We start from the raw sequence: 72,089 nt of genomic DNA, 5'->3' as shown, positions 1-72,089 counted from the left end.
ATTTTACTTATAAACTGAACCAGTGTTTACATTATTTAGTGGTTATAATTTCAATGTTATATGTTAGTAGAGGTCCTTAATATGTTTTTTCTTTTTCATAACAGATTATAATTTTGAACAGAAAGAAAAATCAACATGCCGAACAAAAATGAAAAAAGTAAAAAACCAAAACAGACATACTATTCCAAGAGAAAACAATTAGAAGAATTATGTAATCAACATAGGATGGACACAAAGAAGAGTGCTCCTGGTAAGACAACCCAGGATTTTATAAAGAAATTATGTCAAAGGAAAAAAAAATTGGATAATGTGGGAAAGGAAAAACACTTGGCAGTATCTACAAGGAGAAATCAGAGAAAAAAGAAAAATGTTTCCCAACTCTGCGGTGAACAAATTAATAGACGTACTAATCAGTTTGCGGAAATCAGGAAGCGTATGTTTTATAATAGAGTAGTTTCGAATTTATTAAAAAATTTAAAAATTTCTAAAAGGAAATCTGCTTTTTATAAGAAAAAAAAGTATATTGAGAATATTGTTGAACGCGCATTTGAGACAAAAAAAGTTATTTGTTTTAGTAATTAATAGAATAAATACACTGAATAAGGGAATCAAAGTTTTAAAATCTAAGAGTAAATGGAAAAGACAAATAAATAGAAGTAATTTTTGTAAAGTTTTTTCTGGAAAATGGATGCATAGTTCAAGTTGTGAGACATTTTTTAATGAAGAGAGTTACTTTCAAAGTAATGATTTGTTGCATGCAGTTGACACCAGTGGTCGAGCATATGAGGTGAAGGACGGTTGTCCTATTGAAAAAAAGAAAATTGTGCCTAGAAATACAGAAGAGGTATAGCTGATGAAGTTTTAGGGAGACGTCCTAAGGCTCCTGTGTACACTTGGATTGTAGTAGTATTTGCAGTGTGCGACAGGATTCAATTGATTTCTTTCGCAATTTCTTACGTAAGTATGCTAAGAAAAGTCTTAAACAAAAAGTTAAAATGTTGCAAGAATTCGACCCTTGCAGAGTGAGAGAAAAAACAGGTCTGCAAGGGCATTCTCTGGCTTGTCTTTCTAAAAAAGTATGCCAGAGTGTTTTTCATCATTTCAGGATGATAGCAGTGCATCATTCCGAAGTGAGGAAATTAGTGAGAAGGTTGTATTATGCAAAAAGTCCAGCACTTAGCTCAAACAGTTAAATAGTGCTCTTTTGAATGGATCTGAGTTAGATGTTAAGAAGATCTGTGAAGAAATTGTGCTTAGTTACTTTGGTCCAGAAGAAGACAGTGCAGAAACTGATACAGTAATAGATGGAAATGTGATAGAAAATGTCGGGAATTTTAATACTGAAAATTTTGAACAGGAAATAACAAACTTTAAGGTTATTGCAGGTGAAAAACCAAATTTTCCTTGTGTGTGTTGTCGACGCACTCATTACAAAAATCAAACCAGGTTAGTTGATTTATATTTAAAAAGTGAAGAGGAAAATAATAGTGAGTGGAAAAATTTTGCAACTTATTTGTTGGTAGAAAATTGTTTTGATTTGGGTTCTGATCTACGTATTTGTAAATATTGTTATAATAAATTAAGTAATATTAGAATGCCTGCTAGAGCTGTACATAATAATCTTGAGTTGGTGAGTATTCCATCTGAACTGAAGGATTTAAATACCTATGAGACTATTCTGATTCAATGTATGCATCCATTTCAGGCTATTGTTCGTATGGAGCCTAAGACAGGGAAATTAAATCCTTCAGATTTACAAAGAGGATTAAAGGGAAGAGTTGTATATTTGCCTCTTGATTTAAAGAAAAACATTGAGACAATTGGTGTTGAAAATGTAGAAGAGGAACCTTTAGTTAATGGTGTGCCTACAAAGAGTAAGAAAATCTGGCAAGATTTAGTGGATGTTAGAAAAGTCAAAAAGGCAACGTTGTATTTGGTCAAAAACAATAAATACTATAAAAATGTATACGTAGGAGAAGAAGAAATAAATGAAGAAGAGGATAATGATTTGTCTGCTGGACAAATTGAAAAAGTGGATGTGTCCAGAAGTGAAGAAATTTATGAACATTACAGTGTTCATCCACTGCATTCCAAAGAAGCAATGGGGAATGCTATTGAATTATTTCAGATGAAAAAGCAAAAGGAACTCCCATTAGTGTATGGGAAGAAAGCTTGGAAGCTCGTTGTTTTCCTCAGTTATTTCCAACAGGTCAAGGTGCACGATATGATGACCGACCTATGCAGATTCCTGCATTTGAATACCGGACAACAAGATTATATGCAGAAGATCCAAAATTTCGTCAATGTATTCCATATTTGTTTCATCTTCTGTTTGAGAGTGACTTATCTGGACTTTCTTATGCAGTAAGCCATATACTAAAAAGTGGAGTACGTCTGCAAAATGTTTCAGCAAGGGAGTTTATGGATAAAGTCCAACAGAAAGACACTGTTTTGGATTCTCACCTAATTAATCTAATGGCATGTCAGCGTGGTACTAATGAGTATTGGTACCGTCGTCATGGGGATTTGAAATGTATGCTAAGAAACTTAGGAGCACCTACATGGTTTCTAACTCTAAGCTGTGCTGAGTATGCTTGGGAAGATTTACTTGAATTTCTACGAGAGGCAAATGCAAACATCGAAAATATAGAGTACAAGACACCTGGAGAACTGTGCTCTTTGGATGCAGTTAATGTTTGCAGATATTTTAATCATAGATTTGAAGCTATGATGTCTTTTATTAAAAACAGAAAAAAACCTCCTCTTGGCGAAGTTCTGGATTTCTTTTGGAGAAAAGAGTATCAAGCGAGAGGTGCTCCTCATATTCATATGCTATTATGGATCAAAGATGCTCCCAAATTTGGAAAAGACTCAGATGACACTGTACTGTCTTTCATTGAAGAATATGCAACATGTGATATACCCAAAAGTACAATTGATAAGGACTTAAGAGGGAAAGTGTTACGATTTCAAAGCCATCGTTGTGGCAAATATTGTCGACGAAAATTCAAATCAAAGGATAAATTCTATACCAAGTGTCGTTTTGGATTTCCACGACCAGTAATTTGAAAAAGAAGAGTGAACAATTTTATGTCATCTTTGCGACATACTGTCACAAGAAGATCACCAAAAAATACGTACAATTTAAGAAGAAATGAAGAGTCAAAATACATAAATGACTATAACCCAGTCATTTTGTCCATGTGGAATGCTAACATGGATATTCAATATGTTTCCGACAACTCTATTGCTGTGGCTCGATATGTAACGTCTTACATCACTAAATCTGAAAAGACGGAACTAAAGGATATGTGGGAAGACATTTCTCATGAAAAGAGCCTAAGTAAGAAATTGTATACCTACAGTTTGAAGATGTTATCTCATCGAGAAATTGGAGCATATGAATGTTGTGATCGATTATCATCAGCAAGTCTTTATGCAAAATCTCGAACAATCATTTGGGTGAGTTTACGTCTTGCAAGAACACGAAACCGAGTTTCGAAACCTGTTCAAGAAATTGAATATTTAGCAGAGAAAGAACCAAACAATACAGACATTCTGAAGACAAACAAGTTGGATACATACTATCCAAATAGAAGTAATCTGCTTGCAAAACATTTGTCTGTATGAAATACTACAAAATTACACTTTTAAAAGGAATATTACAGACGATATTGATAAAGGTGTATATGCTGTGATTGGATGTGAAGGATGTCTGGTGAAACAAAGAAAAGGATATTTGATTAATCACTGAAAACTGAGTGGGTGAAACTCCTGACAAAAGAGAATTTTACTATTTAGCTCTTTTGCAACTCTTTAAACCATGGCGTAAAGAAGAGGAACTACTTGGTGACTTTGACAGTTATGAAGATTCATTCAACGCATCTAAAAATAGTATAGAATGTCCTGTTTTTAGTAATTATCTGCAAATGTTGAACGACGAAATAGAGCAAGAAGCAACAATAGAAGCGGAGATTGCTAGAGACAGTTCTCAAGATAGTCAAAGTTCTGCTTCGTTGAGTCAAGATCCACTAGGACAACCAATTATCCAAAATGAAGCAGCCACTGCCATGGATGAGGTGGAAAGAGCAATGGAACAAGTTCAAGAGGATGTAATAAACTTAGAAGAATTGGAAAAGCAACATAATCTTGAGCAAAAACAAATATATGATGAAGTGAGAGAGCAGATTGAGCATGGTTTTCGTCATGAGAAAAAAGAATGCTCATGTATGTCATTTCAACCTGTCCGACTATATGTGAGTGGAGAAGCTGGAACTGGTAAAAGTGCTCTAATTAAAGGAATTGCCACATATCTACAGCAAAGAACTGAGTTATCACTCTCTTGTGTTGTTACTGCTCCAACTGGGTTGGCAGCACACAACATTAAAGGGATTACTTTACATCATTTATTGATGCAGCCAGTTGAACATGAAAATAAATTACAATACCACAAGCTATCTGGAGAAGCTTGTTGTGAAGTTTCTAGAGTCCTTAAAAAATGAAACTTCTCATTATTGATGGAGTAAGCATGGTATCAAATGTAATGCTTGCCTTTGTGCATTTAAGAGTGCAACAGATTCTTAAAACAGAGTATGATGTGTTATTTGGAGGCAAACACGTCATAGTTTTTGGAGATCTATTGCAGCTAACTCCTGTAAAAGTACAACCTGTATTTAAAACTGTTACAGATGAAGACACCAGAAAGTGCCTGGGAAGTATTGGAAATGTTAATATATGGTCACATTTCAAATATACTGAACTCATTCAAAATATGCAACAGGCAAAGGATGCTAAATATGCAAATATTCTTCAAGATATAAGAATTGGAAAACTAAGTGAACATGCCAAAGAAACTTTACAAACACGATTACTTTCCAATTTGTTTCCAAATGAAAATAATGTGGCTGAGAACATATATAGTAAAGAGGCAGCAGATAAATCAGTTATATGCTTGATGCCAACTCTACAAGAATGTTCAATGTTCAATGAAAAAATGTTGAAGTTAGAAAATCAAGAAATTAAGAAACTGGAAGCTAAAGATAGAATAGAGAATGAAGGAAGTACTATTATTTTGTCAGAAAGGTTGAAGTTAAAATTGGATTCTTTAGAGAAATCAATATCTAAAACTGCTGGTTTAGAAAAGAATCTGTATGTATGTTTAAAATGTCAGATTATTTTACGAAGAAATTTACATGTGGAAAGAGGTTTGATGAATGGAGCAATGGGTAATGTTGTTGGTTTTGTGAATTACCCAAATAGAGATGAGATTGAATTTTTAAAAATCAAATTTGATTGAATTGAAGAGGTACAACAAGTCAGTCGTTGTTCAAATCGATTTTTGCTTGTGAAAGATTTATATGTCCGACGAAAACAGTTTCCTGTTTGTTTGGCATATGCGGTGACTATTCATAAATCTCAAGGTTTAAGTGTAGATAGTGCTTTGATAAATATTGGAAGTACTGTGCTCAAAGAGGGTATGGCCTATGTTGCTTTATCTCGTGTTAGAACTTTATCTGGATTGTATCTGATTGATTTTGATGAGACAAGGATTAGTGCAGATCTAAATTGTGTGAAGGAGTATAACAGGTTAAGAAGAGAATATGCTCCAGGTTTACCTCAATATCCTTTAATTGAAAAGTATGTGGTAGGTCGAAAAAGGAGATATGAGGAAAATTGTACTGAAGTAGTAGAGAAACGAAAAAAAATAGATGAACCTGTGATTGGTAGCAAAAAGAAAAAAGTTACTACTGAAGAGATTGTTGGATTTAAATTTGAAAACAGTTCTGGTGTCAACTGCTATGCAAATGTAGTGGTTAATGTTGTTTTTTTTCTTAAAAGTTTACAGCAACAGATTAAAAATCGGGACCAAACATTTTGTTGTTCATTAAATTCTGTGCTTCAGAAATGTAACAGTGATAATAGTCAAATAGCAAATGTTTCTCAACTTCGAAATGTTTTAGACATATGTGCTGGACTAAATCAATTTTCTCAGAATATTCAGCAAGATTGTCAAGAATTTATTATGTATATGCTTACAGTTTTACAAGATGAAGGTGTAGATATTGATAGTCTTTTTGGCCTTTCTTATAAATGGCAACATAACTGAGACAATTGTTCATTTTCAAGTTTTACTGACATACACACTGAAAGATTTATATATTTAACATTACCAGACTGTAAAGCAGTGTCTTTCAATAATCTAGTTAGAAATGCGCATCAAAACATGGTCTGTTCTCAATGTAACTCAGAAATGTTATCAACATTATTTATCCGAAGATATGGACAGTAAGTAATTTTAATGTTCCAACGATGCAGACCTGATGGAACAAAATTGACAACTTCAATTAAAAATGTTGTGGCTTCTCAACTATCAATTTCTGAAAGAACTTTTGTAACTGTAGCAATTATCTTCCATGATGGTCCTTCAACAACATCAGGACATTACACAGCTTATTTGAAATCTCCAACAGGCTGGACTCACTGTAATAATAGTCAATTGACTTTTAAAAAACGTTTGCCTTTTGACTTACCAAATTCTTATCTGGTGTTTTTGCAACCCAAATTTCAGTAAAATTACTTGGCGTAGGAAGATGACTGCTGTTAAGAAAAGATACTCTGTTGTTCAGAAGTATCGTGCGAGTGAGGGTGACCAAATTAAAAAATGTAACTTGTATTTGGCATAGTGATAGTATCAGGTACAGGTTTAAGTAATGTTTCATGGTACAGAACACGTTGGAACGTTTTATTCTAAAGGTCGGGAAAAGAATGGTTAAGAGTACAATTAAGTAATTAGCAAAATAAGGACTTTACTCATACTATTTGGCCGTGAGGAATAGTATCTGAGAACAAAATGACTACTTAATAAATGTTGTTAAAACATGCTTGTACGGAAGTTTATTGAGAGGTATCTAAAAATAAGTCATATTATTTTATTACTTTGTGATTGTTGAAGATGTAGCATCCTTACACAAGAAATTGCAATTTAGAGAAAAACATTTAAGACATGTTTTTTTCAAATATTTACATTATGTAATCAAATGTTGTCTGGGTTTTTTAAACACAATCATTTTGATTGTGTTTTTTTCCCCCGCTTTTATATAATGAGTAGTATTGAACTCACTGTTTATAGTGAAAATCAATATATTCTGAGAACAGCAAAAATAAACCATATAACATATTGTACAAGTTATTTTGTATTTTGTATTCACAAATATTTATTATAACTGATTTGTTTATTCTCTTCCACAGATATTACATTTATAAGGTAAGTACGACTAATAAAAAAAATACTTTTTCATTAGTTTTTTATTTCTGTTTCTCCCTATCCTTCCCTCACTCCCTCTCTCTTACCCTCACTCCCTTCATCCTCTCACTTTGTCAGTCCCCTTCTCTCACACTCACTCCCTTTAACTCATCCACATTTCGTCATTTACCTTTCTTTGCTCCTACCCTGAGTCCCCTTCTGTCACTGTTTCCTTCACTCCCTCTGTCTCTTCACTTTCTCACTCCCCTTGTCTCATGCTCACTCGCCTTTATCCACCCTCTATCACCCCTGTTTCCTCAATCTCAATGCCCTTCTCTTACCCTACCTCACCCCTGTTCCCTTACTCTGCTTCCTTCACTTATCCTCATTCACCATACTTCAATCCATACTTCAGTCCCCTTAGCCTACACTATTTCCCTTTGTCCATCCCTTACACTCCTTCCCTGTCTCTACCCCATTCACCTTCTCTCACTCACTCTTCTTCACTCTATTTCTCTTAGTGCCCTTTCACTCTCCTTAACTCACTCCTCTACCCTTAGTCCTTTTCTTTTACACACTGTTTATATCACCTTCCATTACTCATCACACTCTCCTTTCCTCCCTCACCAGACTTTCCTTTCCACAGTCATTCCCTTCCTCTCTTTAACTCAGTTAACTTAGTCATTGATTTATACACTACATTTTCTGTTCCTCTCTCTATCTCCCTTTCTCTTCCTTTCTTTCACTTTCTGTTTCCTGCACTCCTACTTGTATTTTTTATGAAATGTATATTATAACTCTATTTTTTCTTTTCTTCCACAGATAGTATATTTTTTTTAAGAAATGTACTATTAGTTTGTTACTATTTGTAAGGTAAGTATGACAAACAAAAATACTTTTTAATCACTCTCTTACTTCTCTTTGTCTCTTGGTCATTGTTAAATCTATCTCTTATTCGCCTTCCTTAACTCTTTTTACTTTCCTTTAGTTTCCTTTACTGATTCCCATTATTTCCCTTCTTTCTTCTTTACAGTCTTTCTGTCATTATTAATACTTTTTTTCAGCCTCACTCACCTTGTCTAACTACCTTTTTCTCTCTCTGTCCTTTACTTGTCTTTCCTATCTTCTACTATCACTACGTTTATCTTGCTTTTTTCCCATTACTCTTTTCCCCTCACTCTTATATCCCTTCCCTCACTATCACTGCCCTTTACTGAATCTCACTCCTCTTCTCCCACTTCATGTTCTCTTCTCTGTGCCTCACTCCCATTCCTTTTCTTCTTCTCCAATTTCATCAGTACCCCTCATTTCCTTTTCCTCACTTCATCTGTCAATCTTGCTCCCTAATTTCTTTTTCTCATTCCCTTGTGCTACCTCCTTTTCATTTACTCTCTCATTCATATTTTGAATATTTGTTTCTCCCTCTTTTATTGTGTGTTACTCAGTCTAACTTCTCTTCCTGTCTGTATTTCACCCCTTTTCTCTTTTCCTCTCTCTTTCCATTACTCTCCCTCACACTCTTTCACTCATTTAATTCCTCTGGGGCAAATTTAGAAGCCCATTGCGCCTCTTTTATACCGCCTGTGTGTCACTTCACCAACACTGATGTGTCAAAACATTGCATCTGTTGAAGCAGGTGTAAAGGTTGACGTAGCACGTTACAGATAGAGCAAGTTGGAAAAGTGCTGGAGTTGCGTCCTGCATGGAACACAATTTCAACACTGTGCAAACTTTCAGCCCTAGATGTGACATGCATCTGTTTATTCCTGTGCCATGGTGCACCGCATTGCAAATGCGGTGCATCATGAGTGATGCAAGGATTAATTTGTGTATTGCATCTTTCCTGGCGCATCTCTGCTATTTTGCAGAGATGTGTTGGGTAACATAAATCTGTCCCTCTGTTCCATTTCCTCTCTATGCTTTCCTAAGTCCCTTCATTCTCTTACTCAATTTTTTAATCACTTATTTCCCAATTCTCACTTTCACTTACCTCTCTTTTATCATCCTCAAATCCCCTTCCTACATCATCTTTCCATTTCTTTTACCTTCACTCCCCTAACCCTACTCTATGTATCTCTCTTTGTCCCTTACTCTCCGTCCATATGTCCATCCTCACTCCCCTTCTGTGACTCCTCCACCTTTATTTTCTTTTCCATACTGCTCTTCCCATAATTTTTAATTTCCCTTAACTCACTACCCTAACTTTAGACATCTTGGGACAGATTTACTAGCCCTTTACGTCTCTTTTGCGCCGCCGTTGCGTCACTTTTGTGACGCAGCGGCGGTGCAAAAGATGCGCTATGGTGCGGGCTATTTACAACGTGACGCATCTGGGACATGCGTTACGTAGTAAAGCCCTGCACCTTAAAGAGGCGTTCTGGTGCATGGGGGGGGCGTTCCTGCACAGGAACGCCTGTTAAAAGTGGCTAAGTGAAATCTACAAGATTTCACTCAATCACTTTTAGGCCAATGCTATGTCAAAACCCTGCGCCTGCTTGAAGCAGGCGTAAGGCTTGAAGCAGCATTAGTTGAATGGGCCCCCCAGGAGCATTGCTGGAGCTGCATCGCGCATGCGACGCAACTTCAGCAATGCAACACCTTTACGGCACAGATGCATCACGCATGTGTGCCGTTTTTGCCCCATGGTGCGCCACATTGTAAATGTGGCACATCAGTGGTAGCGCACGGGTGGTTTTGCTTGTCGTAGGTTACTTGGCGCATCCCTGCTGATTTGCAGAGATGCACCATGTAACGTACATCTGTCTCCTAGTTTCAGTCTCTCTTTTACTTCACTGTCTTCAGTCACTATACTTCCTTTACCTCACTCATTTGCTCAGTCCCTTACTCCATTTTTGTCATTCATTTCATTTAGTCATTTATACACCACACATTCATACAAAAGAAAGATGACACAGTGCGTAATAAATAGAGCTCTTTTTGGAAAAATAAGTTAGTTATGAAAAGAACTTTTTTTTGTTTTGTTGTTTTATATATATTTTTTCTTTTTTGAAATTTTTATATTTTTTTCTAACAGGAATAGAAATCTTCAACTGAAACACTGTTCAACAGGAAGAAAATAAATTCAAACTTTGAAAAAATTTATCTTCTCTGGGAGCATTAATTCTGTGTTCGATCAGAGTGAGTCTCTGCTCCCCGTACACAACAATTTGAAAACATTTGTTGCATCTCATGTGGACTTTTGACAAGAATGGTCTTAAGTCCATCTGTGCAGTGGATGGAGATGCAGGTCGTCCTCCAGATGATGTGCTGGCCACAGCTCTTGGTATTTGTGTGGCCAGAGCTCTTGTTGATGCTTGTGCAAATTGCACAGGGTGCACTTGTCTGACATGCCTTATCATCGTATGTATTGAAAATTAGTACTTTTTTGAAGGATTTCCTCTTGATAGAACAGTGCCACACATAGTGCAAGTGACTTTCGGGGCATTCACTTTTTTTAGTCCTTCAGGAAACGTAAAAAATTTCCATATGAAAGATTCCTTCCCTTTTCTTTGAGGTAGCCGATAATCTTCCCCAGAATCAGAAGATCTTCCCCAGAATCAGATGGTTTTGCAGCCATTTCAGAAAATTCTCAGAAAACTTGAAAAGGCTCCTTCTCCCATGAGAGTAAAACAGATAGTGAGGGAAGTGGGTGGGGTTTTTGAAGATTCTAGAACAGAAACAACTATAAACCAATCAAAAGTGTTGTTTTCAAGTCACATGACTTGACGTGCCCGCTCAGGTGCACGCACGTGGTGCGCGCACCAGGCGCGCACGTCACTTGAAAATGGCGTTTTGCCCGATTTACAAAAAAGTTTGAAAACGTAAAAAGGAGGCAAGGTAGACACTCCCTGACCCCCTTAAGTTTATCAGAGGGTCCCAGAAGAATCTCGACGGGCCAAAAAACACTTTTTTTTTGTTGAAAAATAGCGGGTGCGCGCACCCGGTCGCGCACGTCGGTTTAAAATGGCCGTTTACCCGATTTAAATAAAAATTTTGGAGCTGGAAGCAGAAAAAACAACAGGATGGCAGAAAGACAGGAAACAACATCTTCTTCTTCTGACTCCCACATAGAATATCGCCAGCAAGCCAAGAAGGGGAAATCTTCTTTTATTTGGAAGTTTTTTACTTTTCCTGAGGGACTAAAAAAGGTAAATGCCCCTAAAGTAACGTGTACCCTTTGTGGTACTGTTCTTTCAAAGGGAAACCCTCTTAAAAAATACTCTTTTTCAATCCATACTATGATCAGACATGTCAAAAATGTGCACCCTGTGCAATATGCCCAAGCAGCCACAAGAGCTCTGGCCCAGCAGATTCCACCAGCTGTGGCCAGCACATCTACAGCTCCACCTCCATCGCCAGCAACAGCAGAAATGGACCTTAGGCCATATTTGGGACATGTGCATACGCGGTGCAACAAATGTTTTGATCTTATTGTTTTTGGAGAACAGAGCCTGAATCTAATTGAACGCAGCATTCAGAATCATAAATGCTCTGAAAGGAGATAATTATTTTTTCAATTTTTCATTTATTTTGTTCCGGTTGAACAGTTTCCTTGTTGCAGTTCCTGAATTTTCATCAAAAAAACAAAAAAAATATCAAACTTTAAAAAAAGGAAAAAAATATATAAAACAACAAAAGAAAAAAACTGTTCTTTTCAGAACTCATTCAATTCTCTAAAAAGAGTTATATTCTTAATACACTGAATGAAAGCGTAGTGCATAAATGAGTGATTGAAATGACAGAGTGGAGAGAAGGAAGGGACTGAGGGAAAGAGTGAGAAAAGGGGAGTATGGTGAGTGACAAAAGAGGAGTCGAAGAGTGACTGAAAGAAGGGGACTAAGGGTAGGGGAGTGAGTTAAGGGGAGTGAAAAACTAAGGGAAGGGCAATAAAGAAAGGAGAAAAAAACTAGTTTCAGTGTTTTGATGTTGTATTTAAATTCATAATAAAAAACAAAGATTTTTACACATATTTTATTTAGGGGTTAGCATTTAAAAAACCTTTGAAATTCACTAAAAAAAATAGGTTTCACACACGTTATAGTTAGGAATTAGCATTTAAAAAACCTAGCAAATTCATTGAAAAAACCATAGGTTTTATATCAGTTATAGTTAGCTGGACAATTTACTCTTACAACACCATTGAAATTCCAACGTTATAGTTAGTTGTACTCACTATAACTGGCGCGCCCGCAAAGCACTGCTAATGACGTCACATATTACATCACTCATGACATAGTCAGTGACATCACTCATGACATCACTGATGACTATATCACTAATACTTTGTACCTTATGCCTTAAACACTACTGAACCAATTCACTTCAATCCAAAAAAGGATTTTTCCCAAACAACCATCAACCTTTTTCCTGTCAAATCTCATTTAAATCCGTTCAGATGTTTGGCCTTTACATCTGTCTAAAAAGTCTATGAAAAGCCTATGGAAAATACACGAGTGGAAGTACCAGTTTTGGTACCCACCCTTTTTTCTTTGCACCACCTCATTTAATCCCCACAAAACTCATCAGCCCAAGTAAAGTAAGCAATGGGTCTGCAAAGTTTTGTGGGCAAATGGTTGCAAAGTTATTCCAAAGTAAAAGTATGTATTAGCCATGCCAAGTTTCATGAACATTCATCCAGTGGAAAACACCCTCAAAGAATAGGGGGGTAAGCAAGCCCACAAGTCCGTGAACAACACTTGAGGCATAGAGCAGGGCCCAGGTGGGCCAGCACAAGGGTCATTGTAGCAAAGTGGCAGTCTCTAACGCAAGTCAGCCCAACAAAGCAAACATCCATATGGAGGTTCCTCCTGGCAGCACAAATCTCCCTGGGAATGTGCAGCATATAGTGCCAGCAGTGTCTGGTTACAAGTCTGATGTATTATCTAAAATCAGGCGGTCAGTGCCCCTAAATTTATACTCACAATGTTTTGTGGAGGTTACTTGAATACAAACTTTAAAAGTGCACAACACCTCCAACATCCCCAGCTCTGGCTCCACACAAACTACAGGCGGTGGAGGCAGCATTGTGAAAGGCAGGCCCAACCTTTTCAGGTGCAGGTAACAACTCCTGCCACCACTCTAGCTGAGGAAGACCCATCGGGATATGGTGAATGCACAAAATTGCCCCTTGTCAGTCTAAAGCAGACATTGATTGGAGTCAGGCTGCAAAGCACATAGAGTCATAAGCACACAGAAATGCCCACTTCTAAAAGTGCCATTTCTAAAATAGTAATACAATATCTGCTTTCACCAATAATCAGATTTATCACCACTATTCCTCACATACCACAAAAGGCAACACTATTCCTTACATATCAGAAATTAACACTGAAACATATCAGAGAATTCCCAATGCAGACCTTTGAGAGGAGAAACCTCACAGCAGTGGGAAACCAAATAGGCTGTTTATAACTTTCAGGACATGCCACACAACAAAGACACATGTCCTACTTTTTACCTACACAGCACACTGCTACCTAGGTCCTACCTTAAGGGTGACCTATATATAAAGGGGAGTTTCAGACTTGGCAAGCACTTTAAATGCCAAGTCACTGTTGCAGTAAACTGCACATGCAAGCCCTGCAGTGCAAGAGGCTTGAGACAGATTTTAAAGGCTACTTCTGCAGGTGGTGTAAGCAGCGCTGCAGGCCCACTAGTGTCATTTAATTTACAGTCCCTGGGTATATAGGATACCACTGTACAAGGGACTTGCAGGTAAATTAAATATGCCATTAAATATGAAAAGCTGGTGTAGACCAATCTTGCCAAGTTTACAGGAGATGGCACATGCACTTTAGCACTGATCAGCAATGGAAAAGTACCAGAATCATAAAGCCAACAAAAACAGGTCAGAAAAAATATAGGAGGAAGGCAGAAGGTTTGGGGATAACCGTGCACAAAGGGCAAGGTCCAACAGGGTGAAGATTAACAACAGTGCTACTCACCTGTAATTCAAAATCCATTATGATTTTCCTAGGGCTTTTGTTTATTGTTTTTGATTTGGTAACTGCTAAAAATTTAGTATAGGTGAGGAGTCAGGGAGTGAACAGTAAATATGTGGGAAAATAGTGTGATCAATATTAGAATGTGATACGTAAATTTGGGTAAATGGATGGGGTGTGGATTTAAAGGTACCATTCATCACCCAGTTTTCACTGCTTTCTAGAGTACTGTGTTAGAAATAGTAGCAAAGATTAGTGTATGCTTTTGAGAATGTTGGTTTTAATAGAGAAGAAAAGGTTCATGGCTGAAAATGTTATTAGTTCTGGGGCAAGTTTTTTATATTAGACAAATTGTTAGTTAGGGATTAATCACCTCTTTTTGAGGATGCATCTTTCTTCTAGGGTTAGAAATTGTGAGCATCCTAATTGCAACATGCATGGAGATTTTCTGGGCTACTTCTCTAAACATTGAGCCACCGGGTTTATTGGTGGTGGCACTAAGGGGCATATTTACAAGGAAGTGGCGGAGCATGGCGTTAGCCTTCTCGGCTTAAGGCCGCACTCTGCCACTTCTGAAACACCAACGCAGGCACCCTTGCATAATAGTGCAAAGGTGCATGCGTTGAGGGGAATGATTATTTATGTGCATGAAGATGTTACTTCTTGTACATAAACAATCTGAAATGGCATTTTGAAATGTTTATGTGCACTGCTCAAGGCAGCACACATAGAAGTTGTAAAACGTCATTTTTTTGATGATTGTTTATGTGCAGGAAGTCACACGTCACTGCACTTAAACAATCAATGACGTTTTTCTGTTTCTATGTGTGCTGCACAATGCTGAACACATGGAAACAGCAAAAACGAGAGGCGAAATTAAACATTTCTCCTCAAATGCGCCAGAGTAAGACCAGGTTTTCCCTGGTCTTAATTTTGGTGCTGCCCTATATTTACGCCACCCTTGTAAATATGGGTCTGCGTCAAAATCAATGGGTGTTGCAGTGGAAAGCCCACCACAACACCCATTGCCTGTCACTTTCTCGCTTAGTATAGTGTGAAAGGTGCCTTTATTCACAAGGCGACATTAAGCCACGTTAATTGGCTTAATGCCGCCTTGTGAATAAGAAGAAGCCCCTATGCTGCAGAGGCAGAGTTGTTATGTTTGGTGATGTTTCAACTAAGACACCATGTTAAACAGCTCTGCTACATTCTTCTAAGATTAAGAATTCTAGGCATAGTACTTGCAACCTGCATGGAGATGTTCCGGGCTACCTCTCTCACTATTGAGCCACATGGTTCCCTGAAGGTGGCATAAGTACTTTAATGTATTTTACATTTTCTCTTCCTTCCAACTCTGTAGAGGCAGTGTGATTAGGTTTGGTGTTTTTTTAACTAAGTCACTGTTGCAATTGTGTTCTGCCCTTTTAGTACGCCTGGATGTTTTTGCTTTTTGGATCACCTTTTTTTAACTTTTTGCTGTGGGGGCGTCTCGCTACATGTGTCACACACACGTAAATCACATGGCAAATGGACTGCGCGTGTTTGCCGCTAGTGACCACCTTTTAAGATAAGACCAATGCTAAGCAGCTAGGGCAAGGGGCACTTGGCTGGTTACACATGAGGGCTGCCCATAAAAAACTACTGTCACGCGCCGCCTGTTAACTGCACACGAGTAGGCTGGCTCAGTGGGTACTCTGCAGGGTTAGCTAATGACATGGAGTAGGCTATACAAGTTTAGTGTACTCTAATAGGGAAAGTCAATGTAAGTTACTGTTTTGTATGTGGTGACACTTTATCATATACACAGGGAGAAAACTGACTTAGAGTGCTGTTTTGATTTGCTTTGGCCTACAGAGACCAGTGACTTACTGAAAAAAGGATGGGTGTAAGAAAATCAAATGCGCACAATGATATCTGTAGCTCCAGAACTGTCATATTCATTTGGCTCAGTTCATGTTCATTGTGGGAGAGCCGAAACTCAAATATTTACTGCTCTCAGAGGAACGCCCCATTATGCCCTGTGAGGATCCTCAATTTAAACCTTGTTTTTTACTTGTAGTGGTCCCAGGATGGCAGGGGCACCACCATAAAACTACAGGAGGCATGGAGGAGGCTGCAGGACTGCTGCTGCATCAACAATAGGACCCCTTTGGCTCTATAGCTGGGTGTACTGCATCCTCTAGGGGATTATTCTTGATTGCATCTATTGTGGCTTGACAATGTATAAAAAAGGGGGCATGCATGGAAATGCCCTCTAGAGTTTTACTCTATGGTTGCATGTAATGTAATTAAAGTGTGATGCTCTCTAGGGGCTGCTTTTACAATTGCATTTTCATTTTTGGAAAATGTATTAAAAAAAGAACTCGAACACGCTTTGCATATTTTAAATGCTTAATTGAGAAAATAATGATGAAAGTTGATTCTGATCAAAGTGTATATGCTTCATTAACATTAATAGGTGAATTTACAAATAAGGAACATTTTTGATTTATTACTTGTGCATGCCAAACAACTAATAACCCAAATTTCCACAGTCACCATGTGTACCAGCTCTGCCTTTGCAATAGGTGATTGGATTTATAGATCACAACAGCTACTCGTTCAGTGTCCCAGCGCTAGACTGCTCCTCATACTAGCATGTAATTGGAAATATGATCCCAAAGAGGCAAGATTTATGGAGATGCTTGAAAACCAGTATATTCTCTGTGGCGCTGAGGTCCTGCGGGTCCTTCTATCAGCCAAGTAGAAGAAGGAGCCTCCTTCCTCCTTCTGAATTGTGGGAACAACACTAACAAAGACATGGAGGAACGGGTGATCTGTTTAGGTGGATAAGGGGTAATTCTAATAAACAGGTACTGAAGACCAGAGTGATAGAAAGCTCTATGCGTCAGTACTACTCCTTTAAACATAGCTTGTTCCTTAATAGGAAGCCAGTGCAGTTCTTTCAGGTGCGTGGAATGTGGACTCTCCTAAAGAGTTTCAACAGATGCCATGCTGCTGCATTCTAAACCAGCTTCAGGAGATAACCCGGGAGACCCCTATAAAGAGAATTGGCATAGTCTAGCCGTGAGGTGATCAGGGCCTGAATCACTGTTTTCTGCTGAGGAAAAGGGAGTAGGTGGAGGAACCCTTTTTAGAATTTCCAAAACAGGATCCTACTAAACTGGCCAACTGGGGGTAAAGGTGACAGAGTTATCAAACTTCACCCCCAGTCACTGTGTCAGGAGCTGGTGTAGGCAGAACACGATTTTGCTGGATGTTGCTGTCCCAGCTGGGAGGTGATAACCCAAAGAGTAGAATTCCATTATAACTGGCATTGCATTGTAGGTGCTGAAGTGCATCCATTAAAACACTGCCGAAATGCATACCATAGCATTTCTCAGAGCATTGGAAGCATCTTTATCAAGGGTGTGGAGCATTTGTGTGTCATCAGCATATAGAGCAATTTCTACTCCATAAAATTCTACTGTCATATGGCTTATACTTTCCCAAGAAAAACTGTGCATTTGTTGGACAACAGATACCTAAGTCCTGCTAGCTCACAGTATACCACCTGTTCCCTAAAACCTTACAAGGTAACACATGGATTGTGCATCCTCAGAACAAGACAACCTTGACTCTGAAAGGAATCATGGTAACAAATCTAGAACCTTTTTGTTTGGTTACGTATGGATACCCAAAGAGATACACAAGAAGTACTCAGCAAGGCATTTCAATGTTTATTGAGGCATGATGATTCTTGTATAAAAGATATGTGCTGCAATAATCAATAGAAGGAAACAGAATAGCATAATTATCATTATGAAAATGGTTATGAAAATGAACAATTGAACCATTGCGCTATAACAGTGAACATATGATGGCTCATAAGTCCTGTAATATAATCTACTTCTACCTAGAAACTACATAACCGAGGATATCTGGGGCGGGTGGTCTGCCAAATCCCTATATGGTGATTTAACTCCCCATTACCTGCTGGTATGTATTATCAGGGACCCGTTGTGGTGTTGAATTGAAACCGCATCCCTCGCAAGAGGTAAACGGGAATCAGCTGGGCTGGAATTACAGCATGCAGCAACCTCGCAGTGACAGTGAAATGCTCCTCTAACCAATCTCTAACTAAACAAGTAAGTTATGCTGCTTAATTAATAAAGATCACCCATGCTGCAATGCCAAAGTACCAGTCAGGCCGCTATTGTTTCTCCTATCTGTCACCGAGTGGACAACAATAAGAGACAACATTTTTACGTTGTGCACCTGCTTGTGATAATATGCCTGAAAGATGGAAATGTAAGTAAAGCCATTTCAGAGAATATTATCCTGCACAGGTATGCAATGAAATGTGTGTCCAATGGCAATGTACAGTGTTCAGGAAAAGATTTCAAGTAAATGTGAACATGTAAAATGGTGGTGCTCTCTCTTTATCCAAATGTGACGACATGACACCCACTCCTTGGCTGTAAGATGACTAGAACGCTATTCAAGCTATGCTAAAATATAAGGTAAAACATCCCTTCAAAATGTAAAAGCTAAAAAAGCATCAGGCTTCTTTAATACTAAAAGTATAGCAAAAGCTATATTCTAAAAATGTTGAAAAATTAAAAGCATGTGTTAAAATGGACAAGTTTAAAAAACTATTTAGGGTTTTAAATCATGGCTGAATTAAAAAGTCTCATGACTCGAAAACTGTCAAATTGGTTATGTTTTCTTAGAAGTAGATGAAACAGTGCTGTGCCCAACAACCGCAGACCATATTCCCTCCAGGACCCATTGGATCAGATTCATTGAGCACATATTTTCCATTCCATTGCCCTCAGCAGTAGACAAAGTAAGAGTGGCCAGCGTGGAATCATTAGAAGCTGAGTCAAGATCCAGTTCACCAGGAGCAGAAGCATCTGAGGAAGGCGCTTAGAATGCATATAGAAGCAACAGCAGGCCATCTGTCTAATCTCCCTACCCATCCCGGCCCCACCGCCACCCTGCTCCTACTTGCATGGGCTGCTGCTGGTACAGGGAGGACCTGATTGGCATTTTGGGATGAACTGTTCCAATGAGGAGCAAGGTCAAGACTGAGTTGCCCATGGCTGGATCCAAATTGTGGTGGCATGGCATGGTGGGCAAAAAAATGATAGATTAAATCCCGATCTGTTGACTGGGGGTGAATGTTTGCATTGTTCAGCATTCCGCCCATCTACTTTTCTTTTTGCTTTTGCCACCTTAAGTGGGAAGGGTATGACCAGATGTGGGTCTCGAGATCACTGCACCACTGGATTCAAGCCACCCTGGCTGATGACGGCTGATACCACAAAATGTGTCCCAGGATTCTTGGATCCTGTCCAGGCAGGACCTGGCTTGGTATTTTGGAGTGGACTGTTCTCATGAGGAGCAAGGTCAAGACTGATTTGCATATGGCTGGGCTAAACTGGGGTGGCGTGGTGAGCAAAAATACAATGGATTAAACCCAGATCTGTTGACTGGGATGAATGGTTGCATTGTTCAGCAGTCTGCCCATCATTTGTTCTTTTTGCAAACTTTTACTGATGTCAAAAGGTGTTTCTGCTGCCACTGACCTGGGACTGTCGAGACCCGAACCCACATCTTGATCTCATAGGGAATCCGACCACCCAGGGGTTTTCGAGGCAGATTGTTTAGGGCTGTCTGGACCTCATACATGTGGTGGATCCAACTGCAATCTGAACCTAATACTATAACTGGTAGGGGGAGGAGTACCATACAGTCACACCCAATTTTCCCATGGTGTCTTTGTAAGCCTTAGAGGCCAATGCCGGACCCTGATCTGAATGGAATGTGTCCACTGAGTATGTTTGGTTGAAGACTTACACATTTTTTATAACATTTTGGAAGTCAGCCAATTGCTGTGGCCAAATTCATTGAAATCAAGAGCAGAAATCTACTGCAACTAAGATGTATTTGCTAGCCCCCTCTGATTGTAAGGGACTGCTGTGGTCCAGATAAACTCAAGTGAGAGGCTTGTCTGAGATAAGTATAGGTGTCTGTGGTGGCCACGCTATGGTGGAACCCTTCATTTGCTGGCAGATATTTCATTTAAGGAAAATGTCACAAATCTGGTTGTATAGACCTGGACACTAATAGAGTTGCTGCAGTAACACAGTTGTAACTGTCACCTTCATGAGAGGATGGTAGGCCATCATGTGCTGCTAGAGGTAAACCTAACCTGCACTCTGAATTTGGTATTACTCTATCCCCCACTCCAGGAATATGAGCCAATGGGATGTTCTGTGCACTTGACTGGTAGGAGTATTTATTTGGAAAGACTTTCTGCAAGTGGGTGCTATTACGTGCAGCATTGACAACCATCATAATGTGTCCATCTGTTCTCGAACTGGAACAATTAATTGCAGCAACTGTAGCAGTTTGCACTGTGGCTTTTGTGGCTCTGTCAACCATGGAATTTCCTGCAACTTGTATCTCTACAAACTGTGAACCACATGAGTCTGTGGCAAGCATGTTTTTATCTAGGCCACTTGTCCCCAAAGCAACTTGTGCTTTATTATGTATCCTTTGGAATCTCTGAATCCATTTTGGCTTCAGGAGTGTAGATACTCATTATAAGACTCAACACAATAATATGAATCACACACTATGATTGTGGGGAATCATGGATCCGTATTCTCAAGTACCAGAATTAGAGCTTTTAGTTCAGGCAGCTGCTCAGTGCAGTAACCAACTTACTGTGTGTAGGTTTTTTCCAGATGGAATTTCCTGTCCGGCATACGACTCTCGATGGCTGTGCACACAGCAGAGTATCGAGGATTGGCAGACGGCACATAACCATCAGTATAGATGATGTAATCATCCTGGTCAAGAAGCATTACTTCATTAGGCAGATGTTGTTTATGTTCATACTGCAGTAATGCATATAAGCCTCCCTAGGCTTCATGGGGGCAATGGTATCTGCCATCTTTATAAGTCAGGAGGCATGGACGGACAGGCCATCAATGTCTATATCCCCACGCATGTGTGGAGAATGCTCAGTCTGGGGGAGGATGAACTCTGACTGAAAGCTTTTGGCCCAGTTTCTTCGGGATAGGTGGAAACAGGTCCTGCATCCACGAGAACAATGATCCACCCTCCATTAGAAGTGTATTTAAGCAGAGTTGGATCATTCATGAGGTTTGATATCTGGCACCATAGCTTGGCCATTAGAGAAGATGATGTACAAGATATGGCCCACAACATGGGTGGGTTGGATCACGAATTGGTGCATGCCCCATGAGGACTTGTTTTCTAATAGAAGGTGACCATGTAAGTCAGAGGGGGAACCCACATGTATATTTAGGCTCCCTAAAATTGTGAAATTTGAGTGTTTTCATTGTAATTAGACATGAACTCATCGAGGGAGGATAGGAATTTACCCACATGACCGGGGGTGATAGACCAAAACTCCAGCCATGAATTTGTTAGCAGAACTTGTGAGGCAAAAACCCATTGATTCAGTCCCCTGAAGCGCCTTTGTATTGAAAGTAACACAGTTAAGAGAATGTTTGCAAATATTAGCAATTCCACCCTCTCTTTTGCCCACTCTGTCGCAGTGTAACATAGAATAGCTGGCCAGGATGTCTAAGGTGACATCTGGGGCTGAGCTATCGGACATCCATGTTTCAGTAAGGAAGAATACATCGAACATACCCTCATTCAGTATGTTGTGAATGTGCAGTGCACCTATGTCAAACCCATTAATTGTAACCCCGGAGGAGGAACTCCGCTCTGCCAGCGGAGTTTATGAAGTTTTGCCTACTACGTACTCCATTGAGAACACAGAGTTCAGGCAAAACTCTGACTCAGTGGTGGAGCTAGCCACCCTCCCTAATTTAATTATAAACCATGCAACGTGGGAGTTTGTGTGGATGAGGACGGCGATGATGAGAGAGAGATCACGGCGAGGAAGAGGCAGCCTGGAGACGCCACAGCATATTAGTGCCTCTTTTTTCATTATAATTAAATTACAGAGGGTAGAGGGGAGCAGAGGAGAGTTCCACAGAGTTGTTTTCCAATTCTGTGGAACTCTGTGTAGTGGCACTCCGCCAACTCCGCCCAGGCTTAGCTAATTGGTCCCTGGGGCTACGAGAGGGTAGAAATATGGCCTTTTATGGCCTGCCCATGCCAAGTAGGACAGCAGAACTGTAGTGGCGGGTAGGGGATAGGGCAAGGACCCGTAAGTCAGACCTACCTACACAGAACAGCTCCTGCCATAGGGAGAGAACCTAGGCTGTGGTGTAGGTAATGCACTGACTGTGTTCGGAGAGACGAGTAGCATGGCTGGCATTGACTGCAAGACAAGCATGGACTGGCGCTCACAGGCCAGGCTGAGTAGCAGACCACAAACCTCTAATGATTCCTGGGCTCAGTAAGTATCTGCTTCCAATAAAGGTGTCCACCATATTTGAGCAGTTTACATCCTCTTTAGAATGTATGTATGCAGCTTGTCTTGTTTTATTCATGTTGATTAACTGAAATGTAGAAAAAACTAAATATGTTGAAAATATGTATTGAATATGTTTTACATGGTTTGCTTTATCCCGTGAATAGAATACAAAAACTGGGTTAATTGTTCATTATTTATTTATTTATTTATTTAAAGGTTTTGTAGAGCGCGTAGTAACCCTAGAGCATCCCAGCGCTAGAACCTGAAACTCAAGGGGGGGCAGCAATGGAGGGGTTAGGGGTCAGGAAAGAGAAGGGTCTTCAGTGCTTTCCTGAACTGAAGGAGATTGGGTTCAGTTCTCAGTTTCCGTGGGAGGTGGTTCCAGTGTTTGGCCGTGTGGACCGAGAAGCGGCGGCCTCCAGATCTAGCTTTTTTAACTCTGGGGACTGTGATGAGGTTCTCTCCGCTGGACCGGAGAGCCCTTTCCGCTTTATAGGGAATGATGAATTCCTTGAGAAGGGGAGGGCCGTTGTTATAGAGGGTTTTGTGGGCAAGGCAGAGGGCCTTGAAGGCCACCCTTTCTCTGACTGGGAGCCAGTGGAGACGCCTAAGAGCTGGCTTTGCTGATGATCTGGCGGGTGTGTCAGTGAGTAGGCGGGCTGCGGCATTTTGGACTTTCTGCAAGGTATTGAGGGTGGCCTCGGGAGCTCCCAGATAGATTGCGTTGCAGTAGTCAAGCCTTGCCAGAATGAGGCCCTGAATCAGGAGTTTCTTGGCAGTCGCGGGAAGCAGGGGGAAGATCTTTCTGCAGGCCCTAAGGAGTCCGAAACAGGTTCCTGCCGTCTTTTTTGCCTGTGTTCTGAGGCTCAGGTCGTTTTCAATCCAGACTCCCAAGCTCTTGACCTCTTCCTTGGGAGCAGGGGGGTCAACCAAGCAGTTGGGCCAGAGGTGCGATGGCAGGGAGGATCCTTTGTGCCCCAGCAACAGGATCTCGGTCTTGGAACCGTTCAGTTTTAGTGAGGAGGTGTTCATCCAGCTGTGGACTTCAGTGTGACAGCTGTGAAGGTCAGAGGGGGATTGGTGTGGGTGTGAAAGGGTAACTACCAGCTGGGTGTCGTCGGCGTAATTGATGATAGATACGCCGAACGGACTGACCAGTTTCTCCAGCGGGGACATGTACACGTTGAATAACGTCGGGCTGAGAGATGAGCCCTGCGGTACTCCACAACGGAGGGGGATGGAAGGTGAGTGGCTGTCGTTCTCCCAGACTTGGAAGGAGCGGCCATCTAAGAAGGAATTAAGCCACTTTAGGGCCGTACCCCGTATTCCGATTTCTCCCAGTCGTTGGATTAGGATATGATGGTCCACAGTGTCGAAGGCCGCACTGAGGTCCAGGAGGATCACTGCCACTGATCCTCCTGTGTCCAGAATGCTTCTGGCCTTCTCCACTGCTGCCAGGAGGGCGATGTCGGTGCCCTGGCCTGGACGGAACCCTGTCTGGGAGGCCCCGAGTAGGTTGTTGCTCTCCAGGAATAGTGATAGTTGTTTGTTCACTAGCTTCTCCGTGATCTTACTATTTCCTGGGAGAAGGGAGATAGGTCTGTAGTTGGAGAGGTCCTGGGGGTCTAAAGAAGGTTTCTTTAGTAGGCCTTTGACCGCAGCCGCTTTCCAGCTAGGGGGGACTAGGCCCTGCGAGAGGGAGGAGTTGATAAGAGACGTGAGGGGGGGGATGATGGTGCTGGACACTTTTTTCAGAAAACAGAGAGGGGCGGGATCGAGGGGGGACCCACTTTTGATTGAGGCCAATGTTGTGGCTACCTCTTCCGTGGAGACTGGGCCCAAGGTGTCCAGGGAGGGTGCGGGACCACCGGGAAGATGGGGGAGATGGATGGGATGGTTGGCCGGATCCCTGTCCATGTGGCTAGATTCGATAGGGGGAAGGGCAGAGAGAATTTTTTGTATTTTCTCATCAAAGAAAGTGGCGAGTTTAATGCATTTGCTTTCCGCTGCTATGGGGTCCAGTGGTTTAACAGGAGGGTCTGGGGCGTGAAGGAGTTCCTTGAGAATGGCGAAAGATTCGTGGGCCGAACAGGAGGCGTTCTTGATTCTGTCTTCGTAGAAGGCCCTTTTGGTATTGCATAGTTCCCTTTTATAGGATTTTACGGAGGCACGAAAAGTGTCTTTCTTGTCTGCCGTTTTATCCTTCCTCCAAAAGCGTTCGTTCCTCTTACATTCCTTTCGTAATAGGTTTAGTTCGGGTGTGTACCAAGGGGACGGATTGACTCTCTTGGTACGTTTAAGAGTACTAGATTTCGGGAGGATGGCGTCCAGAGATTGGGTGACCCAGGTATTAAATTCGTCGTCAGAGGCGATGGGGTTTTGAGAGGGGAGGGGGGTGTTTTCATTCAATTTGGCTGCCCATACGTCTGGGACCAGTTTATGCCAACGTCTGATAAGGGTTCTGATTTTGGGAGGTTGAGGGGGGGGGATGTTGATAGGCCATACAAAGGGGACCAGAAAGTGGTCGGTCCAAGGGAGGGGGACGTGGGCCAGGGCGTTCAAGTCTTGGATGTTGGTAAATATGGGGTCGAGTAGTTGCCCTCGGTCATGAGTGGGCTGTGGGTTTTTTAGGCCGATGCCAGCAGAGGTGATGTCCTGTAGAAGTTCTGTCGCCTGCTTGTCGACTGGGTCCAAAAAATGGATATTGAGGTCCCCCAATAGAAGAAAATTGGAGGACGACGTGCACTTAATGATGATCTGGTCGATGAGTTTACTAGGAAATTCAGCGAGTTGGCCAGGGGGACGATATACGAGCGTTCCCGACAGCGATGTTACTGGGGAAATTTGGATAGTGAAGTGGCAGCTTTCACATCCTTTGATGTTGCCCTCCATTAGTTGAGAAAAAGGAACCAAAACTGTTAATTGTTCGAATTCTGTTGGCAAAAATATGTTAAATCAAGTTATTTTCTTCTTGATAGATGGAAAAATAATTAATGTTTTTTTTTGCAATAAAACTCATGATAATTACCGGGTAAACTGCTGTTTGGTTGAGAAACTCGATAGAATTGCTTTTTTGTAGTATTGGTTGGTTTTTCTTTGAGATTTTGGTTGTTGGCTTCCGGAAATGAATGAAGTTTGAATGTTAATACATTTGTAAAATGGATAAAATATTTTTGCTAATCCTGCTAAATGAAAATCATGTTCTGCATTTAAAATACTGTTTGCATGAAAAAAAGTGTTTTCATTCTGGATGAAAAAAGACAATGATAAAAATGATTTGCCTGTTTTTTGGAAGCTTGTTTTGATATAGATTACCTGATAGATTAGTTAGTGTTTTGATTTCAGATGTGAACATTGATTTCTTGTCGATCATGAGTTTGATAATGTTTTGCTTGAGGAAATACTGTACAAGATAATTATTTTTTTTAGTAAGTTTACCCTCACACCAGCATCCAGCACCTAGCCTGGGATGGCACAGGTCTGAGTTGGGAATAGTAAATCCAAACAGTGTCCTCAAGTTGGCATAAGGCAGAGCTGGGAATAGTAAATGTGCCTCCAAACCAGTGTCCAGCACCTTCTCCAAGTTGTCTTAAATATTTTCGCTTTTTGATACAAAAATATATTTTTTAGTTTAAAAGAATTCAGCCTATTTGTGATTGCTTATGTACTTTTCAATAATAACTTACTTTATTTTGAAAAATGATTTTTTTCTATTTGTTTTTCACAAAATTACATTATGGTCTGAAAAAATTATTTTGACAATTTTCGGAAAAGAGCTGGAATATTTTTTAATTTTTTAATAGCAATCAGTTATAAAATGGTTTTTAATATGAGCATTCTTTTTTTCAGTGAAATAATACTCAAAAAAATAATGCTCAAAAACGTGTTCACTGATAGGTAGTACTATGAAAAGAAGTCAGTCAGGCAGGTACAGCTATATGCCCAAATGTGTGTAGTCATCTCAGTGGTTAATGACACACTGATTACAAAAAGGTGGACATACCTAAAAATATTATGTTTGAGGCACAAGTGCAATCTAGATTTATTTTAAAGTATGCATCTGAAAGCTTGAATTTCTTAATTTAAAAACATGATTAAACTTATCATTTAAATGGCATATGAATGTTATGGTTTTAAAAATGACATTCTCATGTGTAGTGGTCTGCCATCTTTCTATGGGCATTTTTACATTATATGAAAAAAACCTTAGTTTAAAGTAATTGGAAAAACAATTGATTACTCATGTGTAAAAAGTCCAGGGAACCCCATGCCCGCACAGCTAGGCAGCCGGACGGGGGAGAAGTGAAGCACCACCACTCCAGCCCAGCAGGAACAGCACCAGCACAGTCAAGTCCATTCTGTCAACAGACAGAAAAAAAGAACAGGCGGGATGCTGGGTAAGTACTGCTTATGTTCTCCCGGTGGGAGGGGCAGTATTAGGGTCCCAGCATTCCTCTTGTCTTTTTTTCTGTCGGGAGATGGTTATCTCCCAATTTGTAATGAATGGGACGAGGAACATAAGGGTCCTGGGAAAAAACAGGACTGCCCCCCTTACAGGCTGATGAGGGTTCCCTCCCTCTTGGTACCACTGGAAGTTCACGCACCACACCCACATCTACTATGTGGCACTCTAGCCAGTAGCACAGGTTACATTCACTTCTGGGCAGCGGCCCGGGACAATATTTCTCAGGTTGCCACCTCAGAGACAAGCCAGTGTCCGGAATGTATTCCCTATGACTCCAAGGACCTCTCTTTTTTGGGCCCGCTGGGTCTGGCAAGCCAACAGCAAGATCATGACAGATTCAAGCTGGGGGGTGGAAGCACAATTACAACTCGTTTCCCTCTGGTCTATTCTTTTTTTCATACAGTTTCAATAACAAGCACAATGTGATAGATCATGAAGTAATTGTGGTTTGACTTCGATTGTACTGACTTTCTGTGAACCTGTTAGATGCACATTTCTCCTTGACAGTCAAGCCCAGTGCAGTAGTTCGTAAGCAGGTAATGCTGTTTTGTGTTTGGTCAGCTTGCTTTTTACATGTGTCTCTATATTCCTGAAAGCACAATTTCTTGATGTAAGGTGTCTTACTTTCATGTTTGTACGATGCTCCTTAACGGATCATATGTAGAAACATTAAGCAATGAAGTGAATCACATTGGCCTCCCACGACTGACAGAGGACTGAGTCTATGGACTGAGGGCAGATCAGTAGTAATGGTGTGATACGTTGCTGCATGAGTTTATAAGGGCTGACATAATGCACTAGGCTGAAAAGGAGTGCTTTTATCGTGGATATTGGTGGCATCATTTTAGATGAAAGCATGTGTATCTTTTGATTGTGTAGACCACTAAAAGCACCAATGACTAGAAGGTAGGGTTTTGTTCTTCAAGTTGTCCTGTTAATGGCAAGGAATAGTACCAAGAACTGACCTGTTTTTGTTATTCTATTATAGGTATGGATAAAGCTTCCGATTTGAAGACCAGGTCCTTTTGATTCTATGCTCTTGGTGTTTTAACCAGGACTTTGGGTTCAAAGATGCAAGTGCACTGCCCATTTTCTCTGAATATTTGATCTTGGAGTATGCTAGGAGTTGAGATTGATTGCTTTTCCAGTTCAGGGCACCCAGGACTCTCTTTGAACTTGGCAGACGCTGTCACTAATGCTCTGTCAAAGTTTATACTCCTCCTCTGCCATCTCTTCCAGCAGAGGCACCAGCAGTGGTTGCATCGCAGGCATCCATAGGTCGTATTGCTGAGATTGTTTTGAGAATTTGTGGTTTGGACCTTATCTTCCCTATGCAAGATCTAGCATTGGTGAGGTAGGATGGTGAATTAAAGATTGCCACAAATGTTTTATTTTTTTGTGTTTCCATTTGTTATGGAAATGTATATGTTTTATGACCTCCAGATGTATAGGCACTGTGGACAACTAAGTAGATTTGTAATGAACTTGACTATATGTCTTAATTGGAAAACCAAAGAACTGTGACCACTTTAAGAACACAAGCATTGGCCTAATTGTTTAGAGAAGCATTTCATGGGTGGAAAGAGGGTTGTGTATCAAATCTTATAGCGCCCTTGTTGAATTAAATTTTGACCCCTTATCCTCATATACTATGCTATATTAGATCTGCTAGTGCTCATGATTTATGACCCAAATCTGGTGGCTATTGGAACAGATGTGGGACCTGTAATTCAAGAGAACATGGAGTTGTGCCTCTTAATCAAACTTTTAGACCACAGAGTTGTTTTATCATTACTAGCGTTTAACCTTGTAAAACAAGTAAAAGATGGTTTTTAAAAGCCTGAGAGGGAGAATAACCACGTGTAACCAGGTGATTCATAGGGGAAATAGTTTTTTTAATAAGTATTTCCCAAAATAACCAAGGATTCTTCACTACAGAAAGAAAGTAAAGGATGACAGCACTCACCTATTTTAAAAGTTCAACAGATGACTCAGCTATGAAAATGAATTTAAATAGTTGTCCCTGCTTAGATCAAACTGTCATAAGAAAATATAGTAAAAGATCCTCTAAATTTTCAACAGTTTTGTGTCTACAGGGTATATTATCAAGAACGGTGTTAAAATTATCGCCGGTTTAGCAGCAGAAAACTGCTGCTAAAGTGGTGATAATGGGCTTGATAATATGCCCTGGATAATTCCAATAGAAACCCATGTTCACGCCAGAACATGGAATTCTATTGGAATTAGCAGCAGTTTTCTGCCGCTAAACCGGCAATAATTTTTAACGCCATTCTTGATAATATGCACCTTAATTCTTCTAATTTGATGTCCAAGTGTGTAAAGTACACTTTTCCGGTAAAGGATTATAAGATTGAAACCCTTTAAAGGATGGCTTACTCGGCCTATTCTCTTCACGATTATATGCTTCCTGATCGCATTGTTCTCCCAAAGTATTCTGTTCTTAACATAAATACTAAGGAGAGGTTTGGAAAGGATATTCATTGAGCACAATGACAAATGTACTGAAAGTACTACTTTATATATCAGATACCGAAAATCTTAATATTACGTTACTGTCCTGCCAGTTACAATAACACATAATTGATTCTTTCCTCCAAACAGAAAATGACTCTTCTACTGAAGAAGACTTTGAGCCTTTGTAAAAGGAGGTGAACAAAGACTACAAAAAATCATACAAAAATGAATCTGCAGAACAAAGAACCATATCAGTCAGGAAAAGAGCACATATACTCACTAATTCATCTGTTTGAGGAAAATGTATATACTACATAGAGAATTAATAAAGAACTAGATAATGAGGCCTTATCAGCAACTAAACTCAGGACTACCACATTTGCATTATGTATGAAAATTGTAAGAAACAGGGCTGCTGGTTGGGAGAGGGGCCCTTCTCAAGCAGTAGCCAAAATTCTTGTTAGGGTGAAACCCAAGCACACCCCAAATTAACCTGAGCTTAAACCTCTGGTAGTTTGTTACAAAAGCACTCAGGCTTAACTTAGAGGGAATGTGTAAAGTATTTATGCAGCACAGCGATGAAGTGAAAAAGCAACACAAGTCCCATACCAATTTTGAAAAATAGAGTATATTAAATGATTTTACACCAAAATGACAGATATCAAATAGTGGAATCGTAGATATGCTATTTAAAATATTTATATCAAAACAGTGCTTAAAATAACAAAGCGTCAACTGAGGTGGGACACATACTTTACCCCGCAGTCACAACACCAACCTAACTTTATAATCCAGTCACTATCCCAACTGCAACATTACCAATTGTTCCTTAAACCCGCAAGTCATTGCAACAACTTGCTTTCGGTGGTGAGTTTTTGGACTCGAGTTGGACTTGTGAGTCCAGCACCTTCCCTACTGTTCCGTAGACTGGAGTTGGAATAGTAATTTATACTATTCAAAAGTCCAGCGCCCATCTCAAGCAAGATGCGCCATGTAGCAGCGGTTCCAATGCAGAGCTGCAATGTGTTGTGCTGTATTGGTTCTGTTAGGATCACAGTTGGGCTGGCACAGCACCTTCAGACCCTCTTTTTATGGTTTAAGTCTAAGGAGGCATCACTTGGGGGTGTAGGACTCCCAGAAGGCAGAGTTCAGGTACAGGGTTCACAGTGGTTGGAGACTTTTCTGCCTCTGAGGCTCTGATCTGGAGGTCAACCAACTAGTCATTGGAGTCACTCTGGTGGGCCTGGGTTCAAGGTGTGGGTCCTCTACATTTCACTCAGGTGGCAGTGTAGCAGGGCAGAAGAGTAGTAGTCCTTGCAGCAGAGAAGCACAGCAGTTATTCTTCTGGCCCTTCCTCAGGTTCAGATATATTATGAAGAGTTGGGCCTTAGGGTTAACTACTAATACCTGGTTCATACTTTGAAGTGGAGAAAGCTTCTAGATTACTGTCTGTACGGAGGTCTCTGGAATTTCCTGCCTCGATTCCCTGGCCCTAGCTTGTCTAGGTGCAAAAAAGATTAGAGTGACACACTGTGTGAGTCTGCTGAGGCAGAGTCTTAGTGATACACATTGTGGTAGGGTACAGCTCCTCCCTTTCCTACTGATAGAAATGTAATAACAACTTGTTTCTTTCAATAAAATTTTACTTGAACTAAAAAAACGAAATGGCATATCCTGGCAACACCTATTCCCTCTTTATCGCTACACCTAGTCATGTGACCCAGGACACAGGCTGCTGGCTGCTGGTCCTGGCCCTCTTTGCAAGGTCTCTTCCAGAATTTTTGCAGAATTTGTTTTTATTGGTCTTGGGACTCTGTGCACTTTACCGCATCTAACCAATGCTAAAGTGCTTATGCGCTCTCCCTAAAACATGGTAGAATTGTCTTATCCCCAGTTGGCATATTTAATTCACTTATTAATCCCTAGTAAAGTGGTACTACATGTACCCAGGCCTTGCAAATGAAATGTTGCTAGTTGGCCTGCAGAACTCGTTGCACCAGCCACGTAAGTAGCACTTTAAACATGTCTCAGGCCAATCATTGTAGCCTGTATGTGCAGTTTTAAATTGCCATCTTGACTTGGTGAAATAAACCATTTTTCAGGCCTACCCCTTCTTTTTTAATACATATAAGTCACTACTAGGGTAGGCCCTAAACAGCCCATATGACAGGGTGCAGTGTATTTAAAAAGTAGGACATTTAATTTTAAATGTCCTAGTAGTGAAAAACTCTTACATTCGTTTTCACTACTGTAAGGTCTACCTCTCCCAAAGGATAACATTGGGTTGCCTTATTACATTTAATAAGTAGTAACTTTCAATTGGGAGCAGGTGGGAATGCCAATTGTGGGGGCTAAAGAATTGTAATTTAAAACCCAATTTAATGGTAAAGTTGGATTTTAAGTCACAATTTTGAAAATCCCACATTTAGAAAGTTGGCATTTTCTTGTTTCTTGTCAGTTTCTTGTTTGTGCCTGTGTAAGAAATCGAGTTGAGGGGAGTCAGGGTGAAGTCAAAATCAAACCCTAAATTAACCTGTTCTCAACCCCCTAGTAGTTTGCCACTGACAATAATGAAATGGAGGTGATGGGGATTATTGACCTTAACCATTTCCTAGAAATCATAAAAAATAACCTTTGAATCTAATGATCCCATTATTTTGACATGTACCAATTAATAAAAATAGTTTTGATGTCTAACAGAGTAAGGAACAGACTACAAGAAATGGTTAAAAAAAGGTGAAACATTATTTGTGTGAAATTGCCCAGAAGGTTAACTTTCATACTCTTAAATTATATTTCCGGTTTTCCTGTAAATTAAATATTTGTTTCCTGAATTGTAAAATGATCTAAACCAGTTTTGCTTCCTAAATACAGTTTTCCTACTACGCCTTTAAGAGTGATAAAGAATAATGATTTGGCTAGGCAAGTACTACTTGAATCTAAGAAAGAGTGAATCTCACAGGTGAAAGTGCAAAGTAAAGCAATTGTAGAATTAATAATGTCCAATGTGGAATGTCTCCACTTAATGGGAATGGATGTACAAAAGTTCCTAATTGACCGCACTTCAGCTCCAGAAAACATTTAAGGGAGTCTACAAACATGTACAATTTGCCGGCTAAGGCCATACCAGACACCTTTATCCAAAATCTAGATCCAGTTAAATTCCATTTAGCAAACTATTAAACTGTATCTTCACTTTAAGTAAAAAGTATTTTAAATCTTAACAAGGAAACTTCACCTCGGAATTTCTACTTCAAAAAATTGTTTAGTCTCTGTATCCAGGATCTGAAACATGTTCTTTTCATGTGCCTGCTCTGTCTCTTATAAGAAGCAGATATTTAAAAAAAAAATGTTTCTTTTGAAGAATGGGCTAAATGTGAAGTGCACATTGTCATTGGCATTTAGTACAAAACCGCCAACAGAATTTAATTTTTTGTTAATGTTTTATAAATTATTTGTATGAATTATATTTATATTATTATGTTGGTAATGTTTGTTTTCTACGGAAATGCAGTTTTAACGGACAATAAAGATTTGACTAAAGCTTCAGTTCAGGACACACAAATGTAAACAATGCATGCGTTTTGGCATTCCTTTTCTCAGCTCACTAAGTAACTACAAAATCAAATTTACCAGAGATCATCATCCAACTATGCTGTCTCTGCATTAAATCATGCATGGAATGCGCTAGATAGCAAACACCCATTCTTGGACTTCAGATAGCCTTTCTAGAAGCATCTCCCAACTTCCAGATTTAGGTGCACCAGGTATAAAAATGGGACCCTCACACCCACTCTTCACTTCACTTCTGGACCTGCATGAGGACTCTCAGAGGACTGCCTGCTGCTGTGACCTACTGTGCACCCTGCAAGACTGCTTTGCTGTACCTGGAATGACTGCTTTGCTGCCCAAAGCCTGCCTTTGTTGTGTAGTCCCTATACACCTATATAGGATCTGCACGTTTAGATTACATACACTGAGGGATTGGTGTCCAAACTGATTCCTGACAACCCCACCGAGTATGTTAGCCTGTATACCAGCTAGCTCACAGTGCCACTAGAAATCCCTCTTACCAAGGAGAGAATAGTTCTTGGCAACTATCGAATATGACAACACTTATCCCTCAGAATCATGGAATCAGTGCTACAAGTCACTCAGTCATTGGTGCTCACTTTGTCTCTGAGAGAGATACACAGAATAAACAATGGGGACGTTTTCCAATAAGTATGTATTAAACCAGCATTATTCTAGTGTAAAATAGATGTGCTGACACAATCATTAGACAGCAACAGAAATAGATGATTATAAGCACTAACAGAGTAAAAGGATGGTAGAATTCTACCATAGTGCTAAAACGATAAATACAGGCAAGTATAAAAATGCATGACAGTAATAAATGCGTACTCCTATCATGCGACCCTAACTAGATGTACCTAAGTGTACCTAGCATGTATGTGCGTGTGAAAGCCAAGAATCACTCTAGGATAAAGTCAACCCCATTAACTGAAGTGAGAGACTGTGGGACCCTATTCTGGTCTCGAAGTGGACACCCTGCAAGGGATGTCAGACCACTGCGAGCAGGAGTATCTGCATGCAGGCGTCTCAGCGTCTCACGTCAGTGAGCCGGCATGGAGGTCCTTTTCTCCTCTCTTTACCTTAGCAAGTGATGGTGTTTATATATACCCCAAGTACTACCCCCTGGGATATATCTTGATGTGTCATGTCGAACTAGGATGACGGAAGGCGATGTTCAGCCTGCTGTCTAGCTGTGATTCCAAGAATCCTCATGCATAATGAATGAGACTTAGGCCTTTGAGAGAAAATACCAGATCCTCTAGTCATTACCTCAACTAGGTAAAAGGTCAGTCCTAAGAACCGTCATGTAGTGCAATATGAGGGCAATGTAGGGGAAAGGTGCAATAATTAGTACATGAGCTGATATTGGGGTGCCAATATGGAATATAACACCTTGACCCACCAGAGGACAACCCTACTGTTGAGCCCTGCATCTTCATCTGCACCCCAGACTATCAGAGTGACTCCAAGGAGTAGTTTGCTGGACTCCTTTTCAGAGCCACAGGGACAAAAAAGGCTCTTGAAGCCACTCCTGGACCAAGACTAAGTGTGTCCTAAACCCCCAAGTGGTGTCTCACCCACCCTGGATCCTTGGTTGTGATGCTAAAAGTGCCCAGATGGCCAAATTCCAAAACTGAGAACGTAGATTTTTTTGGGCCAAAACTGTTTTGAGAACCTGGAGGAGACCGGGATCAACCTGCTCACTGACCCGGCTGAGGTGCATCATCCGTCATTTTGACTTTGCAGCTCTTCCGCTATGTTCTTTTCCACAGCAGCAAATCTTTATCATTGGTCCTTTGCAAAAGGGGTTTCCGAGCCCCTTGAACTTTCTTCGGCTACAGCCTTCTGCCTAATACCTCAGGAGATTTCCAAAGAAAGGACTAAGGCCCTGATTACGAGTTTGGCAATCTGACCATTAGACCGACATTGCGGCTGTCAGGATAACACCGCCAAGCAGGCGGCATCAAGACTGCTGTGTTACAGTAGGACGTCGGTGGTGCCACGACAGTGACAGGCTTCGGTTCACAGAAAGAGACTGAAGCATATTTCAGCACTGTGGCAGCGCTGCTTGCACATTGGTGCACTGTGTTTCATGCACTTGGTCCTGCATGGCACTTAGTGCATGCACAACAGTGCAAGCAGAGGGGAGACCAACATGTGCCCCCATGCACAACCCCCCATGGGCAAATACGCCCTGATGCCCTGGTTGGGGCCCTTTCCCAGCCTTTCCCAGCCTTTCCACCAACATTTTCATGGTGGGGTCTCCACCATGGACAGGTCGCTGGTAAGGCAGGTCGTGTTCAGCACAGCAGTCCTGGCATCAGCACCAGTGCCACTGATCCTAGTGGTGGCGCCATTCTCGCGTTGGGCTCATGGCGGTCAGATTCCCAACCTCCTAATTGGGCAGTTGGACATCCACTGCGGTTACAGCAGTCTTGGAACCACCATACTCATAATCGGGCCATAAGCCTAAATGTAGAAATCTTCACCACAGCTCCATCCTAAGGTTCTACAACGGCCTAGCTACCTCCTCTGACACCACCTGCAGCCTTTCTAAACTGAATTTTACCTTTTAAAAACATTTTTGCCACAATGTTTTCTAAGTATGAAGGTAAGCGCTGCCCAGGCCCAATCCACTTCTTGTATCCGAACCATGCTCCATCTTTTTTCGAATTTGACCCTGTGCTGTGCCACTAGATGTCCGCGGTTGGCGCTTTGATTTTTTAGGTATTAGTTTTTACAAAAAAATTAAAATTCAGAACTCCAGTCTGAATGATTGGAAATTTGTCATTTTGGTGTCAAGTAATTTTCTAAATTGGTGTGGGATTTTTCTTGGTGTATGTTTGTGTGCAGCATAAATACTTTACATGTTATCTCTAAGTTAAATCTGACAGCTTTTTTTGCCTGACTACCTAGATTAATTTAGTGACCTTTTGTGGCTCAACCTGCAAGGGATTGTGGCTGTTTCTTGACTAGGGCTCACACCTCAGTCAACCAACAACCCAATTTCTCTCAGGTATTTAATTGGCACAAGTCAGGGGTGTACTTTTTAACCCCCAACAATTTTAGAGAGTGGGCACCTATTCCCCTTCACCTATGGCCTAGAGAGGCTCAGAGGTGTCTCTTGTAATGTAAACAGACTATTCCTGGTATCCCTATGTTTGTGACACCACTGCGCTTTTTACATGAGCAATAGTATACTGCTGCACACATTCGGCCTTCCTGGGTACTTTAACCTGGTAGGCAATATCCTCCTTTCTCTTGAGAATGAACATTATCCTTGGAGCTGCTAACTGAGGAGGGAACTGCCCACCATTGACCCTGTCGTTCCCTAATGCTGTGGGAATCAGGGGGCATATTATCAAGGGATTTATCTCCGCTTTTTTGGCTTTAAAAGTCAAGAAAGCGGAGATAAAATTATCTCCCTATTACCTAGCTGTCGCTAACACCAGTTAGCGACAGCTAGTAGGAGATAGCGACCATCTTGGGCCCTGCTTTGCATGTCAGAGATATTTATCACTAATGACATGCAAAGTGGGCGTGCCAAGATGTTAGCGACTGGAAACAGTCGCTAACATCGCTATCTCCTATTACCAACTTTTGGAGATATTCGTGCTAAGCGCGAATATCTCCAAAAGCTAACACCTGCCCTGAGCAGTTCTTAGCCATGTTATCCAATGGTAGGTGGATAACATGGCTAAGAGCATTAGCTTGGTAATGCATGAATATCGCTGACTACACAGCGATATTCATGCATTTCGGAAAATTTTTATCGCTAAGGAGATAAACCTTGATAATAGCAAGGCTCCGAAGCGATACAAATCGCCGCAACACGGCGATAAAATTATTGCCGCTAAGCCAACATAGCAATAATTATCATGCCCCCAGATTCGTTGGTGTCTAAACCACCACCTACATGTTTGGAACAGCAATGAAGTGAATTATTTTGGCTATAGAAAAACTACATTTAAAGAATAATAGAGGCATTTATAAACATGTACACATTTGCATACTACGAATTGACAAATGTATATACCTACCAGGCAATTAAACGTAAATTATGGAAAGCAGAGGTTATCTAAGAAGCAGTGCAAGTTAAAGGCACTTATTCGTGATACATTTAAAAATGTGGCATTGTTCAGTAAGGGGTGTAATCATTTTATGTTTTGTGAGCGCTATGAAGTGGCCTCCTTACTTCGAATGCTTTAGAAAACAATGTCTAAACACAATCACACAGAAACGTGAAAAGACTATGTATTATTTCAATTTAACTTTTCTAAATCACTTTGATATTTTCCACGCATGAAGTATTATTGAGCCTAAAGTGACAAAATACATTTGAGGTGTTTCCTTAGTAAATAAAATATGTTTTGTGAATTATTTAAGAGTGGTTTGTCTTTAATGAATTTTTATTCTATTTTTAGCTATAATCAGCATCAAACCTATAAATACATACGTTGCATATATTTATTTGCAATATATTTAGCAAGTTATATATCTCGTCTTTGTCTATAAAATAGACCCATTCTGTTTAAAGTGAAGGATATGAGTGCGACGTGATATGACTTCCTGTGACATCACTTGCACTAGCATCACGCCATGTGATGTGCTTGCATGTCGCCTCTGCTTACTAGTACCCCCATGATCCGCATTTTAGGTTGCATTTTACACAAATGCATAGGGGTCTGTAAACCTAAAAGACATCCAATAAGTCGACGCTATAAAATATTGTCAATGTTTAATCCAGAGTCTAAAACACCAGTCGGGCGAACTGCAAACCAAAGATAATACTGCAAGAAAGAATGCAAATACCAAATACAGATCGGTATTTTCAAAATACAAAACCAAAGTTCGCCAGATTAAAAGACTACAGTTTAACAATGAAATGATCTTTCACTTGTATTAAGTACGGTATGCCCCCAGGTGTTTTTTTTTTGTGGCAAACTAAAAGCACAGATCAGTAAACCCCTGAAATGAACGCAGATGATAGCGGGGGAGCACAGCAGCAGTGCTTGTCTAGAATTTGAAATCACTACTCTATGAGCAGCCCTCTCAGGAAACTGTATTTAACATAGACAATTGCTGCACTTGGCTCACTCATGCTGTTCTCCATGGCTCTCAAAAACGACTCATAAAACGTGGAATGATTTGCCCTTTCAAATCTCTCCTTGAAGAGCACTTTAAACCACTTTCAACTTTTATCGAGTGCATGGTTGTACTTTACACAGTATGAAATTATTCGGTGTTTTCCAGTCTACTTTTACTTTCCTGTACCCCCCACACATGCGTAATACTTCAGGGACTTTGAAACTTCGGTGCTTTGAAAAGTAAAGACACTTACTTTCTTCTATGTATTGGTAAAAGAGTGATTGTAAAAACGTAAGCCATAATCATTAAAAACACAGTAATGTAAAAGTGGTAAGTACTCTAAATTTACAACCTGATTTGTAAATTATATATACAAACACTAATGCAGACGAGCTCCTATTGATGTGCTTCAATTTCAAGTTCCTGCTTATTGATAGAAGTTCATAATTTTTCTCTGTGTGGTCCCTGTAGAGGTTAGGAGATCTGGTCACAGAACCCACTGTCATGCTAATCCCGGGGATGCCTATCTTCCTCTTCAAAGAGGGGCTGGTCTGCTTCCAGTGAAAGAGGGAGAAGCGACCGCCATGTCTTTCACAAATTCATTTCCAAATCACATTGCAAACTGTCAGACTGTTTGTGTAACCACACAAACTGCCATTGTCTGCACCAGGCACACTAAATTAAGGGTGCTTCAAGGTGTACACACAGAGTGTGCCCAACATTAGGGGTGGGCGCAGTATTCTGTTCCACCCACTGAATTGGTGGAAGTTGGCGACTCTGCATCACTCTTGTAGCGTGGAGTTCCAGCCAAATTCCACCAATCACTACGTGGTGGAATTTTTTCTTGCATGAGGTACCAGAATGGTAAGTTGGCTAACGCAAGCAAGATTGGGCGTTCCCAAACGCGATTTCCAGTTACTGGGAGGACATTTGTCAAGATTTTTCTACTTCTGGCAGTGGCAATTGTTCACGACGAGAAAGCTGCTGCTCAAGTAGAACTTCTACTCCTCCACCTAAGAGACCTCCACTGGCTCCCCATCTGGATGAGATGCTAGTTCAAGTTCCTCCCACACTCCTACAAAGCCCTAAATGACATTGGCCGTGCTTACATCAACCATCAACAGATAAAATAGAGACAATTGGGTCCTTAACATGTCCCTGGGCTCCAATTAACGGTGGCTAGGTCTCTAATCAGACACTATGATAGGACACAGGATTTCCAGAATTTCACTGGGAGCAGTGTGAGCACAAGATAGGTGGGATCCTTTTGGTGGTCGATTTTTGGGCTCTACATTCTTTAGGCTGACACCCTATATTGCAACCTTCTCTTGATTTTAGGATTGACACATTTTATTTTAGAATGAGATATCTCAGAGGTATCCATGAATGAGAGTTGGGTCCAGCATCACCATATCTATATCTGTTAACCAAATTCAGCCCCAAGTTTGCAACTATTTTACAATAGAAAACCAAGCACATGCACAACCTCCTCTGTCAGTTCGACACAAACCTCCCAGGACAACATTTGCCATAGGGTGAGGGTTCACAGAAATCTAGTGCCTAGCACCTAGCGCTAAGAAGTTATAGTATGTCTGGGATCATATCACAGTCCTAAAAGATGCTAGCACCTTCTGGATCTATACGTGTGCCTTCTTTTATTTAAATTATGTACTTACATATTAAATATAGGTATTTATTGTCCTAAAGCTCTGTCTGGACACATTTCTTCAAATGTTATTTACTGGTCATACTGAATCTGAGTTTTTAACAATATGTGGACTTTGGCCTTCATTTAACAATACTGACATATATTTTACTGCCTTCACTGTAGCACTTAATTTAACAGCACTGCTGTTGTAAGTGTTGAATTCCCTGAAGTGCTTCTGGGGATAACGGGGAGAGGAGCGGGGGCACGGGGCCATGGGGGGCACCCCCCTTAAAAACAAAAATAGCTGCAATCACAATTCTGGTGTTCACCCGGTCACTCCACTACCGCACGGCCCCGTGTGCCCGGATTCTGCTGCCGCTGCCTGCTTGGCCCTCTTGCTGCCGCCTCTCCTTAGGGCCCCTGCTCTCCAGGCTTGCCCTCGCTCTCCAGGCTTGCCCTCGCTCTCCAGGCTTGCCCAGGCTTGCCCTCGCTCTCCCCGCTCTGCTTTCTGGCCCTTTCCAACCCCCCTCTGCTCCCCGCCACAGCTCTCCTGCGGCCCCGCCCCCTTCTCCTGACTCCCGCTCCCCATTCGCCGCCCCGCTCCCGCCTCCCATCTGCTCCTCCCTTCCACTTCGCCATATGTGGCAGGGACCGTGCCCGTCGATGCCCGTCCACGCCTGGACCGCGCCCCGCGCCAGAACCCCTGGACCCCGCCAGAGCCAGCCAACCCGACTGAGCTACGACGCCGCCACCCTCCACGCACTCAACGCCGGCCGACATCCAGCCTGCTACCAAGCCACCCCGAAACGCACCCACGGAGCCTTCACCTGCCATGCCTGCTACTTCACCTGCACTCGGTCCTGCACCGCGCCAGCCTAAACACCCGCCAACAACAACCACCTCAAGTGCATCTTGCTCAACACCCGCTCCATCCACAGGCACGCCGTCGAACTATGGGACCTCCTGGACAAAACGGCACCAGGCGTCGCTTTCTTCACGGAAACCTGGATGAACGCCTCCTCAGCCCCCGACATCGCCATTGCCATCCCGGACGGCTACAAGATCATCCGGAGGGACCGCGTCAACCAGACCGGAGGAGGCATCGCCATCACCCACAGAAACACTATCCGCATCAAGACCAACACCGACGACACCCTCGCCACCGCAGAGCACCTGCACTTCCAGATTCACACCGACCCCAAGACCACCCTCAGAGGAACCTGCATCTACAGACCCCCGGGACCACGCTCACTGTTAGGTTTCACCTCTGCCCAGAACGCTGCAGGAACGAAGTATGGCCCAACCCACTACCTGCACCCCTAAGCTGCTCTCTGGAAACAACACAGCGAGCAAGCAGATGAGCTCAGGGAGAGGGAGGGAAAAAGAATTCAGGAGACTGTCGATCGCTTCGTTGGACCACCACAAAGAGCAGTGACTGCAACAATAAGTCTGCACCTAGAAAACAAGACACCAGATTACCCAACTGCTCTGAATCACTCAAAGAACTCCCAATCCCCTTATCAATGACCATGCAGCAACAATAAGCATAAACATGACTCTTCCCGGTCAATGGTGTCAGCGTAGTCCCACTGTGGAGTCCTTGCAATCCACTTGTGTAAATGGGGCATAGACGTATCCAATGTAAAATGCAATACAATGCAGCTCCCAAATATGTCTCCAAAGTAATACAGGGGAAAAAAGTCAATATGTAGACATAAAAAACCCCTATTGATATGTTTTATAGTCCAGGTATGTTTAAAATCGAGGAGGAAATCGAACAAGACCGAAGCGCAGCAGCCGCTACCTTCGTCCGACCTCCAGACGCGGAATAGATCCAAACTTTGCACAAAGAGGTAGTCAGGTTCCAAAAGACGCGGAAGCGGGGGCCGCGTCTTCGTCTCACCGCTGAGTGTCTTTCCAAGACCAGCCGTAGAAAATCTTCCACGATAACCACCGGAATCCAAAGGAAAAATCCCAAAGGGTATCGGAGCCCCGATAACCCTAACAGAAGGCTCTGTGCCAGGAAGCGATCATAACCAGCATAAACGAAACATGGGCCAAGGAAGGGGAAGGGACAAAAAAAGAAGGGCAGGAACAGAACCAGTCAAGGAAAAGAAACACGAAGGAAGGTTGCCGTAGACACAAGACTCACGAGCCCATGAGTGCAAGGAAGCAGAAAACTTCTGCTAACACAGGAACCAGACCTGGAGTAGAATCCCAACATCGGAAAAGAAACCAAGCACTGAAACAGGGGCGTACACAACATTTAACTCTTAGCCAGGTAGGTCATGTGATGCTGCATACATGGTCAGAGAAAGATGACTGACGCTAATCCTAACACACACACTTCAGCGAGGCCATCGCAGACTTCATCAGCCCGCTCGCCCTCGCCTCCCCCGACTACATCCTCCTAGGAGACCTCAACTTCCACCTGGAGAACGACCAGGACAACAACACCACCGCCCTACTAGACAACCTCGCCAACCTCGGATTCAAGCAACTGGTCAACACCCCCACCCATTACGCCGGCCACACGTTCGAAACCGTCTTCTCCTCCAGCAACCACATCTCCTTCAGCCACACCACCGAGCTCCTCTGGACCGACCATGGCTGTGTACACTTCAACTTCAGGAAAACAACGACCCACCACCGCCCTCAACAAACCCCCTGAAGATGCTGGAGCAAGATCACCACCGACCGACTCACCACCTCCTTGAGCCTAAACCCCCCACCAACACCACGGACCCCAACGAGGAAGTATGACATTACAACGCATGCATTTACATCGCATGCCTTTACAACGTAAGTATTACAACGCAGTCCATTACAACGCATAGTGCTTTGGGGTGCTGGATAGTGAATAGTTTAATTTACTATTCCAACTCCAGTCCCCGTGTACACTAGGAAAGGTTATTGGATAGTAAATTAACCTATTCCCTATCCTAGAGCGCCCCCCGGAGCAATGCGTTGTAATAGTTTGCGTTGTAATGGTTGCGTTGTAAAGGCTCTGCGATGTAAAAGTTGCGTTGTAAGTGTTGTTCACCCCCCAACGAAGGAGCCCGCAACCTCACACAGTGGATCACCGACTGCGCCGACACCCTTGCTCCACTGAAAAACCCTCCCAGCAACCTCAACAGCAAGAAAGCCGTGTGGTTCACCAAAGATCTCAAAGACTCCAAGAAATCCTGCCGTGACCTCGAGAAAGTCTGGCGCCACAACCAGTCAATGGAAAACATGACAGCCCTCAAGAACGCCACCCGCAAACACCACCAGCTGATCCGCACCACCAAAAGTTCATCCTTCAGAGAACGACTGGACAACAACACCCACAACAACAAGGAACTCTTCAACGTCGTGAAAGAGCTCTCCAACAGCAACAACGACATCACGCCTTCTCAAGACCTCTGCAACTCTCTGGCCACCTTTTTTCACCGTAAGATCGTCGACATACACGACAGCTTCCACTCGGGCTCCCCAGCCGATCCCTGCCCACACCACATCTTCAACAACATCTCCATCATCGCACCCAAACTTCGGGACATCATCAACAACTCCTTCATATCCGCCACCTTCCCGGAGAGCTGGAAGCACGCAGAGATCAGCGCCCTCCTGAAGAAACCCACAGCAGACCCCTCAGACCTCAAGAACTTCCGCACCATCTCGCTCCTCCCCTTCCCTGCAAAAGTCACAGAGAAAACCATCAACAAACAGCTGACAGCCTTCCTGGAGCCAAACGGCTCCCTCGACCCATCGCAGTCCGGATTCCGAGCGAACCACAGCACCGAGACGGTAAACAACGTTTACAACGAAATTTTTACCACGCACTACCATTACAACGCAGGCATTACAACGCAAACCATTACAACGCATTGCGCTGGGGGGCGCTCTAGGATAGGGAATAAGTTTAATTTTCTATCCAACACCTTCCCTAGTGTCCACGGGGACTGGAGTTGGAATAGAAAATTATACTTACCACTATCCAGCACCTCTAAGCGCTATGCGTTGTAAAGGTTTGCGATGTAAAAACCGCGTTGTAAAGGTATGCGTGGTAAAAGTATGCGTTGTAACGTCATACATCCCACCGAGACCGCCCTCATCGCGGCCACCGACAACATCCGGACCCTGCTAGACAACGGAGAAACCGCCGCCCTCATACTGCTCGACCTTTCGGGCGCGTTCGACACGGTCTGCCACCGCACCCTGACAACCCGCCTCCGCAACGCCAGGATCCATGGAAATGCCCTGGAATGGATCACCTCCTTCCTCTCTGACAGAACCCAAAGAGTCCGTCTCCTGCCCTTCCTCGCAGAAACTTCATCCTTGACTCCTCCCTCATGATGGCTAGGCAAGTTAACGCCGTTACCTCCTCCTGCTTCAACACACTCCGCATGCCCCGTAAGATCTTCCGCTGGATCCCCACTGGAACCAGGAAAACGGTCACCCAGGCCCTCGTCCCCAGCCATCTGGACTACGGGAACGCCCTCTATGCTGGGACTACCGCCAAACTACAGAAAGAACTACAGCGCATCCAGAACGCCTCAGCACGACTCGTCTTGGACATGCCCCGACACAGCCACATCTCCGCCCACCTGAGGGACCTGCACTGGCTCCCCGTCAGCAAGAGGATCACGTTCAGACTCCTCACCCACGTACACAAGGCTCTCCATGACTTGGGCCCCGAATACCTCAACAACCGCCTCACGTTCTACACGCCAACCCGCCAGCTCTGCTCCGCCAGCCTCGCCCTCGCCACCGTCCCACGGATCCGCAGAACCACCACCGGAGGAAGATCCTTCACCTACCTGACGGCCAAGACCTGGAACACCCTCCCCACCCACCTACGACTCACCCAGGACCATCTCCCTTCAGGAAGCAACTCAAGACCTGGCTTGTCAAGCAGTAGCATCCCCCCCCCCCCAGCGCCTTGAAACCCTAGCGGGTGAGTAGCGTACTTTACAAATGTTCTTGATTGATTGATTGATTGATCAGCATTTATCCACAAACTGTTTCTAACTCCCCCAATGTGTGGAGTCAGCCATCATTGCATCCTCACTATCTCAAGAGAGTTAAATACCTAAAGCAAGTAACTTGGATCTCCATTTGGAAGACACCTTTATTGTGGCCATGGAACACGAAAGGTAAACAGTGCCCACAAGTAAACTGACCAATAAACATGGATCTGCAGAGAACTCACAGAAAAGGCTTGCATGGAATAGTAATGTATGTGTGGATTCATGCAATTGCTGAAAATATTCGATTCAGTCCATGACTACTATGCCATTGGTGTGCCATCATCCACCTTAAAACCTTTTATTTTATACTTTTGCCACACACTACCTTGGTCCCTCTATATACGTCCTCAATTTCCCTTTTATCTGCAGGATAGCTGTATTTCTAACAGTTGAAATGTGCATTGACAAAAGAACAGCTGATTAAGGCCAACACGATGCATTTTAATTAAATGTGGGAAAACACCTTCTCTATAATCACTTCAACTGTGGCAAGATGCACCAGCAACAAATCTGTAGGTCAGCATTATAATATATGTATGAATAGCATCAAGTGTTTCTACAGATGCACAAGTGCATCTGTATGCTTAGCCCAAACATAATGCACACCCAGCATCACCATATGCACACAAGTAACTACATGAGTAATACATTATTTTTATAAGGTTCTTTGTACAGCACTTTTAAGAGCAATTGGTATTCAATTTACTGACAATAGAAGAATGTAAGGCTGAGGTGGCCTTATAATAATTGACTTGACAGTCATGGAAGTTATCAGAAATTAGCATTTAATTTACTGATGGACGATGTTGGCGCATTGAGCTAAATGCTTGCCGCTGATACATGATGTAATTTGCAGGTTATGAGTTTAATCCTGCTGCACCCCAGCTCAGCCTTCCATCCATGTGAGGGTGTCATACTTATAACATATCAAATGGTAATAACAACTAGGGGTGGGTGGAACACGTATAGTTCTGTGCTACGGAATGCCGTAAAGTGCCCAAAAAATTCCACATGACTCTGAGTAGGCGGAAGTGATCATCTACCCATTCACGGTGGTTTTTTACATGCCGGTAGTGCGCTTCCGTGCTGCAAAACCACACATTAGCATGGGCACAGCCATTTTATTTTACCTGCTTTCCTGTTCTGTGCATGTGCTAGGTCTGATTTATGAATCTAAATTAAATCTTTGTAATCCTCCCCTATCCCACTCATTCTCCCTCCCCTCATTTATCTTTATTTTATTAGCGTATGTATTTTACGTTTTTGTCTTTTTTTTTTTCCTATGACTTTTTTGTATTTTCCAGGGGTTTTCCCTTTACCTCTTTAGTTCTTCCTTTCTTCTTCTTAATTCCTTCCTTTTCTTATTTCTTCTTTTTTTTTTAACCACACAGCATCATTGCAGAGCAGGGTTTGGCGGGAAACAACCTTTACAACGCAACTTTTACAACGAACTACCATTACAACGAAATTTTTACAACGCAAAAACCATTACAACGCATGTATTTACAACGCATTTTTTTACAACGCAGGTACCTTTACAACGCATACCATTACAACGTAAGTATTGGTAAGTATATAATTATATTTTAAATATTATATGTTTGAGTTTTTTTAAGGGGTATTTTTAGGGTTCAGGGTCAGTTTTCAGTTTTTGGGTAAAGGGGTATTTTTAGGGTTCAGAGTCAGTTTTCAGTTTTGGGGTAAAAGGGTATTTTTAGGGTTCAGGGTCAATTTTGGGTTTTTGGGTAAAGGGGTATTTTTAGGGTTCAGGGTGAGTTTTGGGTTTTTGGGTAAAGGGGTATTTTTAGGGTTCAGGGTCAGTTTTTAGTTTTTGGGTAAAGGGGTATTTTTAGGGTTCAGTGTCAGTTTTCAGTTTTTGGGTAAAGGGGTATTTTTAGGGTTCAGGGTCAGTTTTCAGTTTTTGGGTAAAGGGGTATTTTTAGTGTTCAGGGTCAGTTTTTAGTTTTTGGGTAAAGGGGTACTTTTAGGGTTCAGGGTCAGTTTTCAGTTTTTGGGTAAAGGGGTATTTTTAGGGTTCAGGGTGAGTTTTCAGTTTTTGGGTAAAGGGGTATTTTTAGGGTTCAGGGTCAGTTTTCAGTTTTTGGGTAAAGGGGTATTTTTAGGGTTCAGGGTGAGTTTTGGGTTTTTGGGTAAAGGGGTATTTTTAGGGTTCAGGGTCAGTTTTGGGTTTTTGGGTAAAGGGGTATTTTTAGGGTTCAGGTTCAGTTTTGAGTTTTTGGGTAAAGGGGTATTTTTAGGGTTCAGGGTCAGTTTTGGGTTTTTGGGTAAAGGGGTATTTTTTTTTAAATTATTATATTATTTATTACATATAATATATTATTTATATAATAATACAGGGGTATTTTTAGGGTTCAGGGTCAGTTTTGGGTTTTTGGGTAAAGGGGTATTTTTTTAATTATTATATTATTTATTAAATATAATATATTATTTATATACAGGGTAAAAATTAAATACAATTACATTTAAATTAAACTTAATTAAATTGATTAAATTAAATAAAATTAATTAAATTAATTAAAATTAATTAAATTAAATTTAATTAAATTATATTAATTTTAATTAATTTACATAAAAAAATATTATAAAATTACCAATATTTACGTTGTAATGGTATGCGTTGTAAAGGTATTTTCGTTGTAAATACATGCGTTGTAATGGTACTTCGTTGTAATGGATCCTGCGTTGTAAAAACTGCGTTGTAATGGTAGGCGTTGTAAAAGTATGCGTTGTAACGTCATACATCCGGGTTTGGCAGGTAGTGTTGACACCAGTGTGACTGCTACCTGCCTACCTTGAGGTCTCTGGCGCTGCCAAAGGGTGCAGGCCAAGTCATTTTTCAGAGGTGGGCTGCCTCACTTGTTTTTTACATGCAGCATTACCTCCCCTCCATACTGGCAGCAGGGGCAGGTCTGGGGAGCCCTGTGGAAGCATTGGCTGCTGTGAGGGAGGGTTCACCAGTGTGTCTGTTGGAACACCCCCGGGCAGACATATTGGACCATGAGCAGGACCTGCTCAGTCTGCTGGGTGTTGAAGTTGCAGAGCTCGGTGAGTAATTATTTATTTGTTGTGTTCTACAATGCTAATATATTTTTTCAAACAGCATGTGCTCACAGGCACTGATAAGTTACGTTTATGTTACGGATATTATGTGACCCAGTTTGAGCTAGCCAGGTGTTCAGCGCCACCTAATCCTACTCATCGACGCTCGCTTAGGCTGATTATTTAGGAAGTCATGTCACTAAGATTGTGCCATACGTAAGTATTATTCGCGAGTTAGCATTCCCTGTGCCTTTTTTTATTTAGCGTGTACAGTCACCCAGTGATGTGTAGCATGTGCATTTATGCATCGAATAAAGGGAGACTAAGTTGGCCCATCAAAAGGGGTTGAGAATGAGATGAGAAGCAAAGATTATTGGTGGCAAAGCATTAGTAATTCCAAATATAGTTTAGATTTTCGAAAATTGGAATAGGCCTTAGCTTTAGGACATAAGGAATAGGTCAACTCCATAGTAGCACTATAGGCGTTGTGATTTATAAAAGTACAATGTTACTGCACTTGCCTGTCAAAATATTTTTGGGTAGATTAACTCTACCACTAATCTATTTTTTTATCATTTTTATTTCATACATCAGCACCCAAGAGCAAGAAGAGGGATTCGGATCTGGGGCACGGAGCCAGAGTTGCCACCACCAGTGCTGAGGCTGATGGATCTGCTGTCCCCATTAAGTCCTCCTGTTAATGATATTATTAACATTTACCTCTCCCCATTTAGAATAATGTTTCCTTTTTTTCTTTTACTGTGCCTGTCTCCTTTTTTTTTCAACTCCTCTTCATTAATCTAATATTTGTTAAATGCTTGTTATCCCTGCATTATCCTAGTTTTTTTAATCTATAGTAGTAATAGATCTGTAGTTGATTTCCTCCTGTCTGTACTAATCTGTAACTTTCTTCTGCTTTGTTAGTAAGTTTTCCTTCTCCCCTTATGTATCTTGTAGACTGGCACTGTAAGAATAAGAGAACCAGTTTTAAAACAGGTACTCTACTGTGAAGATTGCATGCCCAAGCAAGCTATTCTATGCATGTTTGATGAGAAAGACTCTTTTTTTATTTCATGCTCAAACAGTAAAACGAGAGAGTGGCCATTGTCATAGTGTACCCCCCAATGTTATGTTGTATGTATTATCATCATTCATTTAAACAGTAGTATACCAGCAGTTTTCATGACAGTGCAGCATGGCTGGACAGTAGTATGAGGATGGTCCCATTGCATTTGCCAACCAAGACCACATGTCCTTCAGTGATCAATTATTCCACCTCTTCATTGTAGTTCAATGGCTCAGTCACCAAAGCTCTGCCCTCCATTACAAAAAAAAGTTTGTTTCGCTTGACTAGCTGCCTTTCCTAACATTGTTAACCAACAAAATGCCCATAGTGATTTTTTTGATAGAGGATACTGCTAACCGAACTCTTGTGATGTATTGTGATTGTATAATTTTGTTAAAAAAAATAATAAATGGAGGTGTGTCTGGCATCTAAAATTGTGTAATATTTTTCTAGCCACACAGACCATCCATGCAGGTCCAGCAGCTGTGCCAGTATGGCAGACCCAGTGGCAGTTGGAGGGGGAGTCCCAGCAGTGGCAGGGATGGCCGGTGATAAGTCACATTGCTTACTTATTGACAATTGCTATTATACTCTGCAAGGGCATTGAGAAACCCCACTTTAGCAGCTACAGCGGGGGTTGAGTTCTTATTACCTAGTTCTAGCTACAACTCAGAAGACAAAAGCTCATAATGAACATTAAAATGATGGGTTGAAAAGGGAAAGAAGAATGAAAGGTTAAAAGAAAGGATGGGTGAAATGGTATATGAGTAAAAGGAAGCATGGGTGGATGAAAGGATGCTTGAGTGGGGGAAAGGATGGATGAAAGGGTATATGGGCAACAGAATTCCTGGGTGGGTGGATGGATAAAGGGATATTCAGTTAGGTGGATAAATGAAAGGATGGGTGAAAGTGTGGATGGGTTGAAAGAATGCATGGGTGGGTAAAATGATGGATGGGTGAAAGTAGGGTTGAAAAGGTGGATAGGTGAATCCATGGCTGGATTGATATATGAATGGATGGATGGATGGATTGGAACAGTGAAAGATGAGAGAATGCAAAGCTTAAATGATGGGTATCAAATGGTGAATAGAACAATGAAAGGATGAATGGATATTGCTTAGATAAAGAAACAAGGGAGCTCTTCTGGGGAGGGGCATGCTCATTGTTCACCTACTATGGTGAAGAGAGCATCATATAATCCCCTTTCAATCTCAATCCTCTCAAGTAACCAATATGGTGTAAATTAAAGTAGGTGACATGGCTGTAAGAAAGCCTGGCACCCTATCAGGCACTGATAGGGTGCCAGGCAAGCAAATGTCTCTTATGTTAATCTAGCTTTAGCTGACTTTATGATGGCTTTAACTGTGGCTTTTGAAAAAATTGCACCACTGGAAAAGAGGGGTGATGCAAACAGCATTCCTATGCACCTTCTTATACAGTTGAATTTTCAGGTTTCAACTACATTGTATACTATACAATGAAGTTGAAACCTGAAAATTCAACTTGAGAGAAGATGGGGTAGAACAAGTAACCCACAGGACCACGTTTTCTACAAATTAGCCTTGTCTATATTTCACCAGAACATCAAGTCCATGCGAAAGAGTTTTGTTACTAATCAAATCGAACAGGCAGGCAACTCATCCAAAGTGCCAATTAAAATTCTATACAATTGTATCAGCCCTCAGGTGAGCTCCCAGTCCACTTGTGCATCTCAGTATTAGGTGATTCTCTTGTCAATTTCTTTCAGGATTATATTTCTTAGATATTCTTGAATTTCAATATTCCAGCCATAGAAAACAGCAGGGACATTAGATTTGCCGCTATAGAAGCTTAGGGGTTTCCTATATTAGGTTTAAACCTTTTTCTCTAATGGATGTCCAGAGATCCTTAGAAATGGCTGAAATCTGTCTTGCTGCAGGACTTTTCCCTGCCCAAGATCATGGCTTTACTGTCCAACCATATTGCCCCGGTTATTCAGACACTGTTTAATTTAACAGCTGAAACAGAGTGGAAATCGTTGGAAGTCCTACCTATCTGAAAAAAAGCTAATATGTATCCTAACATCCTATCCAATTATCGTCATCTCTACTGACTGTTATGGGAACATTTTTAGAAGGCCTAATCAAAAATTAACAGCCTATCTCAAAGAAAATCAGATTCTGGACTTGTTGCAAACTTTATTTAGATCTAATTGTAGCACTGAAATGGCTCTTTTGTCCATCATAGACTCTTTAAGTCTCTCACTTCATGCGGCAGTTTAACCCCTTGCGCACTGGCTGAATTTTCACACTGTGCGGGCGAAATGAAGAGTGGGCGGGTCGTTCTGGGCCGTCCTGCGCACACAAGGGGTTAATCTATGTTAGTGATTCTGGATCTGTCTGCAGCCTTTGGTACAGTAGCTCATTCAAGGCTGTTGCAAAGACCTTGTGAGATAGATATCCATGGGATTGCTCTAAAATGGATCCAAACTTTCTTGGGTGATAGATTACTATTGCTGTCGGTCCTTATATTACGCGCAAGCAGTGGCTGGACAAGGTTGTTTCAAAGGGCTCCTGTTAGAGTCCTGCTTTGATCAACAATTATGGGGTGCCCCTTGCTAAGATTGTAGAACCATTTGAGTTCAAAATAATATCCTACGCTGTCGACACTCAGCTGATTTACACCTTTAACAAAGATTTAGCCAAAACCAAGGATCGATTTGTGCAGGGAAAGCTAGCCATCTCTAGTTGGATGACAGCTAATAGTCTACAGCTGAATGTAGACAAAACTGAGATCAAGTTGTTTGGCAAGGCAATGACTCTTTGGTCTGATTAGTGGTGGCACACTCAATTGAGTGCAGTTCCAACTCCCAGACTGTCTGCGAAGAATCTTGGTGTAAAAATTGATCAAGCTCTTTCTAAGAAAGAGCAGATTTTAACTACCACTGGATTGTTCTTTCACACTATGCATGTAGTACATATAGTCTTCCCCTATCTTTCGATGTCTGCTAGAAGAACGCTAATCCAGACCCTTGTAGTTAGCAGACTGGACTACGGGAACACTCCACTGGCCACAGTTAACGAGATGCTTATGGATAAATTGCAAGTGGTACAAAACACTGCAGCCAGGCTTGCTCTCAGTCTTTTGTCCGTAACTCCTTTGGCCCCTTCATTGAAATCCTTTTATTGGCTACCGGTGAGGCAGCAAAGTAACTTTACAATCTTCTGCCTTAGAGGGCAAACGACCTAGATATCTCCAACAGAAAATCAAACATTACTTACCTACTAGTAGCCTATGATATAAGAACAAAGTCTTGTTGAGTCTAACCCGTATCCCCCTGTCCAGAATGGCTGGCAAAGCCTTTTCCTACCTGGCTCCGCTTTACTGGAACAAATTATCTCTCCACATTCTACTCTGTACTAACTAGTGTTAATTTAGGAAATTGCTGAAAGCTTCCTCATTCCAAGCAATTCTTTTCTGTCTCTGCTTGCTTGCTGTTGTAGGCAGCACCAAGAAACCCTCGGGTGAGTCTTGTGTTATACCTAATTTAATTAACATAACATACTTTATGAAAACTTTGGTTCAAAGTGGAGGGTATTTCAGTTTTCTGTCTACTCCCTTGACTCACTGTATTTGGTAAGCGAGGCAGATATTTATCCCACTCATCATCATTCATCACCTCCCTGCTCATAGTTATCTGCATTATTGTTCAAGTACAATGTAGGGTGGCTAATGATTAACGTTGGGGGTGCACGTTTTACAAAGTCCAGAGAGTCAAAGTAATATTGGGATGTAACTTCTTTATTAGAAAACAATTATTCCGTCTTTTAAAAAAGAACGATATCAGCCAACGCTTTTCGCTCTCGAGCTGAGAGCTTCCTTAGGGCAAAAAAGTACCAGGCAGTCTATTTGAAGTTCAAGTCTTTAGAGCAGTACCGTGAAACAGTAATATTCATTTCAAACAACCATCAAACGGGATCGGGCAGCCATTGACATAGTAATCCTGAATGAGTAAGTAACAGGTTCTTTTCCTGATGGTGCCAGCGAACGAAAGGTAAGCAGCTTCCTAATTCTGTAACTCCGCTCAAAGTATTCGCCTGGTGTGATCTGCCGCAAATTCAAAGATGAGGGTACATCACCCAGAGCCCCCAATAGGGTCAGAGACAAATTCACTCGATATGGTCCAGAGAGGTGATGTATTATTTCACAACATTTACAATAAAGTAATGATTGCACGGGTGGTGAGAGCTTCAATAGAGTGAGTCAAACAGCAACACCGGCAGTGAAAGATCCTGTGGGGCGCATGTATTTCATCGTCCCCCAACCGGCATCTGAAAATCCAGAAAATAAATGCATACTATTCCCATGCCCGTAGGGTGGGCAATGTGCATCTGCTTTAGTTAATGCAGCATTTACAAAGTATTCTATGCATTGTAAACCAAAAACAAGGTGTGTTACCCTTCACTCTCAGGTTCCACTCAGTAACCTCCTAGTACTTCACTCTTTATTCTTTCCTAAGTTCTGTCCCAGCTTACCGTGAACACCGAAAAATCTATTTTTGGCTTGTGCCACGTGTTTCTGGCCAAGTCATTCATTTATTTTATGACTTCTATAATTGATTTATGCCTGTTTAAACTTTTCCCTTTCAATATTCCTCAACCACAGTGACTGAATAAGCCAAAGCTTCGGCACATGATGATGATCAGTGACACCACACAATTCTAAGGCAAAAAGTCTACCTATCCGACTTAATCCCTCTAACTTACCCTGCAATAGATACTGAGAGTAAGGTATGTTTTGTTTGCTTACTGCCTAGTGAATGTTTTTGTTGGAAAAAATTTGTGGTGGCGGGTGAGGACAGGGAGTAAAGTGGGACTGAGTGCCTCATTTTGAATTTTGCAAATGGAATACTCTGTGATGAACGTGCCAAATACAACACATATTTCCTGTTCATTTCTCTGTACTACAGTGCATTGTTTTTCCCACCGTCTACTTACGGCTGACAGGATATCCGCATTTTATACGTGACATTTATGATGGACTATCATTAATATTTATCTACATCTGTGGTGTGAGGTAGAACTGAAAGGCATTAGGAGAAGAACAAGGTCATTGAAATTAAAGTAAGACAATTGTCAATTCCAGCTGCCCTAGTTGCAGACTGCAGAGAGTAGCAAAGTACCTGATGCGCTAGCTAGCATGACTCCATTAATTTAGCACAAGAATACTTGTACTATATAGTTCACAATGCCTTACTCATTAATGAGAGGTAATTTTTATTTTATTTTTCCACACAAAGTGTCTGTTTCGTTATTTACTAGGAAATCCTTTAAAAAGCAAATAATAACTATTTGTTTAACCTGGTATGCTGTTATTCTGCCTTAATTCCTTTCAGTCAGTGTACTGCTATACACTTATACAAGTGTTTGCTCAGAACACTGTTGACAATTTTCTTTTTTCTAAATTTTTCTTTCATGATATAGATACTCCTGCTGGTCCACCCACAGGCCAGGAGTTGTCAGCCCAGCTCCGAGGGATGAGGCATCTGCTGCTAGCCAGGGCCCTAGTTCCTCTGGCCAGCACCTTCACCCTCCTGGCAACAACATCACCAGCGCAAACACTGCTGTCCCCCTCTAGCTCAGACCGCCTTTTCAGTGCCACTTCCTGCAGCATCTGGCATGCCTGGAGTACAGGATGGGGCACATGGAGGCAAAGCTTGAGGAACTCGGGATCCCCATGGAGAATCCCCACTTCGAGCCCTTTTTTTTTTTTTTTTTTTTGGGTGGTCGGGACTTTTGTTGTGGGGTGAGAGGGTGGGGATTGGGAAGAAAGTTAACTTACCTTGGTCTTTGTGTTTTCTTTGGACATTGGTTGGGGACGGTGATTTGTTTGGGGAGATGGGTGGGCCTGTTGTAGATGGAGAGGGTGAGTTTTCATTGTTAAAAACAAGTAAAAGGAAAAAATTATTGTAGTTTTTTGTGTTTTACTTTTGCTTTATACTGCTGCGTTTTCGCACAACCGGCTTTTTGATCTGCTTGCTTCGCCCTCATCCTCCTCCTGTGGTATTTCAGGAGCGGTGTAATTGTGTGGTATGAAGTGTTGGTTAATTTTAATCATAGCCAATCTCTCCACATTTTGAGGCAAAAGACTGGTCCTTCACACTATAGCAAACCGAGCCAGCTGCATAAAACACATGCTCATTAGACATACTTGCTACTGGACAAACCAGATACTTTATTGCCATCCTGCTGAGCTCTGGTCATTGGCGTATCTTTCCATACCAACACATCACTGGGTTTTGATCCAAATAGACCTCTCTTGGGTCATTCAGCTAGTCCTGGAACATCCTCTGAATGGTCACTCTCTAATGTATGGTCTGCACACCCTGCTCCTTAGGGTTCCCAGCTTTTAGTCAAACTAATTTTAAATATTGTTTCCTATGTTTTGTATTACTGTGTTCTCTTTTTAATTAGTTGCCGCACTGTATTTAAACCTGTGTAACTTGCGTGAGGAGGGGTCGGGCTTTCCTGAGTGGGCTAGTCCTGTCCACTTGGCTGAGACATAGAGCACCGCAATTTGGAAGTAGTGCGCGCTCTAGTGTATAAGAGCAGAGGCACTGCGCAGTCACAGCTGATCTCTCGTTAATGTATGACCTGCACAGCCTGCTTCTTGGGGTTCCGCTCTTTTAGTCAAAACTATTTTAAATATTGTGTTCTTTGTTTTGTATTATTGTGTTTTTGACTGTGTTCTCTTTAATTTGTTGCTGCACTGTATTTGAATCTGTGCAATTTGCGGGAGGAGGGGTTGGGCTTTCTAGAGTGGGCGTTCTGTCCACTTGGCTGAGACATAGAGCACCACCATTTTGAGGTAGTACGTGCTCTAGTCTTGCATGTATAAGAGCAAAGATGCTACGCTGTCTCGCCCAGCGGGCGTTTTGCTGCTGCGATGAAGGCGCTCCAAAGGCAAGCTTGTCTGCACCCTTCAGCGTCCCGGAGGCGACCAGCACCGGCCAAACTGCCTGTCCGGTTGGGGCCTGGAAACAGAGAATAAAGTACAGGAGAGAATTGCTGCACAGACTCGGTAAGCACTATCACTGTCATGGCAAAGCTGCTAGTTGTGATAATTGGGCAGAATTCTGTTGCATACTATGCAACTAGGCCTTTCCCCAGGGTGTGGGTGACTCTCCTGAGGTGTTAATGCTTTACACTGTGAGTCGGAGCACAATGAGACAGGGTAGGTCCTTTAAAGCCATGTTGCTTAATACACATTCACTTCAGAAACATGAAGCCCAGGTCTTTGATCTTCTTCAAGACTCCTTCCCAGATATCCTGTTTCTTACGGAAACATGGCTGACCAACTACTGCAACCCCACTATTGCCTTGGGTATCCCTCCCAGGTACAAGGTGCTTAGGAAAGGCCATCCGGTGGGAAGGGGGGGAGAGTGGCCATTATGTTTAAAGAGGAGCTTGACTGTACCTCCATCACGATGGACAATGTGGAGGAGGCAGAAGTCTTGATTTCCACTCACCAATGACTGGCGGCTGCCCTGATCTGTAGGCCTTCTGCTCCGCCTGGACCCTTTCCGAGATCACTTAATGAGGCTATTTATCCCCAGGCCCTTATATATAGCTTTTTGGTTCTAGGGGATCTTAACATATGGATGAACCTATGGAACCTAATGTTGTTATCCTGTCGGAAATGCTGACAGCGTTTAACCTTGCCCCCTTTGTATTCCTTCCCGCGCACAGCTTAGGTCATACCCTTGACCAGATCTTCTATAAAGCTCGGCTGCAGGTTGATCAGCCACTACCCCTGGCCTGGTCTGACCACTGCCTCATTAGTTTTAGGGTTACTAGCACAGGGACTGACCTTCAGACATCTCCTAGGAGGGTTGATAATAAGTTGATAATAAGTTTAGAGCTCTGCACAGGATTCTTACTTCTGCTTTGCAGGTCAACCCTAGAGTTGTCTGTCCCCTCGCTTTCAGGCAACCCTGAAGAGGATGTAAATATTCTGGAATCCTGGTTAAAACAGAATGTCCAAGAATGATCCCCTCTGACAATAAGAACTTCCAAGAAGGCCATACCCTCAACCCCTGGTTTAATGAGTCTTTGGGAACTAGTAAAAGCGCATGTAAATGCTTGGGGAGGAAGTAGCAGAAGAGCTATAAAAGTGAGGATAAATTGGTGTACAATGTGGCCATGAAATCCCACTATACCTATGTCAAGGGTGGCAAGAAGAGCTACCTGGAAAATGAGGTCGAGACACCCAACAATAAGGGAAAGAACATTTTTAACAGTGTGAAATTGTTCACAGTCCCAAACATGGCCAGTAAGGCGCTCCACCAACTCTGCAGAACGGACTAGCCATCTGGCATCGTTCTGCTATGAAAATATTGTGACTATTCAGAAATCCTTTTTTTGAGTGGTCTACGGACAACCAAGCATTTCAGCATGTCCCCTGATAGGGAGCGCTCCATAGGGGAATACCCACCTTATTACAGAAACCTGCAGCCTTAGACATCTCTTGAGATCCTGAAGGGTTTAAAGTCTGTCTCGCCCGTGAACTCCTGTCCAGCAAAACTGTTGGCCTCTGTGGCGGTGGTCATAAACCCTGTGGTCAATAAGGTGCTAAATTAATTTCTCTCAATGGGCCTCATGCCTTTCATTTGGAAGCATACTAAAATTCTTACACTCTTGATGAAACCCTCTGATGACCCAAACGTGCTCGCTAATTACAGGCCCATCTCTCTTCTACCGTCTCTCTAAGGCTCTGGAGAAGTATGTGAACAGAGTAATATCAGACTATGCACAGAATAATATTTTCTACACATTACCCAATCTGGTTTCAAGGCTAATTTCAGCACGGAAACAGCTTTGTTGGAGGTAACTGAACACATTAAGGAAACGCTTGACCATGGTGGCAGAGCTATCCTTATTTTATTTGACTTATCGGTGGCCTTCAATACGGTCCCACATGACAGGCTCTTGGGGAGGCTGAGTGACCTTGGTATAGGTGGATCTGCGCTGACATTGCTGGCTTCCTTTCTGGAGTGCTGAAGCCAGGAAATGTGGGTGACTCCATTCTCTTCCCCTATTCCCAGCTCAAACGTGAGGGTCCCCCAGGGTTCGGTTCTGAGCCCCAAGCTTTTTAATCTAAATATGTCATCCCTCGCATCTCTAGCGAAAGCTTGTGGGGTCAAAATAATATTGTATGCTGACAATACCCAGCTGATTTTCACTTGTGAAAAGGGAGCTGATTTCGCAGGTGACAGGATTAGATCATGCCTCACTATAGTGTTTAATTGGCTCAATAGGAACCAACTGAAATGTAATTCAGAGAAATCAGAAATCGTCTTGTTTGGTTCTCCATCCATGGAGGACTGGAGACAATGGTGGCCTGCAGATGTCTCTACCTCCGTGAGATGAAACTAATGTAAAAAATCGGGGCATCTATGTTGACAGTGAGCTCTCTATGAGACCTCAAATCCAGTTTGTAGAGGGCATCTGCTATGGCATGCTACGTATGTTGAGGAAGTTTCTGCCTCTTCTGCTTCACTGCACATCAGAAAAACTGTGGGCCATGCTCTGGTTACTTCCAGACTGGACTATGACAACATTCTGTACTTGGGCCTTCCTGGCTATACCCTCAAGTGCCTCCAAATGGTTCAAAATGCTGCAACCAGACTGGTCCTTAGGTTCAAGCCCAGGACTCACATACCCCTCACCATAAAGCATTGCACTGGATCCCTGTGAGTAAAAGGATCAAGTGTAAGGCCCTGGTACTATTCTTCAAAGCCTTTCATGAAAGGGGCACTGGGTAGCTCAGGACAAGAGTTAGACACTACTTGCCAACCAGAACTCTGAGGTCATCCTCCATGGCCTTTGCTTGAGTACCCAAAATACGCAAAGCCCGGTCTGGGGGAAGATATTTCAGGCTCTTGGTAGCTCAAGCTGGAACCTGTCTCCTGGCCCATCTCAGATCTACAGCTAACCTGGCGGCTTTTAACAAACTTCTTAAAACATGACTTTTTCAGGGCTAGAGGTAGCTATTTGATCTATTAGTTAGAGTCTATTAGTGCCAGGACACTCTTGCTGACTAGCCGTATGCTCTACAAATGTGCATCATTAATTAATTATTTCATTCATTCAATGGTGCTGTCACTTGCTGGGCCTCTTTTGCCTTTGCCTCTGCACTGGACCTAAGACCTGCAAATTGAAACCAACCCAATACAGAGGTTTTGGCCAATTGTTGTATTCCTGTTGTTGTTGTTGTTGTTGTTGTTGCTGCCGGAGACAACAGGATTGCCCTCTTTGGAAGTTGAAGACTGCACCCCAGATCTTGTGCCTGGGGCTGGGACTCTAATTTCCAGCTGCTCTTCTTCCAGGTCTCTGGCTCACTGAACAATACACTTCTTGTATTCTGAAATATCTCCTTCTAAAAAGGGAATGGAAGTGGGCAGTACTTTTTTGTACCATGCATTGTGGCACAGATGTACTCTTTGGACAACAAGATGCCTCTTTACAGCCAGGTATTATCAGCCAAGCTAAATATTAATTTCTGAACCAAATTGTGCCCATCATCATTTCACCTGTGAAGTTTTAGGCCACCATTTTTATCTGGTCCTGTAGCAGATGCAACAACTGGAAAGCTTGTTACATCGCACTGTCCTCCTTGCTGACTTTTCATGTGAAAATCTCAAAAGGAAGTAGCATCTCTATCAGGCATTTGACAAGGCCTCATTTGTCACTTAATGTGCGTCTTGGGGCTGTGCTATCTCCATTTGACTCTTGTGCCACTGCAAGGTTCCTGAGGTGGTTGATACTGGCGCAGTGCTGAGGACAGGGCTGCTTAGAGTAAAGAGCATTTCACCCTATTCTTCCTCATCACCTTCACCTTCCACCAGATTGCTTGGTGATTTTTGATACGGGTCAATTGGCCTCCAGTACTATAGTGTAAACCAGGCTTCCCTTCACAAACGCTCACATGTCAAATGGAGCATATTGCAATGTTATCCTTCTGCTTCCTAATTTTTATTTATTTATTTATTTATTTGTTGAGATTTATAGAGCGCAGCGAATACCCTAGGGCGTCTTGGCGCTAGTAAATTCCACCAGTCCACACTCGTTGCATGAGGCTCATTGGTTAAATAACCATGTTTTTAAGAGTTTCCGGAATTGATAAAGGGACGAGCTCGTCCTGATGTTGTGCGGGAGGGTGTTCCAAAGTTTGGGGGCAGCCACTGTGAAGCGACGGTCACCCCAGGGAACTTTCTTTGAATTTAATTGAAAAAAAGTCCTAAACTGAGGAGGTGAACTTTTTCAGTGGGCCACTGGTGGAACTGCCAATGCCCAAAGAAGTTGAGGTAGGCAGGTGTGTCTAAAATTGGCTCTTGCTGTGCGTACTTCTACTGAGCTAATGGTAGATTCAGGTTCCTGCAAAAATTGGGTACAGCTTTGTGAAAGAGACAAATCCAATTCAATGTCACTGCTTGTCGGCATCGCCGTAATTGCAGTGACTGCCTCGATGAGAGGCTTAGGCTTGGAATTAGGTTGGGGTGGTGCCGTTGATGCGGAAATGCTGTTCTAGTTTGCTCGCCGGAGGCCGGTGCTACAGGTCCAAGTTTGCGGACAAAGGTTGCGCTTGGCACACCAGTAGCGGAAAACCTCTTCTCACTGGCCACTTTCTTGGAAACATCAGTCTTTAGGGCCATTTTGAAGCTGTCCGATGGCGGTGGCACTTAGCTTAACAAGTGGAAGAGATTGGAGTACTTACGTCATGTGCTGTATGGTCACATCACCGTGTACAGGATTTCTGTCTGGGTGAAGTCTCTATAAGTCTAAGAGCAAACAAGCAAGAATAACCTTTAGTCAAGGTGTGGAATGATGGTGGTAAAAATGTAAAACAAAAATTAAAAGTTTTTTTTTAAAAATCACATTTAAATAATAAAGTAATTAAAAAATAACATTAAAAAAATGTAAGTAAAATTTTCAAAAATCTTAAAATAAATAAGAAATAGCAAAAACATAAATTACTTGTGTACTAGGGGACTATGAGAAACCCATTAGGAGGCAAGAAGGTGCACAAAACAAATGAATATAATATAAAACACTGTTCATAGCAATCATAATATACACATAATATAATGATCATCACACTTTATGAAACTTATATCAGAAAAAAAGTAGTATATGGACAAAAAGGCATAGCCCTATCCTTTCAATCTCCCTAGAAAACGGCTTTGAATAAAAACTGGAAATAAGTCAACTAAGGGTGGTTGCACAAAATGGCTGCCTGCCACATGGTCAAGCAACAGCAACCAGCAAGGAGGCATTACCACAACAAAGAACACATGCAGGCCTATTGCAAAAACACACTGGTTGGCTAAGAAAATGGCCACCGGCCACATGCTCAAACAACAAGTATGAAGACCTGGAAATCAAAGAAGCATGCAGGCGTGGGGACACCATCCACACAAAACGGCCCCTAGAAACATGACATGAAGAACAAAGACAAATGGTGTCCTATGGTGAACACACTCACTGGCCAGATAAAGGAGGCATGGTGACACTAAAGAAAACACTGCCATTAATTCAACAAAGCCAAAACCAAAAGTTAAGAGAGCTATAAAAATGTTACAACAACACACATTTTCCAAAGGCACCAAATATTTCTGCACCTATACGCTTTTTGCCAAACAAAACATGAAATACCCATAAAAAACTAATTTGTTATTTAATCCAATGCCATCCCTCTTCTAAATGATGTTTAAAACAACATATATCACAGAAACAGGTGTTCCATGCACTCATGACTAGTACTATGTCTATTGGCTGGATGGCCCATTGACTAGGCCATATTGTAAAATAAATGAATATATGGCAAATTTAGTAACAAACATGGAGAAAATGTACTGAACCGTGCAACATTTTTACTTTACAAAAGGTAAATATTAAATGAAAAAAAATAACTAGGCCCCTACTGAATCTACAATCTACAATTTTTAAAATACATTTTAAAAATCAAATACAAGTACAAATAAATACTGGTGCATGCCTTCTATCAGACAACCAAAGGACTTATACAACAGTTTTTGAACTTACCTGTGATATCACAAAACAAAGTCCTTAATATATATGCAACAGGCAAAGAGAGTTTTCCTTCCTGCTCCAAATCCAAATGAAAAGTGACCGATAGATGGCCAAAGCACTGGGAGGAGTCAGTTGTACAGGAACAGGAAGTTGGGCACTTTCTTCTTTTTGAAAAAAAAAGTAAAATAAAAATAGGGTAGAGAATCTGCTTGAGGTGCAGCCGCAGTCGCTCACACTCGCAGGCATCATGAAAAAGCTGCAATCATGCCAAATGTCATGCAAGGTCTCTGGTGGCAGTCAAGTCATGCAAGCCAAATTACAGCCCTCGATTACCTATGGGAGTGAACCATTGAGAGGAAAAGATGCAACAACTTTAGACAGCATAATAGCAACCTCCAACAGAAGGATCTTTCAGCTCCCTAAATGTTTCTCCGGAACGAATAAGGTTGGAATTTGGGCTCCAAAACCAGGTGACAAGGAGAAGGGGAGCCTACGTAAAATGCTGGAATAAAATTAGAGAAGCAGAAGAAGGGTCCCTAAATAACCACCTCTAGGTAGAGCTGTACCGTACTGGGAAATCGCCAGCCAACAAGTAACTCTTGGAATCCATCAAGGCTCTAGGTCTAACAGACCTCTGGAATACCTTAAAGGTTCACTCAGTATTAAAAAAAAAGTTACAAAGGCAAAAAGACTAATATCAGCTATAAAGGATAAGAAAGCACTGTCAAAACAAGCCCACAGCTGGGTTGTGCTAAAAAATTATGAAGTCTTTAAACCCCAACCCTATTTCAAAGCAGGTACAAAGATAGCAACTAAGGAAAAAATCTTAACATTTCGCTTGTGAATTGGTTTGATTAATCCGTTTTTACCGCCCGGGAAAGTAGAGGAGGAGACCAGCCATGCCGGTTGTGTGCTTGCAGTATGGAGAACCTTATCCATATCATTTGTATTTGTTACAAACTAAAGGATGTAAGGAATACCCTATTAAAACCATCCTTTAACCAGCATGGAGTCAGGTCCTACAGACAGGCGGTAATCTTGTGCTTTAATCCAACCTTAGTACAGTTAAATTGTCGCCTTACACATTTTTTTGATCTTACTGCACAGAGACTGAAAAATCTCTCTCCACCGGCTACGAACTAGCTTCACATAATGGACTTGGGCACCACTTTAGTCAGCTCTGCTACGCCACATCAAGACTCTTTAGAATAGTATCATGATCTTACTAACAGGCGCAATTTGAAGCTGTCCTCGTAGCCCAGGAACACTTCGAGTGCCTAGAGCTCCACTTTAAAAAATATATATATATATATATTACTTACTGGCAGTCGCCCGTAGGTAGGTATAGTTAGGACCAATTTTCCATAGGAAATCCGCAACATTCTATTTGGAATAACTTTGGCGCCGGTTGACGAATCTTCGCAAAATTTTAAAAACCAATGGCCAGCTCCTGTCCGCTCCTATCCAGAAAGTCTTGGGTGATTTGTCAAGCGGTGGTCGATAAAAACGTGTTTTCACAATGCAATTTTCCATAGGAATCTTTCAACGCGGCTACAGCTCGAACTACTGAACGGAATTACACCAAGTTTGGCAAAGAGGTAGTCCTTAGTTCAGACTTGTGCCTTTTGCTTATATAGTGTGAATCTGTTCAGTAGTTCCTGAGAAAATGACATTTAAAAGTACATATATATCTATGGCCGTGCAGGATCCGCTCATCCTGATCGCGTGCTGAATGCTAATTGGCTGTCAAGTGGTTGTCAACATTCGAAACCAGGAAGTGTTGGCAGCCATTTTGTGCCTCGGTAGATGCGAGCCTGAAGTAGTTAGTGGAATAAGTGTGCAAAACGTATAAAGGGGGCAGAGTAGAAATACCCTGACCCTCTAGACCTTCTTAGGGGCTAAAGTACGTGGAGGGTGCGCGGATCCTGCCATAAAGAAAAAATAAATTTAACGGAGCTTCTTTTATAATTAGCCCCCGAGGGGGACAAATCCCAGGGGCAAAGTATTAAAAAAATTTGGGGGCCCAGAGGGGCCCCCCCAGCCCCGGGGACCGCCACCCCCGGGGGAATAACATAAATGGTTGGGGGGGGCTACAAGGCCCCCCCCAGCAAAATTTATGATTGGAGGTCTCAATTACCCCACCAAGCCCCGGGGACCACCACCCCAGAGGCTTTGTGTATTGTGGGAGGGGAGCCGTGTGGCCCCCCTTCTGGAGCCTCCTGGGCCGGCTCCTGCAGTGTCTCGGGGTGCTGTTTGCTAAGGGAAAGCGGGATACGAGGCTTTCGCCCTCCCGTAGCAAACTTGGTTGGGATTTTGAAAGAGAGTGCAGGGAAACCTGCTCTCTCTTTGAAAATCCAAACCAGATTGCTTTTTCACACGGGAGCTGCATGTTAGCAGCTCCCCATGTGGAAAAGCAATGCCGGCTCCTGAAGGACGAGTTTTATATAAGCCCCGGGGGATGGGTTTACTGGGGGTGCTAGGGGCCATGTTTTTTACGGTAAAATTAGGAGTCACGCACCCACTCGGCGCTCAGCGCGGCCCGCTGGTGTGCACGCTTTGGATGCACAACTCATAACGTGTAGGGTGCGCGACTCTAGCGCATTTGGTGCACGACTTCTACGCGTTGCGTGCATGACTCTGACGCATTGGGTGCACGACTGCAAGCAAAAAAAAGTAATATTTTTCAGATATACATCAAGCTTTTGTGTTTAGTTCTTGGGTGGCTCTAAAAAGAGCCCTTGTGTTTATTGAGAGATTTTGGTACCTACAAGTAAATACCTAAGCAGAGTCTAAAGTTCAAGAGGAAGACTCTGTTATCCTCATCTGTAAAATGTACACCATCTCTCCTATAGATGCCATAATGAAACACAGATTGTTGTGGTAAATGGACCCCATCTTATGATCTCGGAGAAAAGCAGAAACAGATTTATTGACATGTTTCCTAGCTTTCTCAATCTGTGAACAAAATTAATTGGACCAGTTCCATTTCTGTCTTTGGCATATGTTAGAATACACAAAGGCAGTTTGGGGGAAAAGTGACATCAATTCTGTAAAGGTGTCCTTTATAAGCATTTCCAGACCTACCCCAGTGAAAGTGCCTAGTTCATTGCCACCACAGTGCACAATTATGAGGTCTGGGTGTTGGAGATGCAAAAAGGATTTAACTAATGGCATCAATCGGTGCCACTTTAACCCTCTCAGTTCAATCCATTTAATGCCTACATTTGGCAAAGCTAGGTCTTTGTCCATTCTTCTGTTTTCTGCATACATTTGGCTCCAGAAAATATAGCTGTGTTCTACAATCCACTCTCTAAGCATCTTGAAGGGAGTTCTGGATGTACTCAGTTGGTCTCTGTATGTGAAATGGCAGTTTCAGAAGTGAGATTTTTCTGAAATGGTGGATAAGATGCAGTTTGGAAAAAAAAATGATTGGCTGTTTGATATCATTCTAGTCTGAAAAGTAGGTTGTATGTTTTTGTTTTTTAAAAGCATTTTTCCTATTGGTTAAGAAAAAGCATTTGAAAGGAACATTACATAGGATACGCTGATTTTTTGAAAAGTCAAGCACATTTGCTGTTTGGATTAGCAACATTGTGTGCTGAACTTGTGACCTATGATTTTAGTTAAGTGTTCCATTAACTGTTTCTATGGTAACAGGCAGTGAGCAGATTGGGGGTAGGGTTCGAATGTATGTCAATTGGAAAGGGCTGAAATGTGTAACCAATAGAAATGTGTGTTAGCTTTTGAATTAATGTGAGGTAGTAATGTGAATTGATATTTTCATGTGTATGTACGCAGAATGAGAGGGAAAGCTTGCCATTTTTTTGGTTTTGCTAAGAGCTGCACATTACAGAGATTCTGTACAAGAAAATCTGGTGTGTGACTGACATACTTCTTAATCTACAAATCAATTTGAAAGGTAACTTATTCTTTTGTGAGAGGTTGTATGTGGTGTGTTTGTTTTTAATATGATTAATGTGTTTCTCTTGTTAAAGTCCAGGGAGTAGTCTAGCTTGTCTAGAATCACTTTGTGAGTCTGTGTTCTAAAATATGTGGAATGTGTGCAGTCATGTCACCTATTCCATACTACTAAATGTTTTTTGCTAAAGTGCAAGGGATACTGTTATTTGTCAAGAATCACACTGTGAGTCAGTGTGCATTTGGGAAAATTGTGAGAGAAGCATTTGGTTGCTTGATGTGTTTGCAGACAAAAAACTGCTTAAAAACCTTTCTTTTTGTTAAGTTTTGGTAGAATTAGAAAATAGACATTGCTTATGTATTTTGAAAATGAGTTAGGCTTTAACCTCTTCAGTGCTGTGCGAATTTCGCTGCAGTGCTGAAGGGTCATAAATCATATTGACTCATGACGGAAATGTTCCGTCATCAGCACCGGAGCACCGACGCTGATGACGGAACCGTTCCGTCATGAGCATGGAAGGGGTTAACACTTAAATGCAGCAATGAAATATGTAGAATGTGTGTTGTCACCTTAGTTTTTGTAAAACAGTCAATGTGTTTTGATAAACTCCAAGGGATAGTCTTGGTTGTCTAGAATCACACTGTGAGTCTGTGTACATTTGGGAACTGTTGTGACAGAAGCCTGTGGGTATTTCATGTGTTTGAAGCTATATAACTGGTTAAAAAGCTATCATGTTGCCAAGTTGTGATAGAATTTGAAAGCAGTTATTGCTTATTTTTTTCAAAATGAGTAAGGCTTCCAGAGTACAGAGCATTTCTAAAATATGTGGAATGTGTGCAGTTATGTCACCTGTTCCAGACTAGTAAATCTTTTTTGCTAAAGTGCAAGGGATGCTGTTATTTGTCTATACTTACACTGTGAGTCAGTGTGCATTTGAGAAAATTGTGAGACAATCATTTGGCTGCTTGATTTGTTTGCAGACACATAAGTGCTTAAAAACATTTCTTGTTGTTAAGTTTTGGTAGAATTAGAAAATAGACATTGCTTATGTATTTAGAAAATGAGTTAGGCTTTAACACTGAAATGCAGGAATGAAGTAAGTGAAATGTGACCTGTCACCTTAGTTTTTGTAGATCAGTTAATGTGTTTTGATGACGTCCAAGGGATAGTCTTGGTTGTTAGAATCATACTGTGAGTCTGTGTGCATTTGGGAACTGTTGTGAGACAAGCCTGTGGGTGGGTATTTCATGTGTTTGTAGATAACTGGTTAAAAACTTATGCTGTTGCCAATTTTTGGTAGAATTTGAGAGCAGTTATTGCGTATGTATTTGCAAAATGAGTAAGGCTTCCACAGTACAGTGCATTTCTAAAATATGTAGAATGTGTGCAGTTATCTTACCTCTTACAGACTCTCACATTCTTAGAGTACGGTAATCATTCAGTTAGTATGCATGTACTCGTGCAGTGAGCCATGATTTAGCGCATGGAGTGCTTCAAACTTCTATGCACTATGCATGTAGTAGTCTAACCACCTTCACACTTCTGTTTCAGGCCTATAATTCCCCAGTTAGCATCCATACACTCCAGCAAATACCCTGTATGTGCTCTTGCAATCCCATAATGACTCTTTCAGTACCATGTACTAATCCATTCACTAAACTAATACTGAATGAATTATGAATTCAACCACTTTCTCTCCTTATAGTACTGTAATCATTCAGTCAGTATGCATGTACTCATGCAGTGAGGCTGGATTTAGGGCACTGACTGTTTCAAACTCCTATGCACTATGCATGTAGTAGTATAACCACCTTCACACTTGTGTTTCAGGCATACAATTCCCCAGTTAGTATCCATACACTCCAGCAAACACCCTATGAGTGCTGTTGCAATCCCATTGTGACTCTTTCAGTACTATGAACTAATCCATTCACTAAACTAAAACTGAGTGAATTATAAGGTCACCCACTGTCTTTCCTTATAGTACTGTAATCATTCAGTCAGTATGCATGTATTCGTGCAATGAGCCAGGATTTAGGGCGCAGAGTGCTTCAAACTCCTATGCACTATGCTTGTAGTAGTCTAACCACCTTCACACTTGTGTTTCAGGCCTACAATTCCCCAGATAGCATCCATACACTCCAGCAAATACCCTGTGAGTGCTCTTCCAATCCCATAGTGACTCTTTCAGTACCATGTACTAATCCTTTCAGTAAAGTAAAACTCAATCAATTATGAATTTACCCACTGTCTCTCCTTGTAGTTCTGTAATCATTCAGTCAGTATGCATGTATTCATGCAGTGAGCCAGGATTTAGGGCAGAGAATGCTTCAAACTCTTATGCACTATGCATGTAGTAGTCTAATCACCTTCAAACTTGTGTTTCAGGCCTACAATTCCCCAGTCAGTATCCATACACACCAGCAAACACCCTGTGAGTGCTCTTCCAATGCAGTAGTGACTCTTTTCGTACCATGTAGTAATGCTTTCACTAAAATAAAACTCAATCATTTATGCATTCACCCACTGTCTCTCCTTATAGTACTGTAATCATTGAGTCAGTATGCATGTACTCATGCAGTGAGCCAGGATTTAGGGCACGGAGTGCTTCAAACTCCTATGCACTATGCATGTAGTAGTCTAACCACCTTCACACTTGTCTTTCAGGACTACAATGCCCCAGTTAGTATCCATATACTCCAGCGAACACCCGGTGAGTGCTCTTGCAATGCCATACTGAGTCTTTCAGCACCATGTACTAATCTATCCACTAAAGTAAAACTCAATCAATTATGAATTCACCCACTTTCTCTCCGTATAGTACTGTAATCATTCAGTCAGTATGCATGTACTCATGCATTGTGCCAGGACGTAGGGCACAGGCTGTTTCAAACTCCTATGCACTATGCATGTAGTGGTCTAACCACCTTCACACTTGTGCTTCAGGCCTTCAATTCCCCAGGTAGTATCCATACACTCCAACAAACACCCTGTGAGTGCTGTTGCAATCTCATAGTGACTCTTTCTGTACCTTGTACTAATCCATTCACTAAACTAAAACTGAATGAATTATGAATTTGCCCACAGACTCTGCATATACTACTGTAATCATTCAGTCAGTATGCATGTATTCATGCTGTAAGCCAGGATTTAGGGCACGGAGTGCTTCAAACTTCTATGCACTATGCATGTAGTAGTCTAAGCACCTTCACACTTGTGTTTCAGGCCTACAATTCCCCTGTTAGTATCCATATACTCCAGCAAACACCCTGTAAGTTCTGTTGCAGTCCCATAGTGACTCTTTCAGTAACATGTACTAATCAATTCACTAAACTAAATCTGAATGAATTATGAATTCACCCACTGTCTTTCCTTATAGTACTGTAATCATTCAGTCAGTATGCATGTACTCATGCAGTGAGCCAGGATTTAGGGCACGGAGTGCTTCAAACTCCTATGCACTATGCATGTAGTACTCTAACCAACTTCACATTTGTGTTTCATGCCTACAATTCCCCAGTTAGTATCCATACACTCCAGAAAACACCGTGTGGGTGCTCTTCCAATTCCATAGTGACTCTTTCAGTACCATGTACTAATCCTTTCACTAAAGTAAAATGTAATCAATTATGCATTCACCCCCTGTCTGTCCCTATAGTACTGTAATCATTCAGTCCGTATGTATGTACTCATGCAGTGAGGCAGGATTTAGGGCACATAGTGCTTCAAACTCCTATGCACTATACATGTAGTGGTGTAACTACCTTTTCACTTGTGTTTTTGGCCTACAATTCTCCAGTCACTATCTTTGTAGAATGTGTTGTATAGTAATGAAAAAGTATAATTTATAAAGTTATTAATATGCATTTATTTATGTTTATTTTTTGCAGATATTGTTTATCATTCTTCAAATAAAGTTATCATGCCTGGAGAATTTAGAAAAAAAAGAGAGCTAAAGGACAATTACTTTGAGAAAACTCAACAACAAGTATTGGATGACCAAGGTAATCTGACTAAAAAAAGAAAATGTTTTGGCAAGACTACTAACAAATTTATTAAAAATATTACTAGACTCAGAAAGAATATTGAAAATGTTGAAACCACTGGAAATGTTCCAAGCCCAAAAAAAAGTCAAACAATAGTAAAGGAAAAAAAGGCAATGTACATTCAAAGTATACAACTTATGGCAAAACAAGAGAAAACCACTATAAAGAAATCCGTAAAAAAATATTTTATATTAGAGTAGTACATAATTTGCTGAAAGATATGAAGAAATATAGAAAGAGAGCACTATTTTATAAAAAAGAAGAAGCATATTGAATCCATTGCTGAAAAGACTTTTGAAGTAAAGAGGAAATTATTTACTTTAGTTTTATACAGAATTCGATCACTCGATAAACCAATCCATTTAATGAAGGCCAAAAGTAAGAGGAAAAGAGTAATTGATAGAACTAATTTTTGTGATTTTTTGGGGGGGGAATGGAAACACAGTTCAAGTTCAGAGCCCTTCTTTAATGAAGAGAGTTATTTTCAGACCAATGATTTGTTGCATGCAGTTGACACCAGTGGTCAAGCTTATGAGGTTAGAAATGGTTGTCCAATTGAGAAAGAGAAAATGGTTCCCAGAAATGCAGAAGAAGTGATAGCTGATGAAGTTCTAGGCAGACGTCCTAAAGCCCCAGTGTACACTTGGGATTGCAGTAGTACTTGTAGTGTACAACAAGAATCTATTGATCTTTTACGCAATTTCTTGCGAACATATACTAAAAATAGTGTTAAAGAACAGATTAAGATGTTGCAAGGACTAGACCCTTGCAGAGTAAGAAAAAATATTGGTTTGCAAGGTCATTTTCTTGCTTGTCTTTCTAGGAAAGTATGTCAACGTGTTTTTCACCATTTCAGAATGTTGGCAGTACATCATACTCAAATGCGGTAGTGAGAAGATTGTATTATGCAAAAAGTACAGCACTAAAGTTAAATAAGTTGAACAGTGCTCTTTTGGGTCAGTATCAGATGTGAAGAAGATTTGTGATGAAATTGAGTTTTGTTACTTTGGTCCTGAACAAGAGAGTGCTGAAACTGAGAGAATAATAGGAGAAAATGTTGAAGACAATGTGGAACATACTATTACAAAACATTTTGATGAGCAAATTACAAAGTTTAAGGTGATTTCAGGTGAAAAGACACATTTTTCTTGTATTTGTTGTTGGTGAAAACACTAAAAAAAATCAGACTAGGAGTGTTGATCTGTATTTAAAAAGTGAAAGAAAAAATAAATATATGTGGAAGGAATTTGCAACTTATTTGTTGGTAGAAAATTGTTTTGATTTGGGTTCTGATCAGCGTGTTTGTAAATATTGTTATAACAAATTAGATGAGAATAAAATGTCCGCTAGAGCTGTCCATAATAATTTAGAGATGGTTGCTATTCCTCCAGATCTGATAGATTTAAATTCTAATTTAATGTGTCCTACCGTTTCAGGCTATTGTTCGTATGGAGCTTAAAGCAGGTAAATTGCCTCCTTCAGATTTACAAAAAGGAGTAAAAGGTAGAGTTGTGTATTTACCGTTAGATTTAAAGAAAAATATTGAAACTACTGGTGTAGAGAGTGTAGAAAGTGAACAACTAGTTATTTTAGTTAATGGTGTGCCTACTAAGAGTAAGAACATCTGGCAGGAGGTAGCAGATGTTAGGAAAGTAAAGAAGGCAACTTTGTATTTGATAAAAAACAATAAGTACTATAAAAATGTTTGTATGGGAGAAGATGAAATACTTTTAGCAGAAGATACTGAAACATCAAGTGGACAAATTGAAAAAGTGGACATGTCAAGATCCGAAGAAGTCTATGAACATTACAGTGTACATCGACTTCATTCAAAAGAAGTGATGGGGAACACTATTGAGTTGTTTCAAATGAAAAAAGCAAAGGGAAGTCCCCTGAGTGTTTGGGAAGAGAGCTTGGAAGCTTGTTGTTTTCCGTAGTTGTTTCCAACAGGAAAAGGTGGACGATATGATGAACGTCATGTGCAGATTCCTGCATCTGAATATCGGACAATAGGATTATATGCAGAAGATCCAAGATTTCGACAATGTATCCCTTATATATTTCATCTTTTGT

This window comes from Lissotriton helveticus, chromosome 2_1 (assembly GCF_964261635.1).
Source record: "Lissotriton helveticus chromosome 2_1, aLisHel1.1, whole genome shotgun sequence".
In the NCBI taxonomy this organism is placed as follows: Eukaryota; Metazoa; Chordata; class Amphibia; order Caudata; family Salamandridae; genus Lissotriton; species Lissotriton helveticus.
The sequence above is the reverse complement of the archived record's forward strand: the minus strand, read 5'-3'. Positions refer to the sequence as shown.